At 41.3% G+C, this 72089-nt stretch overlaps 2 protein-coding genes and 1 non-coding gene across 4 annotated transcripts; all 3 read right to left on the bottom strand.

The window, feature by feature from the left end:
- Positions 1-6805: 6805 nt before the first annotated feature.
- LOC131235635 (uncharacterized) lies at positions 6806-7222 on the bottom strand. The gene has a single exon (XM_058232897.1). It carries the CDS (start codon positions 7220-7222, stop codon positions 6806-6808), a length of 417 nt encoding a protein of 138 aa, XP_058088880.1.
- A 34363-nt stretch (positions 7223-41585) lies between these two features.
- LOC131235365 (protein NUCLEAR FUSION DEFECTIVE 6, mitochondrial-like) lies at positions 41586-63746 on the bottom strand. 2 transcript variants are annotated; one of them, XM_058232526.1, is made up of 3 exons: positions 63526-63740; positions 62636-62754; positions 41586-41772 (listed from the first exon to the last, which is right to left on the bottom strand). In XM_058232526.1, the coding sequence occupies exons 1-3, from the start codon at positions 63705-63707 to the stop codon at positions 41753-41755; spliced, it is 321 nt and encodes a 106-aa protein (XP_058088509.1). In that variant the 5' UTR covers positions 63708-63740; the 3' UTR covers positions 41586-41752. The 2 variants fall into 2 exon arrangements, with proteins under 2 accessions (XP_058088509.1, XP_058088510.1); XM_058232527.1 differs by lacking the exon at positions 41586-41772 and adding an exon at positions 62352-62383 and having other exon boundaries at positions 63526-63746.
- On the bottom strand, positions 51682-51788 carry LOC131235765 (small nucleolar RNA R71). The gene has a single exon (XR_009166286.1). It is a non-coding gene; the product is annotated as a small nucleolar RNA R71 (small nucleolar RNA).
- Positions 63747-72089: the final 8343 nt, after the last annotated feature.

The raw sequence follows: 72089 nt of genomic DNA, 5'->3' as shown, positions 1-72089 counted from the left end.
TCCGCCTCATCCTGGCTATATATCAATATGCCATCAAAATATACTACCACAAATTATCCAGTGAACAATTTTAGAACTTGATTCATTAGACACATAAAAGTACTTGGTGCGTTCGATAGGCCGAAGGGCATGACCAACCACCCAAACAACCCTTCATTGGTCTTGAATGCCGTTTTCCACTTATTACCGGGTCGGATACAAATCTGATGGTACCCGCTCCTTAGATCTAGTTTAGAGAACACCTTGGCCCCTTCTAGCATATCGAGCATGTCATCCAACCGTGGTATTGAGAACCGATACTTGATAGTAATTTTGTTTATTGTCCGACTATCGACTTACATGCGCTAGCTTCCATCTTTTTTTGGCGTTAATAATGCTGGTACGGTACATGGGCTCATACTCTCTCTCAAGAGACCCTTACTGATCAATTCCTCCACTTGCCCCTGAAATATCTCACACTCCTTCGGACTCATCCGATAATGAGGGCGGTTGGGCAAGTTAGCCCCAGAGACGATGTCTATGTGATGTTGGATGTCCCTCATGGGGGGCAATCTATCAGGTAGATCCTCAGGCCAGATTTCTTTGAATTCGTTTAGCAATAGTCTTAAGCTTTGAGGGATGTTTGAGGGTTCCTCTTTCTCGCCCTTCACCATTACGGCGTATACCTCGTCGGTTTCCTTGGATTCTTTCATAAATTTTTAAATGGTCAAGAGGGAACTCTCCTCCACTTTAGAAACTTCAGGGTGGTTCTCTAGTGCCATAGGGGCAAGGATTATTTTTCGACTATCCTTGACGAATATGTAGACATTATCTCATCCTCGATGGGTCGCATCACGGTTCGACTGCCAGGGTCGACCGAGTAGCATATGACAAGCTTCCATGTCGATCACGTCACAAAGTATTTAATCCTATAATTTTTGCCAATTAAATTGTTTAGTTACTTTGGTCTCATTCACCTTTTTTTTATCTAGCCAATTGAGTACGGGGAAGGATGCTTCGTTGTTGGTAGCTGCAACTTGTCTACCATCATTCTTGAGACGATGTTCTCGCTACTACCACTGTCTATGATCACATCACTGACCTTTCCGTTGACAGTGCACCGAGTACAAAATATATTGTGTCACTGTGGATGTAATTCCTTTCGTAGGGCATACAGTAATCGCCTCACAACTAGAAATTTGCCACGATCCTCGCCCGTCACTTCATCACTACCTGTTATTTCTTCAGTGGTTTGTTCATGTTCATCAAAGTCATGGTCTTCTTCTGTACCTCATCTTCAGTGCCCCTTTCGTTTATAATTAAGTGTGCTGCGGGACGTTGATGACAAGTGTTTGATAAGTGGCCTGATTGGCCACAGCGGTAACAATTGTTCGACCTTGGCCGAGCATAAGGATTTGGAATCCTACTCGGACCCGCTGTTGTGGGTGCTACACGTTGAGGTCTGAATGAGCCGCTCTCCGTATCACGATTTGCGATTGTAGGAGGTTGAGGATGTTCTCCTACTGGATCTTTTCCTCATGCCAGCACTGGATCCTACGTGGGACCCGTCATGGGGGGTCGAGTTGAAGGATATGGATGAGCAGGAGCTCTTGCAAGTTATGTTTCTGCCCTACCCACCAATTGAACTTCTTCATCCACGATCCCGACTTGGTATATCTGAACTCGGTCCTGAATTGTCGGTCGTAACCGACCTATAAATCGTGCCACCTTCTATGACTCAGATTCTGACAGATCATTTCGTGTAGCCAACCGTTGAAATTCTTCAGTGTAATCTGTGACGGTTTGATTTCTTTGTCGGCAATTTTAATATTGCTAGAATAATATCTGCTCATAGTCACTGGGGAGAAATCGTGATCGAAGAAGACGTCTCATCCGCGGCCATGATGAGATGGGCGCCTTGTTCTGGCAGGCTCGTGAGAGTTGTAATTGTTCCCACCATGCAGAAGCACCAGGTTTTAATTTAAACGCTACCAATTTTACCCTTTTATGATCTGGCACGTCCATATAATCAAAATATCTCTCTACTTCGCCTAGCCTATCACACCCCAAACCAGACAATCGGATTCAAAGGAATCTCGATCGCCGAATCTGATGCCGACAGCCTCCGTAATACCCCATTCTCAGCTCCCAGCGCTCGTATGCCAGGTTCCGATCCTGGGATCCGACAAGGAGATTTTTTTTTCAACGTACATTTATCTCTTAAGAAGCATAACCACAAGTTTACCCAAATCACAAAAGCAACATCACCATCACATATCCACTAATATATCTAGTTGAATACAGTGATGAAAGGGAAATACATATGTCAAAAATCAAAGCTCCATAAGTCCGCTGCACGCTCCAAGCTCAATGCTGCTACAACCTAATATTACCTGTACGCATCTATCGTGCATAAGCTTATAGAAAGCTTAGTGGATGATGAAAGTGTGTGCACAAGGTAGTGCCAAGTAAGCAATATCAAAGTAATCAAAGTAAGCAGAAAATACTGATAAGCTCATAAATCATACCATATCAAAGTAAAGCGTAAATATACTAATAGGCCTATAAATACCATCAGCCTTAGAAATATAATATACTGATGAAGCAATGTAGATCAGCTATGCAATGCGGAGACAGCAAACCAAATATCAAATGCCGATGATACAATGCAACACGCAAATCCTAATAAATCCATAAATACCGTCAGCCGTGTCTAGGCTGTATAAATGCATAGACATAGTAACCCAAAATACCATATGCCGCAAATGTAATGCAATATGCGGTGCAAATGGAATGATCATGCTAGAGTGTGAAGTCGGGATGATAGTGCGTAATATCACAGGCTATGGGGTCCAGCATAAGGGACTTCTATCCAAACCAGTCCCATACATAAATTTGGATAGTCAGACTCAATGTGGTAAACTCCTGATCTCAGGTAAGTCATGCACTCCAACCGAAATCTTAGCCATTGCGAAGTCACATGATGTTATTCTATCACATACTCATAAATCAGTATCAATAACCGGCATCAACAATCGTCCTTGACAATGTGGACATTTAACCAACATTGCCCCCAAGGGATGACTCACATAGAGTCTAACGTATGGTAGACCCATCGCCTCACAAAGAACCTAAAACACATCACAATAGACCTTCAACACGGGCTGAATATACATCTCCATGGGTCTTGTCAATCAGTTTCGACAATTAAAATTAGCCTCGGTAGTCGGCATCGGCAGTCGAAAACGGCCTCAATAATCAGAATTAGCAATTGGCCACGGTAATCGGCCTCGATTCGCTAATTGGTCAATCGACCACGACGATTGGCAATCGGTCACGATGATCGGCCTCGATCGCTATTTGGTCAATCGGCTTCGACAATCAGAATCAGTAAACGGCCACGACAATCAGAATCGATCGATAATCGGCCTTGATACTCGGAATCGGCAATCGGTCACAATAATCGACCTCAATCGCTAATCGGTCAATTGGCCATGACAAATCAGAATCGAAAATCGCCCTCGATCGATATTCGGCAATCGGCCACGACAAATCAGAATCAATAATCGGCCTCGATTGATAATCAGCAATCGGTCAGAATCCTATCAAGGCCTAAGGGAAGGTCACAATGTGGACATCTAACAATCATTGCCCATCAATGTGGACATTTAACCAACATTTCTCCCAAGGGGCAGTCCACATAGAACCAAACACATAATGGCCCCACGGCCTCGCACAAGGGCCTCGAATACATGACATTAGGCCTTACCCATGAGCCTCGAATACATCATATTGGGCCTTGCCCATAGGCCTCGAATACATCACATCGGGCCTTGCCCATGGGCCTCGAATACATTAAAAGGGCCATGCGTCATGGGCCTAATACATGTCACAATGCGCCTCAGATTCAAATAAGTGGGCCCCATCATATGGGCCTTATACATACATATATATATATATATATATATATCAAAGTGGGCCTCAACAACGGTCCACAAACACATCAAGATGGGCCTAATCACATGGGCCTTATATTTATCAAAGTGCGCCGTTCCAAATGAGCCGAGTCAAATGGGCCAAGTTGAATGAGCCCAAACCAACCACACCATTCATCTATAGATAGAGATCTTTTTAGAGTATTATCATAAAAATGAATCATATCCAAGGATCATCTACACCATACCACAAATGGCAGTGATAATAATGATTTCCACTATTGAATTCGAGTGGGCCCACCGTAGTATTTATTTTCCATTCAATCTGTTCATAAGGTCACAAGGACTTGAACAAGTATCATACTAGTCCAAAACTTCTGTACCCAAAGGGTTTCAATGGTAGGCGTCTAAACCCACTGTTTCTGTAGTGTGGTCCACCTGATAATTAGATCTGTCTCGTTTTATTATTATTTTTTATTATTATTTTTACTTTTGTCTTAAGCCTTGAGACAAACTGCCATATGGATGGACGGTTTAGATGAAATGGCGGGACCCATGAGATTTGCCACCGTGATGCAGTGGCTGGCCACTGGAATTGGGCCACCCTTTGAACGACGTGGATACAACACATCCCCACAGCCCATGCTGCTGCTGCACGTGTGGGACCCCACTGTCCAGTGATGTGGACGGTGTAGACATGACACATACACCATAGTGGGTTCCACATGAGGCCCACCATTACCGTCCAATATGTTGGTAAGGTCACACGGAATGGAGGTAGAGAAAAAATAAATTTCATATCTGATCCAAAACTTTTGTGACAACCCAAAAAGGGTTTCAATAGCAGCCGTTCAATCCTACTGTTCCCTGTGATGTGGGCCACCTGAGCACCACGTACGGCTGATGTTTGGGGCAGCCCACAACTAGAAGGGAGGCCCATCAATGCACGGTGGTGATGTTCAAAACCCATCATAGTGGGGCCCACAGCTGGGACCACTGTCCCTGGCCACTGTCCATGGTGCAGAGGACGCTGCTGCGCTGTCCTCTGGATGGCAGTAGCAGCATCTGCTGCTTGCTTTATTTTTTTATTTCTGCGGTTTTCCCTGGGTGGGGTCCGCATCAGGTGGATCTACCCCACTCATTAGACTCTACGGCTCATGATCGACCAAATGAGTCTAATAAGCGACGTGTTTTTAGCGAATAAAAGAATCAATATGGGTTTTAACGGTAATGGCACTATTTCCTATGGTATGACCCGCTTGAGAATTGGATTGGTCTCAAATTTCTGCTCAACGCCTAAAATCAAGTGGGGAATGGAATGGACGGCGTGGATTGGATTGATACATCAAGGTGGGGCCTGCTTAAGTGGCCAACCCAAAAAACCTTTTTTTTTGTTGTCATTAGTACACACCTATGGCAGTACACGCTCTCCATGTTGGCCACCCCCAATTGCCTTCACGTCCAGCGTCTCTGGACTCTAGACGCATGGATAAACACGGCATCATGTTGGGCCCCAAATGTACGTGGCCCACATTTTAATCAAGGTGGGTCCCACATAAACGTGGCCCACATAATTGACATCAATATGATACTTGTGTTTTTCCTTCATCTAGGCCATCCAATAGACCCGCTGCAAGGTGGGCCTCACGATCAGTCGACCAAGATCGCCTTGCACATGGAGGCCACAAGACATCTCACCAAAGAAAGAGAAAGAGAGAGAGAGAGAGAGAGAGAGAGAGAGAGAGAAAACCAGTGAGATAGAGGGACCCTGCCACTATGGGCCCCTCACTACATTACATGCATCATTGTGAGTCCCACATCAAGTGGTCTTTAAATAAAATGAAATCTAATGGTCGATCACCCACCTTATTGAAACTCCTTGCCTTCACTTTTAATGGTAGTTGATGGGGTTTTGATGGTGGAGATGAGAGATGAGAGGGTGGGGGAAAGTGGGCCACACTTGTTCCTTACTTGGGAAGGCTTGGACGTATGGAGCTTGGGAGAGTAGAGATATAATGAGAGAAAGAGAAAAAGAATATTAAAGGGTTGGGTGATGTGGTGATTGTAAGGAAAAGGGGATAGGAAGTAAGGTGTTATTTGATTTTTGTAGAAAGAGGAGTGGTAAGGGGAGAGAGAGGGTTGACTTTTGAAAAGGAGGGATGAGTTGTTGTACTTGGGGCATGGTATGTAATTGACTTGGATGATTGATTGATTAATGAGACATATCGTAGAGATTTCCTCAAAATTCACAACGCGCGGCGTTTCTTCGAAATGAACACGGACCCACATCTCCTTGCCTGTGTATCAGTTTGGTGCACGAGTCGCGACATTAGAACCGCGGCGACGGCGCGGTCGCTAAGGTATAAGTTTCGGGTCAAGCCGACTTCAGTATGCAGGACCCAGCTTATGCTCAAGTGTGAACGTTGGATACGGTTCGAGAGTTGTCAGAATTTGATCGGGAGTACCACGGAAGCCTACGGAACGGTACGGAATAGGACACAGGTCTTACAACTCTCCCTTCCAAATAAAAATTTCATCCTCAAAATTTACAGAACAGACAAGGGAAGAGGAAACATCATATATAAGTCAAGGCACAATCAGTTTACATAAGGATTTAAATAGCGCTCTCTAACCTCAACCTTGAGCTCCCAAGATGCCTCACTGACATTGTGGTGACCCCTACTAAACCTTAGATCCTCGATCAGAAACGATCGAAACTAGGATACCTTGCAACCTTACCATCTCACCGATGACTAATCTAACATGGTGGCCATAATGCCCGGTTGTGCGAATCGTCGGTGACTCCTGACGACTGAGGGTCTTGCAGAGTTGTATAAATTCAGCTCTAGGTCTGCTAGGGGAGGTGTATGTTCCTCCTAAAGAGGTCATTGCTACTGAAAATGGGGGCACTCACGCTTACAATGCCCCATCTCACCACATTTGAAGCAAGCACCTGTAAACGGTCTCTTTGGTAATGCTGAAGATGCTGCTGGCACTCGAAAGGATGGACGGTTCCTATGCCTCTGTGGCCGTCGACGCTGCTGCTGAAAACTACCAGATGGGATCTTCCTCTTCCGGTCTCCTCTATGGTCACGAACCCTCTGCGAATCGTTCCATTCCGCCTCATAAATCTGAGCCCTCTGAACTGCCTGCTCAAAAGTCGAGAGCATTTGTCCAACGACACGGCTCCTAAGGCCAAAACATAAGCCGTTCTCAAAAAGGCGGGCCTTCCGCCCCTCATCGTCAACTAAATATGGCGCGAACCTCGATAGAGCCACAAAACGAGCCCCATACTGTGTCACGGACATGTCCCCCTACACCAGAGTCTAGAACTCTAACGCTTCCTGACGACGAATGTGGTCGGAAAGTACTGCTGCTCGAATCGATCAATAAAATTCTCCCATGTCCAGACGAAATCAGGCCCTGCAACACGAGTGACGAAGTTCCACCAGTACTCGGCCTCACCCTAGAGAAGAAATATGGTCAATTGGACTCGCTGCTGGGTCGTACATGCCATCATATCAAAAATCTTCTCTACCTCGGAATGCCATCTCTCGGCTATTGTCGGGTCTGGTTCCCCTTGGAAACGCGGTGGATCGAACTGTCGGAACTCTTGAAGAAAGACGCTCGTGCGCTCCTACTCTGCCTAGGATGACGAAACAATGGGGTGCCTGCCCTGCCCCTGGAGGGCGATTGACACAGCCTGCAACATCTACTGTAAGTGGGAGGCACTCACGGGTATGGTTGGATCCGCACTGCTCTCCGGTGGAGGAACAACATCCTCAGTCTGGGGAGCAGGGATCTCTGGGGGTGGAGCGGGGTTCGCAGGTGGTAAAGCTGGAACCTCATGTGGTGGAGCGAGATTCACTCGAGTCACTCTTCTGGGCGGCATGTCCTATAAGGAAGGACAAATGCGCCTATCAACCTTGAGAACTCTCTCAAAGGCACGCACGTTAAGAGTCTATAACAAAAGATCACTAAGTTATTCGAACTCAGGAACTAATTATTCTAAGCTCTCGACAATCATAGAGTACAGGGTAGCTATCAATAGATATGCGATCTTACCCTCATGTATTCCCAAGTTATGCTCTGATACCAACTTCTGTCACCCTCCAAACCTGAAAATAAGATTCACAGGAATCTCGATCGCCGAATCTGGTGCCGACAGCCTCCGTAATACCCCATTCTCGGCTCCCAGCGCTCGTATGCCAGGTTTCGATCCTGGGATCCTACAAGGAGGATTTTTTTTTTCAACGTACATTTATCTCGTAACCACAAGTTTATCCAAATCACAAAAGCAACATCATCATCACATATCCACTAATATATCTAGTTAAATACAGTGATGAAAGGGAAATACATATGACAAAAATCAAAGCTCCATAAGTCCGCTGCACGCTCCAAGCTCAATGCTGCTGCAACCTAATATTACCTGTACGCATCTATCGTGCATAAGCTTATAGAAAGCTTAGTGGGTGGTGAAAGTGTGTGCACAATGTAGTGCCAAGTAAGCAATATCAAAGTAATCAGAGTAAGTAGAAAATACTGATAAGCTCATAAATCATACCATATCAAAGTAATGCGTAAATATACTGATATGCATATAAATACCATCAGCCTTAAAAATATAATAAAAACAATATTATATACTGATGAAGCAATGTAGATCAGCTATGTAATGCGGAGACAGCAAACCAAATATCAGATACCGATGATACAATGCAACACGCAAATCCTGATAAATCCACAAATACCGTTAGTCGTGTCTAGGTCGTATAAATGCATAGACATAGTAACTCAAAATACCATATGCCGCAGATGTAATGCAATATGCGGTGCGAATGGAATGATCATGCTAGAGTGTGAAGTCGAGATGATAGTACGTAGTATCACAGCCTATGGGGTCCAGCACAAGGGACTTCTATCCAAACCAGTCTCATACCTAAATTTGGATAGTCAGACTCAATGTGGTAAACTCCTGATCTTAGGTTAGTCTGCACTCCAACCGAAATCCTAGCCATTGCGAAGTCACACGTAATAAATAGTTGCGCACCACCAGCTCGAGTGGATAGTGAATGAATGAATGAATGAGTATGTAACTCCTGCTCAATAAGTCCACTTATCAGTACAGTTTATCTCTGGGATCATCACCGGGGTTTAGTACACTCCAAATGGCAATGCCGCTCTTCCAGCCACATAGTCCAAGTGAGCATAAGAAACCTCACTATCCGCCTGGCCAATAGTCTGTCAATACCTATTCGGCACGTCGATAGCAGACCCATTCACGAGCTGGTCAAACTCAGCCTAGTATTACCCCCTATGCTCAAGCGGGTAAGGCTACACCCCCTCCCAACCGACCATGACACAGTGGGAGACGCGGCCTCCTGGTATTTGGTACTCGGAAGCTCGTGTATCCACTCGGTCTCGACGTTGGGGCGTATCCTGGCCTCGGAGGTTTAGGGACTTTTACCCACGGACATTCAAAGTGCCCAGATGCTCAAACCAAATATTTTTAATGTCCCATCTAGCCATCTACGACATGCCTATGGAGGTTACGGCCCTGATATCGCTAGGGCGTACAATAATCATAACACATAATGTAAGATGCATGAGTCATACAATCCAGTCTTGCATCAATCCTGCGTATATCGTGCGCTCATGCGAGACAATCTCCGCCTATCAGGGAGTCTCATAACAACCTACCCAATGACATATGCAATGGTCAACCACATCTCATAATAAATATACAGATAATGTGTATGGGCATGTATATGATGCTATGCTATCACATACTTATAAATCAGTATCAATAACCGACATCAATAATCGCCCTTGATAATGTGGATATTTAACCAACATTGCCCCCAAGGGATGACTCACATAGAGTCTAACGTATAGTGAACCCATGGCCTCACAAAGGGCCTAAAACACATCACAATGGGCCTTTAACACGGGCTAAATATACATCACCATAGGTCTTTTCAATCGGTCTCGACAATCAAAATCGGCCTCGGTAGTCGGCATCGGCAGTTGAAAACGGCCTCGACAATCGGAATCAGCAATCTGCCACGGTAATCGGCCTCGATTCACTAATCGGTCAATCGGTCACGATGATCGGCCTCAATCACTATTTGATCAATCGGCCACGACAATCAGAATCAGTAAACGGCCACGACAATCGGAATCGATCGATAATCAGCCTTGATACTCGGAATCGGCAATCAGTCACAATAATTGGCCTCGATCGCTAATCGGTCAATTGGCCATGACAAATCAAAATCAGAAATCGCCCTCGATCAATATTCGGCAACCAGCCTCGACAAATCAGAATCAGTAATCGGCCTCGATCGATAATCGGCAATCGGTCAGAATCCTATCAAGGCCTAAGGGAAGGTCACAATGTAGACATCTAACCATCATTGCCCATCAATGTGGACATTTAACTAACATTTCTCCCAAGGGGGTAGTCCACATAGAACCAAACACATAATGGCCCCACGGCCTCGCACAAGGGCCTCGAATACATCACATCGGGCCTTACCAATGGGCCTCGAATACATCATATTGGGCCTTGCCCATGGGCCTCGAATACATCACATCGGGCCTTGCCCATGGGGCTCGAATACATTAAAAGGGCCACGCGTCATGGGCTTAATACATGTCACAATGGGCCTCAGATTCAAACAGGTGGGCCCCATCATATGGGCCTTATACATATATATATATATATATATATCAAAGTAGGCCTCAACAACGGTCCACAAACACATCAAAATGGGCCTAATCACATTGGGCCTTATATTTATCAAAGTGGGCCGTTACAAATGGGCCGAGTCAAATGGGCCAAGTCGAATGAGCCCAAACCAACCACACCATTCATCTATAGATAGAGATCTTTTTAGAGTATTATCACAAAAATGAATCATATCCAAGGATCATCTGCACCATACCACAAATGGCAGTGATAATAATGATTTCCACTATTGAATTCCAGTGGGTCCACTGTAGTATTTATTTTCCATTCAATCTGTTCATAAGATCACAAGGACCTGAACAAGTATCATACTGGTCCAAAACTTCTGTACCCAAAGGGTTTCAATGGTAGGCGTCTAAACCCACTGTTTCTGTAGTGTGGTCCACCTGATAATTAGATCTGTCTCGTTTTATTATTATTATTATTATTTTTTTACTTTTGTCTTAAGCCTTGAGACGAACTGCCATATGGATGGACGGTTGAGATGAAATGGCAGGACCCATGAGATTTCCCACCGTGATGCAGTGGCTAGCCACTGGAATTGGGCCACCCTTTGAACGGCGTGGATACAACACATCCCCACAGCCCATGCTGCTGCTGCACGTGTGGGACCCCACTGTCCAGTGATGTGGACGGTGTAGACATGACACATACACCATAGTGGGTTCCACGTGGGGCCCACCATTACCGTCCAATTTGTTGGTAAGGTCACACGGAATGAAGGTAAAGAAAAAACAAATTTCATATCTGATCCAAAAAATTTGTGACAACCCAAAAAGGGTTTCAATAGCAACCGTTCAATCCTACTGTTCCCTGTGATGTGGGCCACCTGAGCACCACGTACGGCTGATGTTTGGGGCAGCCCACAGCTAGAAGGGAGGCCCATCAATGCACAGTGGTGATGTTTAAAACCCATCATAGTGGGGCCCACAACTGGGACCACCGTCCATGGTGCAAAGAACGCTGTTGCGTTATCCTCTGGATGGCAGCAGCAGAGTCTGCTGCTTGCTTTTTTTATTTCTGCGGTTTTCCCTGGGTGGGGTCCGCATCAGGTGGATCCACCCCACTCATTGGACTCTACTGCTCATGATCGACCAAATGAGTCTAATAAGTGACATATTTTTGGCGAATAAAAGAATCAAGGTGGGTTTTAACGGTAATGGCACTATTTCCTATGGTATGACCCGCCTGAGAATCGGATTGGTCTCAAATTTTTGCTCAACGCCTAAAATCAAGTGGGGAATGGAATGGACGGTGTGGATTGGATTGATACATCAAGGTGGGGCCTGCTTAAGTGGCCAACCCAAAAAACCTTTTTTTTTGTTGCTGTCGTTAGTACACACCTATGGTAGTACACGCACTCCATGTTGGCCACCCCCAATTGCCTTCACGTCCAGCGTCCCTGGACGCTGGATGCATGGATAAACACGGCATCATGTTAGGCCCCACATGTATGTGGCCCACATTTTAATCAAGGTGGGTCCCACATAAACGTGGCCCACCAAATTGAAACCAATATGATACTTGTGTTTTTCCTTCATCTAGACCGTTCAATAGACCCGCTGTAAGGTGAGCCTCACGATCAGTCGGCCAAGATCGTCTTGCACATGGAGGCCACAAGACATCTCACCAAAGAAAGAGAAAGAGAGAGAGAGAGAGAGAGAGAGAGAAAGAGAAAACCGGTGAGATAGAGGGACCCTACCACTATGGGCCCCTCACTACATTACATGCATCATTGTGAGTCCCACATCAAGTGGTCTCTAAATAAAATGAAATCTAACGGTCGATCACCCACCTTATTAGCCTCCTACTTGCTCCCTTAGGCTTGTAAACTTCTTGCCTTCACTTTTAATGGTGGTTGATGGGGTTTTGATGGTAGAGATGAGAGATGAGAGGGTGGGGGAAAGTGGGCCACACTTGTTGCTTGCTTGGGAAGGCTTGGACGTATGGAGCTTGGGAGAGTAGAGATAGAATGAGAGAAAGAGAAAAAGAATATTAAAGGAATGGATGATGTGGTGGTTGTAAGAAAAAGGGGATGGAAAGTAAGGTGTTGTTTGATTTTTGTAAAAAGAGGAGTGGTGAGGGGAGAGAGAGGGTTGACTTTTAAAAAGGAGGGATGAGTTGTTGTAATTAGGGCATGGTGTGTACTTGACTTGGATGATTGATTGATTGATAGGACATATCGTAGAGATTCCTTCGAAATTCACAATACGCGGCGTTTCTTCGAAATTAACGCGGACTCACATCTCCTTGCCTAGGTATCGGTTTGGTGCGCAAGTCGCGGCGTTAGAACCGCAGCGACGACACGGTCGCTAAGGTACAAGTTTCGGGTCAAGCCGACTTCAGTATGTAGGACCCGGCTTAGGCTCACGCGCGAACGTCAGATACGGGTCGAGAGTTGCCAGAATTCGACCGGGAGGACCGCGGAAGCGTACGAAACGGTATGGACTAAGACACAGGTCTTACATAGCCAATCGAGAAAATCTTATATACGTAACTTGAAAGTTCAACCTTACCTCGATAGTCTCTTTCAGCACGATCTAGATGATCACCTCCATGGATTGATCGCCGGGCAAAACCCTCATTAAGGTCCTCGTCGCTAGAACTTCAATCATCTGGTGTAGCCCTACGGTTTACCACTGGTAGTGCTCTATAAAAATTGGAGTTGCGTCGTACAGCAACCATGGATGGTGGAGCCACCATAGGTGGTGGAGCAACCAAAGGTGGTGGAGCACCGCCTAGGGCTCGGGACGAAAGTAGCGCATCCGCATGACGGTCGAGAGTTGCCTGCAGCCCTTGCATGGTCAATTGACTCTCCCGGTGGAAAGCTTTCATTCTTTCCGAAAGATAACGAATCCCTGGATCACCATCCACAGGATTTTGATTCATACCTTCGTTGTTTGCCATCGGCCCGAAGGGAATCTTCGCTTTGATACCAATTGACGCAAGGATGAACGTGATAAGGATAACTACTCCGAATCCATGGAGCTTCTCTGGACTCCTCACAGAGCCTTCTCGAATCTACAAGGAAAGAAAGTAGAAAATAGAAATAAATTCTAAGAAATACAAAACTGATTAATTGATGACTAAAAACGAGTTCACAACCCTTTAAATAGGGGTACTAAGCAATGGGAAAGAAATCAGAATCAAACTACAACTAAAACTCCTAGAATCCGTGACTTACTATAAATAGTAAACTTACTATTTGTAGACGGTCATGATGTCTACTAGTGCGCAAGGTTTTCGGCCAAAAATAGTAAGTGTCCTATTTGGCTTCACCAAACTATTCCCCTAATTATTCTAAACTCTTTTCACGTTGGATGCAACTCCTAAAGCCCGACGGATGAAGAGTTATAATCAAACTAAAACTTATTATTTATAGTAAAATTGAAATTAAAGCAGAGAAACAACCATCGATCCAAGGGTTTTTTGCAATTTCGGTTTGCGCAACCCGGCGTAGCAGGGTTGGTTGGCTAAAGTAGCTCGTTCTACCCCAAAATCATATATTTTACATCAGGTAACTCATTCTGAATTGTGAGATACGTCCGATCTAAGGTCCGACGGTGCGGATCATATATGTCGTTGACTAGGCCTTTTCTGATCCATCTTGGCCATGAAACTGTCCGCGACCCGCTCTACATCAGCTAGGCATTCAATCTCCACTAGCTTTTGTGGTCGTTCACTTGAGCTTTGGATCTGCCTTATTTTTTCGTTCATGACCTAAAATAATATGAAAAAAATGGACGGATGACATGGATCTAGCACATACATTGCAATGGAGCCTACAACACTTTGCCACATCGACACTGTAGTAACGATGTGCTGTGCTACGCGGATGCAGATTGCTTACTAACGTTGTTAATAGCGAGGGGATAGTAGACGGTGCATTGTGGGCCCTAGCATGATATATGTGTTTCATCCATTCCTACCATCCATTTTTTCATATCATGTTATGGCATGAGCCCAAAAATGAAGCATATCCAAATCTCATGTGGACCACACTAGGGAAACAGTGGTGATCGAATGTTCACCATTAAAAACTTCTTGTGGGTCACAAAAGTTGTGGATGAAGCTAATATCTGTTATTTCACTTCATCCAAGTCTTTGTGATCTAAGCAACTGTTGGATGGAAAATAAACATTACAGTGGGCCTTAGAAATCTTTTAATGATGGGCGATCAATCACCACTATTTTCTTGTGGTATGTCTCAATTAAGATTTGGATCCGTTTATTTTTGGGCCCATGCCCTAAAACAATCCGAAAAAATAGATAAGCATAGTGAGTAAAACACATTTATCATGGTGGGCCCACGTCGCACTATCCAGTACCCACCTGGCAGCGTCAGTGGGCAACCAACGTCGCGCAATCCCCAGGAGCATATCAGGTGTTCCTCAGGTACGTTAGTGGGTGATGCTATGACTGTGGGCCCACCTTGGTAAATATTTTATATCCATGCCCTCCATCAGTTTTTCTAGCTCATTTTAGTACATAGTCCCAAAAATAAAGCAGATCCAAATCTCAAGTTGACCACACCCTAATAAACACTGGTCATTTAACGCCCACCATTAAAAACATTGTAGGGCCCATTGTGATGTTTATTTGCCATCCAACCTGTTTGTAAGGGTCCCATAGACCTAGATGAAGGGAACAGAATAGACAAATGTTAACTTGATCCAAAACTTTTGTTACCCCCACAAAAATTTTACCGGTGAAAATTCAATACCTTTTGTGTGGTCCATTTCAAATTGGGATCTTCTTTATTTTTATTACCATTTCTTAAAATGATCCAAAAACGGATGGACCGTGTGAATATACAAGATAAACATCCAGGTGGGTCCCATGGTCCAGGTAATAACCATGTTTACCTCCCCTAACACCTAATCCACTTGCCAATTGCATGAGGCAGCTGCTTTTATAGAAGATGTAAGTGACTCGAAGCTGGCTAGGGCCCAACATGATGTTTGGGAGAAATCCAATATGTTCATCTGTTTTTTCAGATCATGTTAGGCCATGGGCTAAAAGATGAGGCAGATCCAAAGCTCAAGTGAGCCACACAATAGAAAAAAGTGATGATTGAACATCCACCATTAATTGAAACATTCTTAGGACCAAAAGTTTCACATTTGCTTAGTATTTTTGTGTTCTCAGTTCATCCCAACAAGAATGACCTTATGAACGGTATGTATAGCATCGGGACATCATAGTGGACCTCAAGGAGGTTTCAAAAGTAGGCATTTCTCTACTTAATTTTTTCCTGTCATGCAGTCTACTTAGTTTTGGATCTGCCTCATTTTTTATCAAAAGTTTGATTTTGTCCAGCTTCAGCCTCGCCGTTGACAACCCTACCCTATGTTTCGTGGGCAAGAATCTTAACATGCAAGTGGGTTTTAAATTTGAAATTTATATATAATTCTCACTAGACTCATCTAGATAGTCCATTTAGTAGCCTTACATTTCATTTGTACATAAAAATCATGTCAAACAAATGACCAATGTCTAGATGCAACTCAAACTTGCCTTTTTATAATAGGAACAATGACCGAAGTACACTTCTTAGACGAGCCACATTTTCCTAGTATTTTCCTTGCAACCTAACTCCCAAGTTCAACAGAGGTAGCAACGTGTCTTTAACTTCGTGGTTTCCTTAGAATACGTCTCAACCCATTTCAATACATTCCGGACTAGCTCCAGGACTTTGGCCTTTGAATTTGGAATCTCATCTACAAGAAGTCGTTCCAGCCATATCACCAAAAGTCATGCTTGCATACTAATGACGAATAATACCAAAGAAGCATTTTGGTTATAGTTAACAGGGTTGTTTCCAGGGGAAAATGAGTTGTATTTACTTGGAAGTTGGTAGGAAGGAAAATAGAAGGAGACAGCATATGGTCTTTAAAATAATTAATAGGAAAAATAAAGTAGAGGAGAGTTTGTTCCCATGCCTTTTCTGTGCCTTTTCAATGTCCATCCATCAGGAGCTAGCATATTTGCTAGCTCTTGAATTCAAACACTTCACCTTTGGTTTCAAACCATATCAACCAATCACTTTCTTTAAAAACCCAAGCTATTATAAGATGTTGTATCAATGTATATCAAGAGACTCTAAGTGGAGCATTGGATGAAATGGTTAGCCTTGACTAATAAAATTAAGAGATTCATCCGGGATATGGACCCGACCTATTTAACAATATTGGTTGTCCACTTTATAAGCTATTGATTGGATGGTCAGTGTCGTTGCATAATAGCTCATGAAAGAGTGGTCCACCTAATGCATGGTCTAGATTGAGAAGTTAAATTGTCCTAGTATATTTGACGCGTTGCGTATACTTCGTGTTGCAGCTAGGTTGAACTTTCCATTTCCATTTTTATCATTCTTAAATAGTCATTATCTTTTCGATGTGGATGGTTTGTGACCATTGATCATGGACAGTTGCTGCTGCAATCAAAAACTAGGTGGGGCACACCATTATGTTTTTTAAAAATCCACCTCGTTCATCTATTTTGCTAGACTCATGTAAAGACATGTCTAAAAATGGAGCAAATTCAAAACTCAAGTAGGCTATACGATAGGAGAAAGTGGAGAGGGAAATGCCTACCATTGAAACCTTTATGGAGTCCACCATGATATTTACATGCCATACAAACCTTTCATAAGATTGGATGAACTGGAAACACAAAACCATTATCCTGATCTGAAACTCCTCCGTACCTCTGAATGTTTCAATGGTAGGCATTCAATCCTCACTATTTCTTTTCATGAGGCCGACTTAAGTTTTGGGTCTGCCTCATTTTTTGGCTCATGTTTTACCATGAGCTGGAAAAATGGATGGGACGGAGTGGATTTCTCACAAACATCATGGTGGGCTCCACTTAACTTTGGACAGAAGGAACTTCTTACCCTCGGGTGCCTCCCTTTCTTTTTCCTTTCTTTTCTTTACCATTCTTAATTGAAGACAATCTGCCCTTTACTTTTCCAACTATTGTTAATTTAATAAACAGTCATTTTTAAATGACATTTTTAACCCTAATTAAAATTAAATAACACTTCACCTAACCCTTCTTAACATTTTGTCTATAACCCCAAACCCCAGTTTAAAGAATGACCCATGTTTGCGATATCCAATCAGTTCCGTACAGTGCTTAAATTGGCCCACGTTTGCAACATTAAAGTAATACAAGTTTTACACCATCTAACCGTCCAAATCATTTGATAATGGTCTGCCAATGTTATGAGTGGCTTGGATCTTTTCCCGACCGTCTGACAGCCAGATGATCAAACAGTGACAGACCCATGTTATGAGCACATCTTGCTTGCATGTGCCACATGTGTGGAAAGCTAACCGTTAATCTTTCTTATATATTTCAGGTGAGGAGAAAGGGTCAATCCTATAAATTATATGGCGCCATGTTTGACAATAGCTATAGTTTAATGGTTAAAATGTCATTTTCCTCTATATTTTCTAGTACATGGGTAAATGACAGTTTTGCAGTCAGTATTTTTTATTAGAACAGCTGCATCATGGTGAAAAAGACACCGATTGCATCCGGCAGGGTACTGGATCGTGTCCAGCGATGCACTCTATTTTGAGCCACAAAAAAGTACAATGAAAGTATGCATTGAAATGGACCAACACAAAAAAGGATAAATTCATCTTTTCATACGGATCTTTACTTTTTAGGATAGATTCTTCTTGTAATGGACATAAATGATGCTTTTTTATCAGCTGATGGATTATCCTAAGACAGGTGATGTAGAGCGGGGTCACGTGTCCAAGATGGATCAGAAAAAGTATCAGAGACAGAAGTCATCTAAACCACCGAAACCTTAAAATATGCATATCTCGTAAATCAGAATGAGTTACTTGATGTACCATATATGATTTTGGGGTAGGACAAGCTACTTTAGCCAACCAAGCTAGGTTGCCATGCCAAATTTGCAAGATTTCATTATATCCACAGTTTAATTCCAAGTTTAATTCTGTTTTTACTATAAATAGTAAGTTTTAGCTTGATTATAACTCTTCATCCATTAGGCTTTAGGAGTTGCGCCCAATCATAATGGGATCTGATTCTAATGGTATCCATTGGACTTGGATGATTCAAATGTGGGATTAAAGAAAACATATTTTTCTTTTGAAAATTTCAAAACCATTGTAGAAGAAAAATAAAATTTTTAAATATTTTATGTATTTTATAAATAAAAAATTTCAACAAACAGAGCACTACAGACATCTGTTGTGTTCGATGTAATTTGTTTTCCAATGAAAATACAGTTATGCAATGATGCGGGCCAATCACAAACTGATTTTCAAACAAGTAACCAAAGGAAGGAAATTATCTAGAAATAGAAAGGCACATGCCATGTTGCAAAAATGATGGGCACTAATGCGCACCCATACATGGTCACACCCACTGAGTGGAATACCTTTTACCCTTTGGCGGTAGCATCCACATGGTGAGATCTACATGATGAGGTCTACATGATGGATGGCTTGGATATTTCATCTATAGCCCATGCTGGCATATGCATTAGCTGATTTGCACCACACCTGCTTTAGACAATGAGTAAATAGGAGTGGAAGAGAGCTGACCTAGTGACCCTACGTGGAAGAATTTAACTGAGTCATGTGCTGCTGGCAGAGATAGTAGTAAAAAGTATGTTTGAACACTTCGCCCATAGAATTAAGGCCTCTGTCTGTCCTCAAATGGAAATAGAGGTAGTCAATGGCTGGATGTACTTGCTAAATCTATCAACCATCGAGAAGCCACTTTTCTTCCCACAATCGTACATTCATCTTTTGTATACTTGAATGGGATATTTTTGGGGGGAATGCCTTAATAATTATGTTTTGCCAAAAAGTGCCTCAGCCTTTTGATATAAGGATTACAAAATTCTTTTACGAATTTGAATTTATCAACAGTGCCTCCCTGAACGAACCTATATTCACATTTAGACTTTTTTTCAAATGAGAAATTACATCTTTGTCCCCTTTTACTATTATTATTGTTTGAATTCAGGTCCTTTATTTGCCACGGAACAGATTTTTCCAGTTTTCTTAAACCACATCATCACTAATGTTGTCAGCCCTACTGCATTAAATGCAGTCTGTAATGATGTGGCCTAATCACAATGTAACAAATAGTTTTTTATGTTTGTCACGAGCAGATGATCCAAATTCTTATTTTTACAACAAAGCATAAAATCAAGCATTTTGAGGCTCACCTGATATGTCTCACATCAAATTATCTGGCATATGCATGCCAACATTATTATTAGATGAACCAAAAATATGATGGATCAAGCCATAAGGTTAGCCAACGCTTAAAAAATTAATAAACACTATTAAATTATCCTAATTCAAGTATTGCCAATCAAATGATTTCATCATCATGATGTTTTGTTGGTGTCATCACCACGTGGGTTGCATCCCTTGGCCGGGTTGGACGTTATTGGTATGGTAGGTGGACTCCACAAGTCTTAACTTTCAATACTTTAAAATAAAAAATAAATGAAGACATTTTTGTAATTTCATTCCTAAAAAAGCACCTCTATGTAATTAATTTCAGGTTCTCCAACCATTATCCCCTGATTTACAGATTCATTTCCCTAAGTAGTTGGACTGCATGTTAGACCGGTGGCTTTCATGATTGTAGGGTCCACGTGTTCTTTGTATAACATCCAAACCCTTATTTACATGTATGTTGCAATTCACCACTATTTGGGGAGACGGATTGGCTACTCCCCCTGCCACCATCCCGGTGGCTGGTGGTCGGTGCTCTGTGGGCCCCACCATGATATATGTGTTTCGTCTATGCGGTTCATCCATTTTTAAAGATCATTTTATGTCTTAATCCCAAAAATGAGAGGGATATAAATCTCAAGTGGACCACACCATAGGAAACACAATAGTGATTGGATATCCACCATTAAAATCCTCCTCAGGACCACTGTACTGTTTATTTGACATCCAATCTGTTGATTAGGTCATACAGACCTAGATGAAGGTAATTAAAAAAAAAAAAAAAACCAAATATCAGCCTGATCCAAAACTTTTAGGGGCCCCAAAAAGTTTTTAATGGTTAACACTGCTTCATGTATTGTGGTCCACTTGAGATTGGGATATACATCATTTTTTGTATCATTCCATAAAATGATCTAGAAAAATATATTTACGGCATGGATGAAAGAAATACATCATGGTGGGGCCCACAGAGCACCGACACCAGCTATTGGCTGGTGACAGGGGACGTAGCCAATCCGTATCCCTACTTGGAGGCCACCCTAAAAATGTGTGCAATATGGGATAGCCTCTAACGTGTGTGGTACATTTTTATGGGAGATCTCACCGGTTCATAAGGTGGGGCCCACCATGTAGGTGAACATACACAATATTTAAAATGGTCTGCTCTTCAGGCAAGCTGCACATATATGCTGAATTCGATACTTGGTTAAACGGTCTGTTGTTTTCTTATAGGGCATTTTACTGTTTTCTCATATATGCATTGATCTTCATTGTGGGCTCCATCCCTTGGACGGCTCAGATTCCACCATACTTGTTAGATTGACACGTGTGGTGAGTAAAGGTGCGGCACGAGGCACATGTGCTGGGTTAGCAAACCTGTCATGATATATGTGTGTGTGTGTGTAAAGTAGCTTGTGCCAATTGCTAAACAATGCACCCTACTTTGGGATGGCTCATGATTTAGATTATCCATATTTAAGTTGCCAAAAAGCACTTTTTAAAAAAATCACAGTAAAATTACAGGATTTCATTTCATATAGATTCTGAATACCATCAATTACAATGAAGTAAATTGAAATCTCGGGTGGACTACTGCACGGAACAAAGGTAGTTGAAAGCCCACCACTAAAAACTTCCTTAGGGCCACAAAAGTTTTGGATAAATCTGGTATTTGCTTTTTTCTCTTGAAACAAGTTGATGGAAAATAAACATTATATTAGGCCCTATGAAGTTTTTAATTATGAGTATTCAATTGCCATTGTTTTCTTACGGTGTGGTCCACTTTAGATCCAAATCCGCCTCATTTCTGAGATCATGTAATAAAATGATATGGAAAAATAGATGAATGGTGTGGATAAAACATATACATCATGGTGGGTCCCATAGAGCACCAACCAATCATTAGGTAATATACGGCCCTATAAATAGATAATAATTATTTACTTTGATAATTGTGTGGTGACAATACTTACATTTGATTGTCATGATGATTTTTTTCATTAAAAAATTATTAAAAAATTTATAATTTCACAATATAAAAATGTAATGATTATAATCTTACTTTACATACTTCATTTATAAGGATAATTGACTCTCGATTCACGAGCCATAATTATAGTTTAAACAAACACCTAAAAATATGATAACTAGTGAGTTGTTGATTCCAATTGCTAGATTATCAAAATCCATTCCATTTAAAAGCTGCCAAACATAGTTAGCAATGTAGTCCACATGTATTCCTTGGCTATTGTCAATGCATTCGAACTATAATTGACCCAACACTCGTTATAGTTCAAAATCTCATCAACTCTTATTGGAAACTTAACAAGTTGACCCACAGGTTTCCGGGACACGGGTTGTCCAATAGACTCCTTTTTCACACAAATGGGTCTAATACTCATCCAGCTCACCTTAGACTCATTCGACTGGACCAGTCAAAGAAGTCATGAGTGGGAGTGGTCCCAGCTTATGTACACGTTAACTTGTATGTGCGTTTTGTTTTTTCCTTTTTTAACAGTTGGGTGAGTGACACTTGCCCTTGATTTATGATAGGGCCCACCATGACGTGCATGTGAAATCCACTCAAACCATTAGATGTTTAAGTGCACCTTAAGTTTAGGACCAAAAGGTGGAGCCGTCCCATGCGTGTTTCAGGTGAGCCATAAAGGAAATAGTTGAGAGAGATCACATTCACTCACTCGTAAGTATATGAAATTTACTCTAACCATTAGATGTCATATCAAAATTAAGTATTAAATAATAAAAATATTTGATCTTAATTTTTAAAAAGGAAGCTCATCCATAATTAATTTGGCCCACGCCAAATACAACAGTTTAGAGGGTGAGTATTGTCCTACATGCTTCTTCCAACGTTCAACTGAACAATGGATGGAGCTGAGTTTTGAGGGAATAGTGAGTGGATGGTGAACGTGGTGCCCATGGTGGAATCTACATGAACATCATGTGTGGCCCGCCCCTATGAACTGCCACCCCTTTTTGTAATGATTAATGAGGTACCTTAGTAAAAACTTCTTTTTTAAAAGGAACCCCAATGTAAATTCTGCATATATATATATATATATATATGAGAGTAATGGTCTCATGGGCATTGTATTGTAGAAGACTTTTTAAGCACCTTTTTTAAATCCATCATACAGCTTCTCTAAGTGTGTTTGAGGTTGGCATTACTGCGATTCATATATAAAATCCACATCGTCTAACTTTTACAGATTTATGAGTTGGGTGGGTCACAGGAAGAAAAATAAATGCATCATCTTGGGGCTACCCGTTCTAAGTAATCCCAGCCCCAACCACTCTGTCGAAGCAAGTTTGGCTTGGTCCGCACAAAGGTCTCCTGTAGTACGGTGGACAGGAGACCACTACTTATATATATATATATATATATATATATATATATATATATATATATATATATATATATATGTGTGTGTGTGTGTGTGTGTGTTAAACTTTGAAAATGGAATGGTTATTCCTGGAACCTACTCTTACGTATGTTTGACTCAACAGAGTCCTGCAAAGTCACTTTACTAGTCCGCGGACCACAAGACGCGGTCTGTTGAGGACACGTTTGCGCGGTCATGTCCGGACCGTGTGCACTATATGACCGGTGCACGCGACGTACGGACGCGGAGTAAAGGATCTCGGCTGGAGCGGACTTGGATTGTGGAATAAGCCCACAGGATGTATATGTTTTATCCACTCCATCCATTAGTTTTTGGATATTATTATAGGAATAAGCCCGAAATTGAATCATGTCAAAAGTTCAAATGGACCACACTACATCAAACAGTGGAGATTGAGCACCTACGGTTGAAAACTTCTCCAGGGCTACAGAAGTTTTGGATTAAGCTGATATTTGTGTTTTTCCTGCATCTAAGTCCGTCTGATCTTAAGAACAGGTTTGAATGGCAAATAAACATCACGGTGGACCTATGAATATTTCAACGGTGGTTGCCATTTCCCCACTATTTCCTGTTGTGCCGTCCACTTAAACCTTCAATTTTGGTTTCATGCCATTAAATGAGCTGACAAAACGGATGAACGGTGTGGATTAAATGCATACATCACGGTTGGCCCCACAAAGTCCAGTCATCAGGTATCTTGGTGGTGTGGGGGTCGCCACCCAATCCGCATATGGTTATGTTCCACCCAACACGCAATCTCGTCCGTATAAATCCTGCGCCTTACCGTGGATGAAGCATAACCAGAAACTGACCCCGGTAAGACGATCCTAACCGTTTGATCCTGCCCATCGAGATTCAATCGTTAGTAAAAATACTTCCTCAGACTCAGAGTCACATGCCACATCGGGTCAAAAGTGACCACCGTCCACCAAAAGGAGTCACCACCGTTTGTAAGATTCTGGTAACTACTAAACTAGTTGACGGTTGCAGTTCACACATTGCGTTTGCCACCACTTTCGAAGAAGTGGTGACTCTCATCCACCGCCCATGCAAAGGACAATACGGCAATCCGATCCATTGAAATGTTGGACTGCTCACAAGATGAAACTGATCAAACGGTTCTAACTTCCAGATTTTTCCCGCTCACTATAGACCACTAACCATTTTTTCTGTACATTCATCTGGATAGGATTGTTCGATCAGTCTTATTTTCCCCGGACTCAACATGGGACGCGGAAGCTAGGTGGGGCTCACTGTGATGTTTGTGGCAAATCCAGGCTGTCCATCTGTTTTGCCAGCTCATGGACATGAGCTTCGAAAATGAGGCAAGGCTAAAATTAAAGTGGGCCGAAGACAGCTAACAGTGGGGATTGAATGCTCACCGTTGAAATATTAATAGACCAAGCTAACATTTTTTTTGTTTTGAGTTCATCCCAATTGGAATGATCTTATGAAGGGTTTAGGTGGAGTCAGGAAAGGCTACAACGGTAAGGATTTCGCTCCCCACTTTTTCCTGTCACGTGGCCCCGAGATTTGGATCCCTCCATTTTTCTAGCTCATGTTCTAAACCTGAACTGGGTCCTTACTCTTTCTCGGGTGGTAGACTCTCGGGAGTTTGAACTCCCGGTCAAGGGTTCGAGTATCCATAGGTGGTGAAATTCCACCAGCGTGTGTGTGTGGGGGTGTGTGTGCGTGTGTAAAAAAAAAAAAGTTCTAACCTGAACTGAAAAATCAGATGGACAGTTGGATTTCTCACAAACATCACAGTGGGCCCCACTTAGGCAAGCCGCGTACCTATTACTCGGACGGTCTTTATCAAGTATATGGTTGCAAAGTGGACGAGAGAGCACCACAGAAAATGGTGATAGGATATCGGTAGCTAATCCATTACTTAATTATTAGAAACTTCCAAGAAAAACCACATGACGTCATTAGGGTGACATGTGGGCATAAATGTTAAAAAAAGGGGGGGAAAAACAAAAACAAATAAAGATTAAAGAACTTTGTCGTTGACTTTGACTTGTCGAGCCCCACCATGGGTGGGCGATACGACGAACGAGGAAAGCGTAGGTGGCTCGCCCTTCTGCACGCGGATTTCCTGCAGAAGCCTTGAGCAGGAAGTTAATGCGAACGATGCTGGGTGGGGCCCACTGAAATGTTTGAGAGAAATCCACCCCGTACATCCTTTTTTTGAGCTTATTTTAGGGCCTGTTTGGCCGGACCGATCCCACGGTATTATGTGGGATGGGATTCAAAAAACATCATTATTACCCATGGCAGGGACTGTTCCCTGTTACCGTGGGATAACCTTAATTCTTTTTTTGTTTGTAATACGGGCGGTACATTGAAAAGATATACCCACCATCATTTGAAACTATCGACAATAACATACATGTGTTATATCTAAACCGTTCATTTGTTTTCTAACCTCATTTTATTGCATGGGCCTAAAATTGAGGCAGATCCAAAACTTATGTGGCCCCGAAGAAGTTTTCAACGGTAAGTATTCAATCCCCATTGCTTTCTATGGTGGGGTCCACTTGAGCTTTAGATCTACCTGGATTTTTGGCCCATGCTCTAAAATCATCTCAAAAAATGGGTGGACGGTGTGGATATAGTCCACACATCATGCTGGGACCTACACAACTTGCTACCATTGAGTGATATTAGCACGGACCCAAGACGATTCCATCTAGCCTACTTCCAAGCTTTTCCACTCTTCCCAAACATGTGGAATTGGCACAGGACCCGATGCAATTCCATCCCACCTAAGCCCATCTAATCCAGCCGGCCAAACAGGCCCTTAAGATATCGACTAAAAGTCAGGTAGATACAAAACTCAATTGGATCACACTAAAGGAAATAGTGGGGATCCAGTGAGCACCGTTGAAACAATTTTATGGCCATAAAAGTTTTCGATCAAGATTTTTTTTGTGTGTGTGTTTTCACTTCATCCCAGTGGGATTGACCTTATAAACGGTTTGGATGGCATATGAACATCAAGGCGGAGCCAAAAAAGGTTTTAACGGTGAGAATTTCTTTCCCCAAATTTCCCTCTCGTGTGACTAACTTGAGTTTTGTATCCACCTCATTTTTGGTTGCATGTCCTATAATAATCTCAAAAAACGGATGGACATGGTAGATTTCTCACAAACATCACAGTGGGCCCCAACCAGCATCTCAGGTCCCATCGCGTGATGATCCAGACCCCCTTCTGTTCCATGTCTCACCTCGTCATGATCCAGACCGTTTGTTTGAGATTTTAGAAGGTCCCCCATCGGCCAGATGGCACTGATCACGTCGATCGGATATATTCGCTGTGGATACAAAGTCAACTTGGAAAAAAATGTTGGCATGGACTTATATTCCGTTCTGCAAGCGACATTTCTGAGGTCTGTAAACATCCACACGTGCAAATGTGAAACACATGTGTATGATACGAGCTTTCCAAAAGGTTGAAAATAATCCTTGATGTGGGCAGCTACTTGCAAATTGATGGGTAATTTGTGTTTTCAAGCCATATCTTTTATATGTTGTGTGACCCACTTGAGGTGGGAAATGGCCTAATTTTCTGCCGAAGATCTAAAAAGTCTAATCCACTTGATGGAAAGCTGAGATGTCACGAAAGTGTCACAATGTGACACATGAGCCTGTGTGTGCATTTGTATGGCTCCCACAAGTGTGTGAATTAACAAACCTAGATTTTTTTTTTTGTCTAATATTCATTTCAATAAAAACCTACTAGGGCATGTTTGGATGCACCATTCAATCGTTTTGCAAGTTGAAATTACCTCATGCATTGTTAACATAGAGGTATTGGACTCGCACATGGAAAGAATGTGATTACAATTTAAGTGCTTTCCTTGAGAATAATACTTAAAAAAAGATCATTGCAATTTGGACATTAATTCAATTAGCTGATGTAGAGCAGGCTACGGACACTTTCTTGGCAAAGATGGACTAGAGAAGGCATGATCAGAGGTAGAAATGATTTGGACAATTAGAACATTAAATTAGTCTTATCTCGTAAATTAGGATGAGTTTTTCGACATATTATATATGATTTTGGAATATAAAAACATACTAAAACCAACCAACCCTACTATATTGGGTTGCCCATGTCGGATTTATGAGATTTTATCATATTGAAGGTCAAAAGTCTCATTTATTTTCCTTTTTATTATAAATAGTAAGTTTTAATTAGAGTATAATATTTTATATATTGAATTGTAGAAGTCGTGCCCAACATGAAAATGGCTTCAGAAAGTTAGGAGAATGACATGGTTGGGCCACATTGGATACTTATTTTGGTCGAAAACTACAAAGTCACCGTTTTAAGGTGTTTGAGTTGGAGTCTAGGTCTAAAACTTCAACCTGGGTTTGAACTCATTATTTAAAGGGTTATAATTTTATTTTATTTTATCATTGATCAAATTATTTTAAATTAATTAGAAATTATTTATGCTTTTATCCCTCATGAATTCAAGAAAGCTTCATGAGGAGTTGCATTAGCTCCGTGGATTAGGAGTAGTTATTCGTTAAGGAAAATAGTGATTAACCTCATCATATCCCTCCCTGCACCATTAACCATGCATTATCACACCCTGTCAAAGGGCTTACATGTGTTAGCATCAATTAAAAATAACCTCCTCAACTTGCTAGAGAAAATATTTGTTGTGCAGCCCACCGTGCCTTGTATATGGCAAATTTTAAAAACTCCAAAAGATTTTACAAAACTCACTCCAGTCAAATCGAGTCAACTAGATTACACCAAGACTAGGATGAAAACTTGATCCTGTCGCAACTCAAGAGAACCTCGACTCACTTGAAAATAAAACTTAACAAATTTTGAAAAACAACACAACTCAGGCATTATTTATATGTTACTTCGTAGTAGTATTTAAAAACTGTGAAACACTTGCCCAAGTTTTCAAGTCGCTTAGGTTTTCGAGTACCAGTTTTCATCATATGTCAAGTCCCACTACAACGAAAATGGGACAACCCAAAAACCGGCAAATCAAAGCATTTAGCAGCCACACCATAGAAAATAATGGACAACCACCCGTGAACTTATAAATTCACTTGAAGACTCTCTTAATTAAAATTGTTAATATACACTTAACGTGTGTTGTGTATATATGTGTGTATCCATAGCTGTACATAGCATGTCTTGTCTAACTGTATACATGTCGATATATATTATTGGTTGGATTAACTTAATGATGTATAACTTTCCACCTCCTTTCAATTATAACATGGTATCAAAGCTTATCTCTAATCTAAACCGTTAGTCCAGCATTTTCCTCTTCTCTGATCAGTGGGTCCATTGATCTTGCCAGATCTATACCATCCAACTAGATCTATTTCTCTCATCGGATCTATACCATTTGATGGTATCAGATATGCTTGAGCACCCTTGTCTGATTTAATCAGATCTATTTAGAGCAAACCTTCCATAAACTCACAACTACATAAAATATTGTAATTCTAAAGAACCAATTCCACATCATGTTTATCTTAACCACAAGATCAGCAAGGCAATTAGTCATGATTAGAGAAAAGTCGATGAAATCATTTGATTTGGATTTTGTATTGGATATCATTTGCAAACGATTCAACAATTGCTCACATAATTTGCGAATTATAAAAGAACTATTATTTTTCTAAAGAATCTTGAACCATTGTGATTTTTGTTTGATTTTTAGTAGAGAATTTTATAACATCTGCAGCCCGTACACGTCAACGAATCTCCTTGCAATGATGCAAAATACAAGCCGGCCAAATCCTTTTAGAAAATAAGCTAAGATCTTTGATAATGATGTCATTAGGGCATCTAAATCCGAGTATCCCTTTAAACTATTATGAATTAAAAAAAGCATGACTCTTTACAGAATGTTAGGGCATTGTATATTGTATTTGGTGGTTAGTTGGAGGGCACATGCAGATACCGTAGCATATCCAACGAGCATTTTTTTTGTTCTTTTTTTTTCTTTTCTTTTTTTATACACCGCGTCGTCGCCGGGGACCAATCAGCGTTCTCTCCCGTTAATCCAGCACATGGTGCATTGGGTCTATGAGATCTTTGTGAAGAAATTCTCCCCTAGGCCGTGTATTAGGGTCCAAAGATAGGAATGGGTGGGTCCCATCAAAAGTAGAAAAGTCTTCCAAATGACATCAAATTGGGCCCAAACTAGAAATTTGGGGGGCCGAGCATTGTGCCAGCTGGCAGACAAGGGAGACCTCTTTAGTCTTGTTCATATTGTGCACATATGATAGGCTATTTGTCTCTGTCTAACTTGTAAGAGTTTAAGAGAAGTTTCATTAAAGACCGTATTTAGAATAGTTAGTCAAGATCTCTCTCTCTCTCTCTCTCTCTCTCTCTCTCTCTCTCTCTCTCTCTCTCTCTCTCTCTCTCATGAGAACCCTTCATCCTTAGGGGCCCACTGTGGATGCCATTAAACTTCAGTTAAATTGACAACCCAAAACATCCACACCCTACATTGTTACAAACTACAAAGTCCAACCTTCACAGCATAAATTCACATTCAAATGCAATCTTAATTAACCATTCATCTTTAGCCCTGCTAGCTGTGGGTGCCATTACATAAGACTCAAGAACGTCGACAGTATGTTGCAATATATGGGTCGAACATTGGTGGACGCATGAAGAACTGATATTGGCAGAGAGAACCAGAATAAACTCCTCAAAAGGACTATTTCTTCCTAAATATTCATAAAGAAGGAATTAAATACATGTATTTGTGCAACGGGTACACCAGCTATATACACGAAAGATGCCAAAATACATATTATACATGTTAAAGTATAGGATTTGTCTATACAGATCTACATGCTGTAGATAGCTATATGGAAGAATATATATATTCTAAAGAGCTATATGGGTAGATACATGTACATGGACAGACACATGTACTATACTCTTACAAACTCATCTTCAATGAAACAATCTGCTCAAAATATACTGCAATAACCCATGCAGGCATCAATGACTTCATTAAAAATCAAGGTAGTTATTGATGATTTATATGTGTAAGCTACTTGTTTACATGCACGCCATGTGTCTGGTGGTGAGGATATATATTGAATTGGACAAAAGTTACCTTATTTGTTTCATTTGAAGTGGGAAAAGAAACAAATCTCGGGTAACTCATGTTTTCCCAATTGGCTGAGGATATGCCTCACAAACTTGAGTTGCACCTCTCTAATTAGTCTGGTACCTTATTTTGGCATGTCATGACATACCGTTTCTAATTTGTCAAATAGATATAATTATGAATTGATGGTTATGATGATATTATCAGTTAGCATGAAAATTATAATGATTCAAATCTAAATATGAGAATAATCATATGATATATCATTTATGACTACTTAATATGCTTGTACATGCATCATTTGCATGCACAACACGTACTGAATTCCTAAGGAACCTTCCTCAATGGTATACATAGTAGAATTATTATCAAAATCCTACTATATTATTGAAAACCTACTTAAGTAGTAGATGCGAGCATAGGCAATGCCTCCCAAATGGTAAAAATTTACCAAGGTTAGATGCGAATTGATGGGTTTTCAACTCAAGCAAGTGGATGGATTCTCACTAGATGCATTTATGCATTCACGCATTATATGATATTTGCATTTCATTCTAATCTTAATTATATTTAAATATGATTCTTATTATTCTATTCTAATTTTATGTGAAGAACTATGTCAGAACTTCTCATTAGATTTGGCCACTTTACCTTATATTGATGTAAAATCATACAAATATAATTGAGGGTGAGCCAGAACCAGAAAAGGACCCAAGGGACACATAGCCCTACTCGACATAAGAAGAAATTGCTACCCTATACTAGCCATTATATATCATTTTAATTTCATTTGATGTTCTTAAATTATTATTTCTTTCTTTAAGTTTGTTGGACAATATTTATTTTATTGCATAAAACTCTCAATGGAATAGCCCTTAAATATGTTAATAATTAATTATTTAACTGCATGATTAATTTTTTATTTATAAGATGTGGCTAAGTATGAATGGAATCTAGATTTTATAGTAGCACTGCTAGATAGATGAATTTTGTGTAAACACATCAAATAATTTAAATCCGCTTAGTATGCAAGTCATAACGTGGATCTTAAGTTCGAAGTATATACCAGGTATCCAAAATTAGATCATGACAGCTTTTAGACCATACACAAAACATCTATAATTTTATAATCACATGCAACTGTCATCCCATCTTTTCTACAAGGATATGGGTTGCTGGTGGACCGTTAAAGAAATGGCCAACGGTTCCCATTAAAAACCCATGCGGATTGCCTTAAGACCCATTACTTCCTGGTGACCCCACTTCGTGGTGCCCACTATAATGTATATATTTTATCTATGCTGTCCATCCATTTTTCGGGATCATTTCAGGGCACAAAACTAAAAAGGAGACATATTGAAAGCTAAGCGCACCATATTAAAGAAATAAATGGGAATTAAACGCTTACCATTAAACGATATTTGTGTTTTCCTTTCTTCCAAGTCTATATGACTTTATGAACAAGTTGGATGGCAAATAAACTTTAGGGTGGACCCTAGGAAGGTTTGAATGGTGGGCATCTTTATACCTGTGCTTTGTGTGGTCTTGAGATTTGGATATGCCTCATTTTGATGCTCTAAAATGAAATTGATACATCATGCTGGGCTCATATAGCTTAGACACCAGCTAGCTGTTTGGTGTTGGGGTCGGTCACCGGCCAAACCGCGTCTTGATAAAACACGTCCATCACAGTCGGGTCAGAGTCAGCAGTGCTATCCTAGTAATCCACGTCCATTAAAGACCAAAAATACGTGATAATTGTAACTCACAAACCGTGGCCCACCATCACTGACGGATGAACGGTTCCGGTCTCAGGTCCATCTCCATGCATCGTAGAGACGGGTCATGATTGAAACTTTCTGTAACTTGAATGGTCTTGGGATGAAAAGGCCTTTTCAAGGTTACTTGTAGAGTAAGATAAGATAAAAGAATCCTACTCGCAGGCATACATACAAGCGAGTGCACATGACGCAAGATCTGAGCCGTTCATCAGGCAGGCCCATATATATATGCACTCATAAAAAATCAGGTGGGCCACATGTAAGAAAAACTAGACAACAAAAATATCCAACAATTCATGGTAGGAGTGGCCCAGTAAGGCTACAGTGGTGGGTGTCTCCATCCCTACTGTCCCTTGTGTTGTGGCCGACTTAAATTTTAGATCGGCCTCCAACATGACGTGGCATAAAAATGAACGGAGTGGATGTCACACACACACACATCAAGGTGGGCCCATTGTAGGAAATTCGCGCCCCACCTGATGAGCAGGCTGGCTACATTTCAGGTCAGGGGGACAGACTGTGAGGCCTACCTGATGAAGAACACCAACTTGCTAGAAAGCGGATTGGTTGGTGTTAGGCACTGTGGGGCCCACTGTGATGTTTGTATTTATCCATGCCGTCCATCCGTTTTTCCATATCATTTTAGTGTGTGATCCCAAAAATGAAGTAGATCAAAATCTCAAGTGGACCACACCACCATTAAAAAACTTCTTCAGGCCCGCAAAAAGTTTTGAATCAAGCTGATATTTGCGTTTTCCCTTCATCCCGGCCTGTGTCACCGTATCCACAGATTGGATGGTAAATAAACATTACGGTGGGCCCTAGGATGGTTTCAACGGTGGGTGTCATTATCCCCGGTCTTTTCTCGTGTGTCCACATCTGCTTCAAATGTGTTTCAATTTTTGTCTCATGCCCTAAAATGATATAGCAAGATGGATGGACGGTGCGGATATAAAACACATATCGTAGTGGACCGGGGTCACAATCAATCTGTTTTCAACTTGTACGTGCAAGGTGGCAAAGGTGAGAAAAGCTTACCCTTTATCTCTAAAGAAAGTGGGAAAGGCATTTAATCTGGGCCGTCCATGCATCTAAACCATAAATAGGGGTCCGTATGATGTGGGGCCCGAGTCAACCGATTCACACAGTCCAGAGAACCGGTCTATGTAGAAAGACTTGGACCAGTCAAAGGATAGATACTCGTGCTTTATTGTTGCTACAATTTAATAATTTCGGGGAATGATCTGTACGCCACCGTCCATCCCAATACATGTGCCATTGGTACGTATGCAATAAGTAGGCCCCACCACGATATTCCACAGTAGAGCTGGGCATCAAGTTGAGTCGGACCGAGTTAGGGCTGACCCGACTCGATTTGGTTGTGAAATATGCTTGACCCGAACTCGACCCTACTCGGTACCAAGTAGGGCATGCCTCACCCGATCTGAGTCCGGTGTGCCCTGGACTGATCCGGACCGAGTCTGAACCTGTCAAAAGTACCGAGTCAGTCGAGTCGAGTTAGCACTGGGTCAGATCGAGAGATGAGGGAGAGAGGGAGTGGAGACGAGAGAGAGGAGGAGGAAGAGGGTGGTGATAGTGGTGGGTGGCTGCCCGATTTGGAAGAGGAGGATGAGGGTGGGAGAGAGGAAGAGATGAGTTTGGGCTCGGATCGAGGTCGGATGCAGTGGGTAAGTTAAGAGATACTTAAAAACTATATATATATATACACCGAATCCGAGTCAAGTTGGGTTTCGAATCAAGTTTCAGGCTGAGTTGGGTCGAGTTACTGGGTCACTCAGACTCGACTCAGTTTGAGTTTAGATAGGGCGAAGCCTACTCGGTTCAGATCGAATCGGGTCGAACAAGTCAGACGAGTCGAGTCGTCCGGTGCCCAGCTCTATTCCACAGGCACATCCCATATCAATTTGGAATTTTTACTGCAAAAATTCCTGGGAGTTTAAAGAATGCCTGGACAACTGAATATTCCGAGGGATGCTTGTCAATCGAGAATTACTAAAATATACTCATTTATTTTCCCTTTAATGGTAGCGAAGTAGAGAATTATAGGGCCTATATGATATATGTGTAACATCCAACCCATCCAACGGATGCAACCGATCATGCTGACCACAAGATTCAAAAATCTGGCCAATTGATTCATAGATGGATCACAAAACATACCAGATTGGAATATTCCAACCATTCGATCTTCGACCTTTGTCATTGGATCTAGACCGTCACCCATTTCTTTTCCTAACCGTCGATCTGCTCTATCATCATTCGTTCGTGGCCCCTCATTATTCTAGATCAGAAGATGGGTCCCACCGGTACAAGCTAAGGTCCCAAAGACCTATACATATATCCTCAGGTGGTGGAAGATGAATTCTCATGAAGTCTGTTAGAGAGACTTTGACTGGTCAACAACAGCTTGGTAGTCAATGTGGGCCTCATTTAGATATTCTATCTCTGGGTGGCCCTTTCAACACGCTGCCCATCACATTGAACTTGTACACGTACATCTCAAATGGGAATACCAGAATTCCATACGATAGTGGGTCCAGATAACCCATTCATCACACCCATCCAACACATCTTCTTAGTCAACTGACTCGACGCCCCGCCCCGCCTTGGGGGCCAAAGCATACACACCACACACCATGCACAACATGGGCTTTCGCTATCGAATGCTTTACAGTGATCTTTCAGATGTGGGTCTTCTCAGTAGTCCGAATCGATGTCCCACTGTGGGGGCCGACCCAAACCTGCTGCACATCACACCAAACATGGGCTTTCGCTATCGCATTCATTACACAGCACATGGGCTGCCGGGAAGAAACAAGTGGGGCCCATGGAAGAATCTAATCTGCTTGTAATAATCTTCTCTCGGTTCTGTAATCATTCCCTTGCACATAGATGGTTGGCTACTGAACTTTTTGGTGCAAAATTCAAGGGCTCAATTCAATGGATATCAGGATTCTCGCTCGATAGCAGAAACTGCAGCCCGCTGATTGGAAGTGGGCCTACAGAGTTAAGTCTTCTGAACTGAAGAAAAGCTCCGACGCAGGCGAGGGATTGATGAAAGAGTCTGATTAGTCAAGGAGTCACAAAGACTAACCAACCATCAAATGCATGACATTTAAGTGGGCCACCATATACACCTACCCTTCTTTTTGGTACCTGCACCCTTTTTTCTACATCTGGTATTATAATAATACTACAAAGTTCTGCTATTGTATTACCAAAATTAACCCAAAAAAAAAAAATCATGGTGTTGAAAAGTTGTAGATCATGGATCAAAAAACCATTACTAATGTGGAAACCAAGCCCAATTAGTTGGGTAAAGCATGGGAGATGATGATTACTTTTTTACATTAATGAAGTTGTTTGTTGTTCAAACAAAAGTGAAAGTGGACAGTCATCAAGCTAACGATTATATGATAGATATGACAAACCAACTTATGTGCTCTTCCAACAAAAAAGAAGAAAAAAAAAAAAACCCCCACTTGGTTACGGGACCAGTCCTAACAACTGTCACTTGAAATGGGGATGCCTTTGGTAGGATTTCTGGCACCTGCCAACTAATCTTATCATATGCTTGATAAAGGTCTCTGGTTGAGAAGTCCCAAACAAACACCTAATCTATATGCAAATGGATTGAAGATGGAATTCCTGCTTCGATTCTTGTGATTGGTGAAATGGGATCATAAAGTCAAGACATGGAAAAAAGAAAAAAGACAAAAAAAAAAAAAGGTGGGTCTTGCACAACAATCTTAATTCCTGTTTCGATTCATGCAATCTGTGAAATAGGATTAGTAAATCCGAGTAGGGACAATGCTATGATGATGATGCTGATGCGGATGATTGACTCTCTTTTTTTATTCTTTTTCCTTTTCATTTGAAGAGGATTGCAATCTTATCAAACCTGATGAGGTGGGTCATTTCAAGAACAAATGCTCCAAATACAGTAGAACACACAATTTAATGCATGAAGGCATTTCAGGAATAAGATGGTTTAGCTATAAAATGGTGCTGCAAATTTACTATCCTGGTATGAGAAATGTTCACATGCAATGTTGTATGTAGACTTTCACATACAACATTATCTTCCTAGCCAATTTGTCACTTGTGTAGAAGATCCAAGCCATGAAAAAAGTGAGCCAGACTATAAGTATCGCCCGGGCAAATAACCAGGATGATCTGATCAACAGGCATGCTACACTGTCGAAATCAACGGACAGCAGATGGTCTAATTCAGAATAACAGTGTAAATAAATAAAGGAAAGGTCTCATCATCTTTGAGGACACAACAAAATTGGTCGGCCCCATGTCTAATATAAAAGTCTGTCACAATTAGACCACAAAGCCAACCCTGTCAAGCTTTCACACAGAATAAGGGCGAGGACTTCTTTAAGACAAACCAATAGTCTTTCTTAGGAAAGACTTGACTGGTAGAAGGATTTGATACCCCGGTCGACAGTCATGTCACTATGGTTGCCCTAATTTATTTTATTTTATTTTTTAACGTAAGCCCTATTTTGTTCCGTTCAACACGGATATGACTGGTCGCATCTGAAGCATCATACTAGATTTTGTACTGTAACCACCTTAAATACAATACTATCCCATTACATTCATGGGTCAAAAACCCCACATCCCATTCCATACTAGGACATATTCTCATTCATACTAGAAGCTGTCAAATTCTAAAAGCAACTTTTACTCACATGCATCAGGTGTCTCCAAACTGGTGCTGTCACACTAATATGTGGGCCCTAGGACATTGTTATCTTACTCAATTCCCCTATATCATGTCCTCAGGCCCACTACCTTCAAGAAAACATAATAGTGCGAAGTCTAATGACCAGCATTCTCATACTTGATACTACCTCCTCCCATGAGACTCCCATGAGACTCGAAACTCGGCCAAGTCAACTTGACCAACAAGTTTTCAGGACAAGTCACTTGCCAGTGTGACAAGCTCTCGAATAGACAGAATTTGTCGAGCCAGCATGCTCGCTCAGTCAAGTCGATGTAACTTGTGGTGACTCAAGCTGAGTCACCTGGTTTGTGGATCAATAGAAGTTAAAAACTGAGCAAACACCTGTGACCACCATTCCAACAACTGTCCATTTGCTTGCTTTCACTATTTTATATTCCTTCGTATCTAAAACTACTTTTTAAGTAATCATATTTCGTAACCATTTGCTTACATGCAAACCATTCGATTCCATCAAGAGTTGTTCGATGCCATCGACAGCTGCTCGATGCCATCGAGAAAATCCCATGTTGGTTGCTGGACACTTTGTGGTGTCCTACTTGATGACATCAAAGGGATTCGATACAATCGACAAGCCGTTCATGCCATCGAAGTCCCATCAGAAAAATATGAAAAATCCATGTTTAGTCACTAGAATGTTTTGGTGTTATGCATCTGTCAATGCCATCAAAGTGCCATCGAACGTGCGCGCAGAATTACACAGAATTGCATAAGTGCGGGATTTGTTTCCTATTTCGATTGTGATTCTCATAAACGCTATACATAAGGGTGTAATTGGGAATAGGGGTATCTCAAGGCTTTCTAATTCGTTCCTAGGTTTTCAAGGGCATAGCTAGGAAGATTCAAGTTCGAATCAGATAATCTCTCTCTCTTGTAATTTTTTGTGCATAATTGTTGCTTTGTGCCATGGTTTTTTCCCATAAGGGTTTTCCCATGTTAAATTTGGAGTCTTTGTGATTTGGCTTGATTGTGCAATTGGAATACTTGGCTTGATTCATCTTTGTGTGCTTCCGTGATTCCCCGACAGATATTACATACATCTACTCATTAAATGGGATTGCCGAGTCATGATGAAATAGTTAGGAGAATTTTGAGAATAACAGTGTTAATAAATTAAGGTCATCGTCGTCTTTTAGGACACAACAAAATTGGTTGGCCCTGCATCCAATATAATAGTCTCTCACAATTAGACCACATAGCCAACCCTGTCAAGCTTTCACACAGAATAAGGGCAATGACTCCTTTAAGACAACCAATAGTCTTTCTTAGGAAAGACTTGACTGGTAGAAGGATTTGATACCCTGACAGTCATGTCACTATGGTTGCCCTAATTTTTTTTAATGTAAGCCCTATTTTGTTCCGTCCAACACGGATGCGACCAGTCACATCCGAAGGATCCTACTAAATTTCGTACCAGACCCACTTCAAATACACCACTATCCCATTACATTCATGGGTCAAAATCCCCACATTCCATTCCATACTAGGAGATGCTCTCATTCATACTAGAAGCTGTCAAATTCTAGAGGAATTTCTAGCCACAAGCATCAGGCATCTCCAAACTGGTGCCGTCACAACAATATGCGGGCCCTAGGACATTGTTGTCTTACTCAATTCCCCTATATATCATGTCCTCAGGCCCACTACATTCAAGCAACCATAAAAATGTGAAGTCTAATGACCAGCATTCTCATTCTCACTCTTCCCATGGGACTCAGAAACTCTGACAAGTCAACTTGATAGGTTTTCGGGACGAATCACTTGGAAAGTGACTCGCCAGTGTGACTCACTCGCGAATAGACTGGCTCAGTCAAGTCAAGTCGATGTAACTTGTGGTGACTCAAGCTGAGTCACCTGGTTTAATGGGTCAATACAAGTTAAAAACTGAGCAAACACCTATAACCACCATACCAACAACTGTCCTTTTGCTTACTTTCACTATTTTATATTCCTTCATATCTAAAACTACTTTTAAGTAATCAAATTCATAACCATTTGCTTACATGCACATGGACACGCACACCCATTTCCACAGATGCATACCCACACGGACACGTGCATGCATATGTGCATGCACACACACACCAGCACACACACACACACACACACACACACACACACACACACGGGTTTTGCCAACGTCCCCACCTTCATGGGGGCATTAGCAACATCCCCAAAGCTTTTAATTTAGATGTACGATGCCCAATCATACCATTGGGAGCAACAATGGTGCAAAAATCACAAATATTGGATGATCCTAACTCTATGAAAAAGGCTAATCTATTCCAATGGTCTATTTTTTACAAGCCATAGATTGCATTGTTAGAGTAATCAAATTTAACCGTTACTTTGGAATTATAAGCAATACAAAGTCTGATCTATCAAATAGATAATTCAAGATGATGAATTAACCCATTTAGTTCATCCACTCAATCTTGACTATCCATTCTCCATGTTATTGATCTAATGCTTAGGATCATCCAGTTGATGTGATTTTTGCAGCATGGCTTGTACCTAAGAATAGACTGTACAAATTGACGATTGGTCCTCCCTTGTTTAAACATCTCTCCCTCCCTCCCTCCCTCTCTCTCTCTCTCTCTCTCTCTCTCTCTCTCTCTCTCTCTCTCTCTCTCTCTCTCTCTCTCTCCCTCCCTCCCTCCCTCCCTCCCTCCCTCCCTCCCTCCCCCTCCCCCTCCCTCTCCCTCTCCCTCTCCCTCTCCCTCTCTCTCTCTCTCCCTTCCTTCCTCCCTTCCTCTCTCCCTCCCTCCTCTCTCTCTCTCTCTCTCTCTCTCTCTCTCTCTCTCTCTCTCTCTCTCTCTCTCTCTCTCTCTCTCTCTCTCTCTCTCTCTCTCTCTCTCTCTCTCTCTCTCTCTCTCTCTCTCTCTCTCTCTCTCTCTCTCTCTCTCTCTCTCTCTCTCTCTCTCTCTCTCTCTCTCTCTCTCTCTCTCTCTCTCTCTCTCTCTCTCTCTCTCTCTCTCTCTCTCTCTCTCTCTCTCTCTCCAGTTTTTACATATCAGAGGAGAACCCAGTATGACAAGACATTCTCTCGCAGAGTCACAGCTGCATGGAGTTCCATTAAGTGAAAAGAACATATAAAGATCATAGGTCATATCCTAAGTTAAACCATAGGTCATCAAATCTTTTCTTATTATCCATACCCGTGTCTTTTTGGGCCTTCCTTCCTCTTGCCCTCTTAGAACGTTCAACTTGAACCAAGTAACTCTTGACAGGTGCTGTTCTTAGTCTCTACTGCACATGGCCAAACCGTCTAAGCCTACTTTTCCTAATGTTATTACCTATTGATGCAACCCCTAAATTCCCTCAAATGGCTATTTCTATTGTCATCCTTCCTCATCTTGCTACTCATCGATTTCAACATCCTCATAACATGCTGTTCGCTGACTGCCCAACGTCAACATTATATATGCATATATATGTGCGTGTGTATAAGTTTGTAATGGGATGCCTTTATGACATGCTGCATTTCATGGAGTTTCATGAAGCGCACAGCCCACCCCATTATGACCTGCAAATGGATGGTTGACATAAAGTTGAAACAGGCATAAAGTTGAAGTAATTACTGGGAACCTAGTGATTTCTCAAATTGCGAAGAATGGCATGTGCTTGGACAATAGAGACGGTCCTTACGATGTCTGAGTGGTGAGAAGTCTTAAGAGTTTAACTCCCTCCTATCTCTCACACATGTACACATACATATGCACATGCAATCCAGTCCCTTTAGGAATCATTTCATCACTCTGAACAATATCAGAGGCAACCAGTTAACTGGCAAAACAGTCAAATAAATGGACTCAACAAACCACACGTCTTATAGCATGATACTCAGTTGCCAATATCAAAGGGATTGTCTTGCTAAAATCAGAAAAATGCTAGCTATGATACCCACATCCTTCAAATCCCTAACAACCCACATCAGATATGAATTTGAAAAGCCCTGGCTAAGGGATCTGTCTTATGTGACAAGCCTAGACCTCGATACTTTGTATTAAAACAGGACTCAAATGACAAAAAAATAAAAATAAATAATAAATAAAAATAAAATATTAATTGCAAAAAAAATTGTGCCGCAGCAGTATGCACCAATAGTCGGTGCACACATCTCCACCATCCAAATATGGTGGACAGAATCCTAACACGAACTTCAAAATGGAATTTACCACCACCCACCATATTTAGATGCGGTCAACATGTATGCACCAAAGCCAGGCCTTCATAAAAATGTCAAAAACTAGTATTGATAAAAACATACAAAAATATTAAATGTAATTCCGTATCCCTGTAACATAAGTTTGGAATCAAGCAAGTCTGACATGGGGACAACACTGAATACAAGAGTATCATAGACAGCTAGCACATGCATAATGCCTTCTCCTTGAGTATTTTATTTTATTTCATTATTTTTAAAGATATTCCTCAAGTTTTTTTAATTTTACAGTTCTAAACAAACAAAATGAAAAAGGATGAATTCAAGCAAGCATAACAAACTCTCCAATGGTGAGATGAAAAACAGAGAGGTCAACCAGTTAGAATCATAAGCATAGCAAAAGAAATCAAGATTGCAAAATGGTTCGAGACGTTTTTGCATTTAAAAGATGAAAAGACATTGTCAGTGTAACCACTGATAACCCTCTTTCAGTTTGAATAAATCATTCAACGGGAGAATCCAAGCACACACTGATATTATCATCATCGCCTGCATCTTGGTCAAAGCTCATCGGCCATGCTATAGTGGCGTTGCAAAACCTATCATCATAAGAAAAAAGAAGGGTCAAGCAGCTTAAACATTCTACTTCCAACCCAAAATCAGTGTGCACAAGACTGCAACCACCAGCAGGGCCTGTGTGGAAGTAAATGCCTTTCTGCTAATAGACTATTAAAACAAAAGATAAAATCATCTAACTGTCATGGATGGAGCAAGGGGGTGGCATTGAGCGAGGCTCAGGCAGGGATGGACTGGCTTTATTTAGCCAGTTTATTCTTGGGCCTGGAACCCAGGGCCATTCACAATCCAGGCAAAAACCCGGGCCCTGGGCTGATCTGTAGCAATCATAAATAGGCCTGGAACGAGGCTAGGGTGGGGCTGATTAGAAAATGGGTATGAAACTCAGCCTTAGGCCCCTAAATACAGGCTCAGCTTGGTCAGTGGTGGGTCAGGCCTAGAACCCCTACCAACCAGCCCTTGATGGATTTAACAGTAGAAGTGAAGGCAATGAATTGGCATCTTCTAGTTTTTCTTTAATATTTCAGCATCCTGATTGGCCCTATGGTTTGCTAAGCCAACATGCATATCCACATGCACACGCATTTGTACACAACATGCACCCGGCATGTGTGTGGATATCCTAACTGTGAATCAGTAGAGACCCACCCTGTAGATAACTTGGACCGAAAATGTAACGTCCCGTCCAACCAGAACAGTGTCCTAGGGCGTCTACGTAGGATTTGCCGCAGGATCATTCGTTTAAACTACTCGTGGTGAGGTATGGCAAGTAAATTAATCAAGGATTAGCCCAACTAAGTAGACCAGACGGGTCGTGATAGGACCTAGTACGGGCCGCCGAGCCAAATGGCCGTTTACACTTAGCAACAGCCCGTGCGGGCTATACCACAACGTGGGAAGGACAGAAAATTATAAAAATTTAGAAAAGCATAGATCTCACTGGGCTTGTGGACCATCGCGGACCATGGACCCAGTGGACACCCAGAATTGGAATCTGACACTTGCCAAATGCACCCCACCAATGCCAGATTTTGAATCTGGCACTTGCAAATGAAACTGGAATTCCAGGCATTTCAGCCGTCGGATCTCTTCTAAATTTACGGTGAAGGTCTAATGTATTTTCCTACGCCCGTCCACAAATTCTGGGACCCGATCGTGGCACGGTGACCGTTGATCGCAAATCAGACCCGTACGGCCAAACCCCATATCCGATCATTTTCAAATTTTGCATGGCCCTTCATCAAGCCATGGAGCATCTATCCTATAAGTTTCATGGCCAGAAGGCCACCAGAACCGCCCCAATCACCAGAATGGACCCCACAGGGCCATTTAAAGATCGTAACCGTATGATCAAACCCCATATTCGTTCATCCGTTTGTTCCCAAACTTTGCATGACCCTTCATCGGGCCATAAGACACCTACACACCAAATTTGGTGGCCTAGGGGGTGTTAGGGCCACCCCAACACTAATAGGGAGTCCTAGAGGGCTATTTTAGAAATTTGAGGAAACTTAAGGCCAAAGGGCCCAAGTTTAGGAAATAAACCCTAGCTCCTTATCTTATAACTCCCACCACATCTACCACCACCAAGGGAGTAAAGAGAGAGCTAGAGAGCAAGGAGAGAAGAAAGAGAAAGTGAAGAAGAGCAAAAGTGGACCTTAGATCGAGGTGGGGCCAAGGAAACCCAATCTTGCAAGTCCATATCCCTCCTCCAAAGGAAAACCCTACACCACAACCCCAAGAATCGTTCCGTTGATCGTTTAGGTAAATCCCTCATCCCTTTTTCTTGAAACCCATATGTTGAGAAGGAATTGGCATAGATTTCTAACATGCAAGTGCTTGCTTTAAGGATTCTAGCCGATCGACTTCAAAGCCCTCATTCCTAGGTCATTTTCCAAGTCTTCAACGACCCGAAGGTGCGGACTATTATCCTTAGGTGGCCTAGCACCAATTATAGTACGAGTCTAATGATTGTGATTACTTGGATGATATATTTAGAAGATCTAGAGAAACCCTAGGAATTGTGTTTGTTGAAATTGTATGGATTTGTATGTTTGGCTCTCATATGATATTGTTCTTGCCTCTCACATGATTTTGTGTATGGATGATTACATGCTCATGCCTTGTTTGATTTTCCCATATGGTGTTGCTTCATAGTATGTATAATTCCTTACTCTCGTGCATATGATTCCTTAAGATGAGAAAGTGCTTAACTTCCTTACAAACCCACACAACTCATATGCACTATGTTTCATGATAATGATAGTTTGCGTGTTAGGAGTATCTGATTTGCATGATTGAGATACATGAAAATATGATATTGTTATGCTAGTTGATAACCTGGATAGTTGGCATATTATGGATCACTATCACACCCTCGGGTTGGTCAGGAACATGAGGAGAGACGGTAGTCCCATCGGTAGGGCTATGTTAGGTCTAGACCCATGGGTTTGGGCGGGTGTGTATGGGTCGCAGTAGTTCGACTACATGGGTTCCTGGTACCTGATGTCGCTCGTCACGTGCTCGCCTGACTCATGCGATCTAGCCTACTTACTGACCAACCTTGTTTATTAACCCTGTTTGCTCACATATGTATGGAACCTGGAACACCCTACAACCATTGTAGCCCATCGATAGCCAAATTAAAATCAATCCACCGCCTCATGAGCCGGGCATGGTGGAATGGGACATTGTGTTCGAGCTGTCGGCCTACGCTAGGGTCACACACCTTCCCGTAGTGACCGCGAGCAATCCCTTCTTCTCGGCACTCCCCATGTGCTTGAAGTCGGGGATGGGGAACCCGACGGGATCAAGGATCGCAGGGTCTTAGCCTCACACGTTGGGGGGTCTTGGCCTCGCTACCAGTTCAGGGTATTGATACGTGGGGTATACCAGATTCCCCAACCTGCTGGATGAATGAACTTAACTAAGAACTCGGCTAACACAATCGCATTGCATCGCACTAGTTAGGGTGGCAACTCGGCAGTTGAGGTCGCTCTGAGGGAGTGTTGGTCATATGCGTCGTTAGATGGAGTCGCTCGAGGGAGCGTTGTAGCGAAGGCATGTATCATATCATCCATCTTGCACATGCATTAATAAGAATAGTTAGTTGTTTATGAATGATTGCTATTCATTAAATTCATATTATAACTGATGCTTGTTACAACTTAAGACTAATAGCACCCACTGAGTTGATCACTCACTCACACTTTGGGACGATGTTTTAAAACACCAACCAGACTCGCCTGTAGATGCAGGTGATGCAGAGTACGAGGGCCCTAGCGACGCGAGCCTCGAGGAGGAGGATGAGTTCTCCTACTTCCAGTTGATGAGCGGGTCTTCATCGGCTCAGTAGATGGGGCGTTGGATCACTGAGTAGTGGACTCAGCGTTATTCTTTTGGACATACTATTCTTTTGCGATTTTGTTGGGCGATGTCATGTGCGCCCCCTTTATATTTTTGGACCTGTATATACATATGTCTAACCTCTTTTCATTTCAGTAAACGTATTGTGGATGTGATTTATGTTCCAAGTAATTCCAAGCTGCGCATTTAAGCCTGATTAAATGCATATTAATGAAAATCAGTTATAAGTGACACTCGGGAACTCGGGAGTCGAGTGTATGCACGACCCCCAATTTCCTGGGCGTTACAGAAAACTACGCTGGTCCACTCACCAGGTGGGTCATCCCACATGTAGACTGGATGTGGAATGCAGATAGTACTTCTATAACCGCCTGATAGCGTACGGCTACTTGATGAGTTTACATGAATTTTTGGCCAGGTTATCTACACAATGGAGTCCACCTAATGCACAAACCAGATTCCCATACATATCTCAGTTGGCTGCAAGTAGAGGTGCACATGGTCTTAACAGATCTCTTTATATGATAAGCAAAAGATTGTCAAATGACGTAGGTTAGATTGAAGCAAGAGTTGTTGCAGACGAATAGTCAAATTGATTTGATTCGATTGATAATTCAAATCAATCATCTGAACCTATAAGTAACAGGTGAGTTTTCTTTTCTTTATTCATATTGGCAACCAATTTGGGCCACGTCCGGACTTTTGAAGAAATAATTGGATGTCTTTAATAGAACCCCCTCCCCCAGATTCTTAAAACCAATTATCGACAGCCCAAGTCTTTGGCCTCTGCTTCTGTTGGGCAAGAATTTGGGTGAGTGGGTGAGTACTATTAACACGATATAGGATTCCGAGTATGTTGATCACACAAAAACGGATTCGAACTGGGAGAAAGGGATTTGCAATCTCCTGCATTAACACTCAACCATGCCGCCAAAACAATGCAGAATGGATATAGAATTTTATTTTTTTTTTTGGTTTTTTTTTTTTTTTTTTTTTCAAGGGGGGCTTCTGTTCATTTTCTTTTTTTAAAGCAAAAGATAATAAGAGTGGATTCCATGCATCAAGAGGCAACACATTTCTTGTTTCCTGTGAATCCATGTCATTCTGAGCACATGGATGAGATCCACATGGCACACATTGATGAGATCAAAACAATCCATCCATAATTCCAATAGTAAATGGGCCATGGTCCAAATATCATGATGTTTGAACGATTCTCGCCCCTAGCAAAATACAAATGAACACTAGAAGACAAAAATCACCAATAGCTCCCATTTAAGTGGGAAGAAGCCCATTTTTTAAATGGTTAGGATAGTCCAATTAGTAGCATATGGGGCTAAAGGTATGCCCAATCAGGTTTAAGAATAAAATATGAGGATCGAGCTATGCCAGTTCTACGATTAGTGAAAACATATAGAAATACATACATCATGATGCAGAACAGATGGCTTGATCTAGATTCTAGAATGATGTGCTAAAACTAAATAACGAAATAATTGAAGCACTCAAAACACAAAATAAAACTACTCTATCACAAAGTTAAAGAATCCAAGTAACAAAACATGTGTTCCAGTTCAAAGCCCTAAACAATCCTACAATGCAGATCTAACAAAATATGAATCAATTAGGACCTATGGAAGATAGAACTTCCATCTAGCATAGGAATTAATTTCAATTCAAGGAAATCACTTGTTCCAATTAGGGTTTGGTAGGTTAAATTTAAATTTGGGAACTATGAATTAGGGAATTAGGGTTTGGAGATTTGGGGATTTTGGGTTAGGATTGGGATTGGAGAATTAGAATGTAAGAAATGAGAATTTAGGTTCTAGGTTAGGGCTTTAGGGTTTTAGGCTTAGAGTTAGGGGATTTAAGGGGAAAGGAGCAAAGATCAAAGAGGAAAATAAACGGGGAAAATGCTGGCCGTATGGGCGTCCGTACAATTAAGGGGGTTGACCCGTACGATCGTACGGCTTGGCTAAGTATAGGTTTAGGTGGATTTTGGAGATGGGGATGGGTTTTGGGAAAAATAAAAAGAAAATAAAGGAATAGGGAGAGATTGAGAAAGATCGGGGGAAGTAAAGTAAGAGAAAAGAAGAGAAAAGTGAAGATAATACCTTGTGAGAAGAGAATGAGAGAGAGAGAGAGAGAGAGAGAGAGAGAGAGATTGAATCACTCCATGGCTTCACACCCCTCCAATATCAAGAGGTTTTCTTTGCTCAAGCAAAAGAGAACTTTTTTATTCAATGCATATCAACCCTAGGACATTCACACGCCCAAGGATTTATAGTCTATTTGGGGTGTTTTTACAAAAATACCCTTATTACTCTAAAATATTCAAAATACCCCCTAAATCAACTAAAAGATATATAATAATAAAAATTAAAAATTAAAAATAAAATAAAATAAAAAACCACAAAATAAATAAAATAACTAAGAAAATAACTAAACTAATGTCCCATGATGTCCACGGCCTAGATGGCCCAACAATCAAGATGGGCCAACGGTCTGGATGATCCAACGCATGAAATCCAACAGTCTAATGAAAGCATCCACTCAATCCAACGGTCTAGATGTGTTCAATAAGCTCCTATATGCAACCCACATGCATCTTCCCAATTTGGCGTCTTCAAAGATGCATAAACATGCATGTGGGGTCTTCTAAGACGACTAAATACTTCATCCGGGCCCCAATATAATGATCATCCAACCATAAAGATGTTGAAACTGGGACCAAAGGTCTCCTCCTCTAGTATACTCTGAATGGTGCTCGGATGTCCTCATCAACTCTCCTCGGCCGAGAAGAGTTCGCTTATGGAGAAATAAAGTTGCAATAACATTCTACGATATCCGGGTCTAGACTCTGAAGGTCGGTCTCTGTAATCCACGAACTATCTAACTCTAGCATGTTCTTTGTTAAGGGTCAAATATTGCATATTAGACCCCAATTATTGCTTGGATTTACAAGCATGATATCGTTTAATGACCCGATTTAATCGTGTTTGTGATGCAGAGTATATTTACGAGCATGGACTGAAAAAAGGATGCTTAAAGCATGGATTTAGCTCTCTGATGACACCAAAGGCAAGGAACGGACTCCAGGGGACCAAGATCGATGGAATTACACACCAGGGATCTGCGAAAATCGAGAAATTGAAGTTCAAGTGGCTCAAAAATCATCCAGAATGCAAGATCACGGGGTTCCCACCATCCGTTCAGCTCAAAACTTTATACATGGCCAAGGGCCCACAAATTAACCGTACACGTCGAATTTCAACCCTCAGATCCCTCTGGAAGTGGCCCAACGGACAGATCAGCCCCTTGAATCGTTATGTGGAGCCCGCCTGATATCTGGATATACTTCAATTTTGGTCTCAACCCCTTAAACCGCGTGTCAAAACGGATGGATGGAGTGGATTTCTCACGATCATCACAGTGGACTCCGCATGTACAGCGCGTGTACATGAGGTACAGCGCCCGCGCCGCACCGGATCGGGCTGACCCGCACCTTCTTCATCACGGAGGCAGCGTCCAACGCTGGCCGACCATTTTTTTGGCTAGTGGGCCCCACACATCATCCAAATGGATGATCAGTATCGTCTATTGTGTCCATAGGGGGGCAAAAACCCTCTCCTAGGTGTCAGTTTGTCCTCATGCAAGCTACTGGAAGATCCTAACTATAAATCGCAGGATGGACAGCAGCGAGCAAAGTTCAATGGACCACACCAACTACACTCCAAAACCGTCCATTCCTGACTGGTTTTTCGTCAGGAATTCAATGGACGTGGTGGATTTTATCAAAAACATCACTGTGGGGTCCATCAATCATCTTTTATTCCGACGCGGAAGCTCTGTTTCGCGTCAGAAGCTGTGGAGAAATCTTGTGGGCCACTATCGTGATTCATCAGTCAAATCTGGACCGTTCATCAGACGCCCATGCTCCCTATAAACATTACCTAGGTGACAGAATTCCAGAAGGCAGAGGAGAACGGTTTCCAATCGTCCAAACGAAAGACAGACGGTGCAAGGAAAGCTTTCGTGGGCCACACCGAACCTGAGTTGCAACACGTCTTCCCCGACCATTTTTTCGAGCCTCATTCGATGGATGGACTGGATTTCTCAAAGAATCCTGATCATGGGCCCCACAAATCGCCAGCGCAGCCTTGTGCGCAAGCCATGTTCTGCGCAGGGATCTGACGATCCAGGTGGGCCACCACGGCTGGCCAATGAGAAGATCCAACCCGTCCATTGTGTAGATCGCCCAAAAACATCTCAGGTGATGTTATCTTTTTGGAAAGGAATCAAGGAAAGTGGTATTTTCTATTGCGCGTTCCGGCTGCGAAACCTGTAGCACTGCGTAAAGAGAGTCGGTTCTCCACCGATTTCAGCACGCACCGCCTCTTGTGCGGGAGGACCCTCCAGCCGACCTTCGGAGTGATAAAAAGAGGAGAGGGGGAGAGAGAATTATCAAATTGCAGGGACCAAAGGGTAAGACGTGGATAAGAGAGAGAAAGATTGAGAGAGTAGTTTTAATATTTTTATTTGGTTATTTATTCATTATTAGTATTTTGTGAGATCTAGCCTCATCATGTCTATCAATGGCTAGACCTCTTAGCTAGGGCTAAGAGGTGAAGCCTGTAGCGTGATGGGAGACTGTTTGCCATGCCCTTTGTTTTGACTGAAGTGATGTTGATTTTGGTTTTAATTAAGGGAATGTTTTTTTTAGTTTTTAATGGTCTGTTGTGACTAAAATTACAATGGGTCTGCAATGGCTTTGAGCATGTTCCTTCCTTTTATGTTTGTGACATCAGGAAGCCCTGTTGTTCACCATCGTCTCCTGGGCATGGTAGGATGACGGTACCCTTCCTAACCTTCATAGCATGTTGATTGGTTGGTAATTAGTTTAATTCTGTTGTTTTCCTTGTCTCCTGGGCATGGTTTGGTGATGGAATCCATTCTAATTCATATACTTTTTCATCTCTTTAAAATTATATCAGAGGAAGTTCAGTTTAATTTCCATGATTTTTGAAGCAGGCATAAGATCTCCCTGATCTCTACAAGTGGATCCTCTGAATCCCTAGTTTCCTTCCTCTGAATTTCTTAAGTTTTACATTAATCTCTCACCATCATTCATCAATTTATATTTAATTTAGATTTCATCTTAGGTTAGTTCTATTTCTACCTAGTTTCAGGTAACATACAAGTATCAGTCCCTTGGGATTCGACCTCGGTCTTACCGAGTTTATTACTACATCACAACCCTATACTTGGGGAGTGAACAAGTTTTTGGCGCCGTTGCCGGGGACTGACGGCTACGATTCTCTAAAATTAATTGGTTTTAGGATTAGTTTAAGATTAGGATTTTTCTAATTTTAGGTTAGAATTTTTTATTTTTATTTTTATTTTTTTTTTGGTTTGATTTCTAGAAACTAACCTGTTTTTCTGTTTTGTAGGATTTTCACATAAACTTCTACTTCGGTAATCCCTTTCTAATTCCTCTACTTTTTCTATTTTTAGGAAATAGTCTATTTTTAGAAACATTCCTCTTTTGTTTTTAGAAACTTTCTAATTTTAGGTTTGGATTTTCTATTTTAGAAACTTTCTAATTCTAACTATTTTAGAATCTAACTTTGTTTCCTAATTTATTTTTAGAAATTTTCTACTTGTAGACTTTTTGTTTAAAAACTAACTTTCCTATTTTGTAGGCTTTTAAGATAGAAATTTCTAATTCGATAAGCTCCTTCTCTACTTTCTATTTTCCAGATCTCTTGTAGTAATCTACTTTCTAGTTTAGGACTTTCCTCATTTATTTTAGAAATTTTCACTTTCCTTTAGGAATTTCTTCTTTTAGATCTTCTCTTTAGAAACTGACTTGTTTTGTTTTCTTTTGCAGGTTTTTTTACTTAGGGCTTCTAATTTGGTAACTTCTTTCCAACCCTCTCCTTCCTTCTAGATTTTCTTTTCCTTTCTTAGGATTAGCTTTCAAATTTGATTAAGGGCTGTGAGTGTTTCATGCCCAAGTGGGCCCGTGACAACACTCAACGTCTTCTGACTGAAGGAGGATTGGTTGAGGGGTTAACTATCCATCGCAGGACTAGACACCACTCGAAATCCCCCGAGTCAATTGAAGTGATGGCTGAAAACCAACCTCTTCTACCCCAACCTAGGGTGGAGGACATTCAAGATGAGAATGAGGTGTATCAAGCACCCCCGCCACGTACCTTACGAGATTATTTACAACCAGCGGGGGTGAGTACGCCCCCATGCATGATTTTTCCTGAAAATACAGGACATATGGACATCAAGCCAGGGGTTATCCAACTCCTTCCTAAGTTCCATGGGCTTGAATCTGAAGAACCATATCTACATTTGAAAGAGTTTGATGAGATCAGAGCCACTTTATATTTTCAAAATGTGTCTGAGGACACAGTCAGGCTGAGACTCTTTCCTTTTTCCTTAAAAGAGAAGGCTAAGACGTGGTTACATTCACTGCGTCCTAGATCCATTGGCACATGGAATGATATGCAAAGGGAATTTATAAAGAAATTTTTCCACATCATAAAACGATTACCCTTAGAAAAGCAATCATGAACTTCACCCAAAAGGAGGATGAAACATTTTACCAATGTTGGGAAAGGTTCAAGGATTTGGTCAATTCATGCCCACAACACGGCTTTGAAACGTGGCGCATTACAAATTTTTTCTATGATGGACTGACATCTTCCATGTGCCAAATGGTCGAGACAATGTGTAATGGAGAATTCATTAATAAAAATGTCGACGAGGTATGGGATTACCTCGATAGTCTTGCTGAAAAAACACAATCATGGGATTATTACCTAAAATCGAACACCACGTCTAGGCCAGCTCAATTAAAGGAGAAAGGTGGATTGTATCTCTTGAAAGAAAAGGATGAGCTCAAGTATAAAGTGACTACGCTCATAAGAAAAGTTGAGGCCATGGAAGGAAAGAAGGATAAGGTTAATGAAAGTGTTTGCGGCATCTATGATTGCAACATTCATACAACTGAAAATTGCCCTACAATACCCGCCTTTCGAGAAGTGTTGAATGAACAATCCAATGCCGTAAATAATTATCAAAGACCTTTCAATGGACCAACCTCTAATACGTATAATCCTGGTTGGAAAAATCATCCAAACTTTAGTTGGAGAAATGGACAAACTGCTACCCCTCAAAGTTTCTTCAATCAAAATCCAAATCAAGGGAAACCTCAAGAAGAACCAGTTCAAAATTTCATGCAAGAGCTGACCCAGGCAATGCGAGACTTCAAGCAAAAGATGGATTCACGTATGACGGTTATAGAAAAGGGAATGTTTCCTGCACAACCACTCCCCAATCCTAAACCGCAATACGAGATAAGTGATCCCGGCCCTTCAAATCAAATGGGGCACGCTAAATCCATCACCACTCTTAGGAGTGGGAAGATCATTGATAAAACCCTTCCGGTTAGGCCCGAAAAGCCTCAAGAACCAGAAGAGGATAACAATAATGGATCTAGTGAGGCCCCACAAAAATTAGAACCGGAACTTCTAGAAAAGCCAGTTGCTCCATTTTCCCAACGGTTGGTCGCACCAAAACCTCTCTCTAACTCTCAGGATATCCTAGAGGTGTTGAAACAAGTGAAAGTCAACATTCCTCTACTTGATGTCGTAAAACAGATACCTTCATATGCCAAATTCCTGAAAGACTTAAACACGACCAAACGACGGCGGAGTATTCAAAAGAAGATCTTCTTGACCGAGAAAGTGAGTGTCATCCTAAAGCAAGACGTGCCACAGAAATTCAAAGATCCCGGTAGCCCAACCATATCATGTGTAATCGGGGACCATCGAATTGATCATGCACTTCTTGACTTAGGAGCGAGCGTCAATCTGATTCCCTACTCGGTATACAAACAGTTAGGTTTGGGTGAATTAAAACTCACCCTAACCACACTACAACTTGCTGATCGCTCTGTTCGTGTACCAAGAGGGATAATTGAGGATGTGTTGGTCCAAGTTGATAGATTTTACTACCCTGTAGATTTTATCATCCTGGACACCGAACCCATTAATAACATGAGCACTCAGATCCCCGTCATTCTTGGTCGCCCATTCCTTGCCACTTCAAAAGCAATTATCAATTGCAGGAATGGTGTCATGACTATGTCTTTTGGGAATATGACATTGGAGTCAAACATCTTTTTCAATAACGGCAGAAACTTAGAGGATGATGACGATTTCCACAACATTAACATGATTGACTCTTTAGTGGAAGATACGGCACCTAACCTTATCCTCTGACCCTCTAGAGACGTGCCTGGCCCACTCCCATGATTTTGATGATGACATGATTAGGGAGACGTGTGCGTACTTGAAGTTAACCGGTGGAGGCCACAATTTGAAGAGTTGCCCCAAACTGATATAATGCCTCTACCGTCTAACATCAAGCCGCCGAAGATTGACCTAAAACCTTTGCCCTCTGATTTGAAATATGTCTATTTAGGTCAAGATGAGACATAGCCGGTGGTGATCTCTACCCACCTGGAGAAAGAACAGGAGAGTATGCTCATATCTACTCTCATTGAGCATAAGGGAGCCCTTGGATGAACGATAGCGGACCTCAAGGGAATCAACCCCTCGATTTGTACCCACTGCATTTATCTTGAGGATAATGCGAAAACCGCTCGGCAATCACAACGTAGACTAAATCCAAACATGAGGGAAGTGGTTAAGGCCGATGTTCTTAAACTATTGGATGTGGGTATCATATACCCCATATCCGATAGTCAATGGGTGAGTCTAACTCAGGTGGTTCTTAAGAAGTCCGGGATCACCATCGTAGCCAATGCCAATAATGAACTCGTACCAACAAGAGTTACTACTGGTTGGAGAATGTGCATTGACTACAGGAAGCTGAATACCGTCACGAGGAAGGACCACTTTCCTTTACCCTTCATTGATCAAATCTTGGAAAGGCTAGCTGGTCATTCCTATTACTGTTTCCTTGACGGGTATTCGAGCTCCAACCAGATTGAAATCGCTCTTGAGGATCAGGAAAAGACTACATTTACATGTCCCTACGGCACCTTTGCCTACAGAAGGATGCCATTCAAATTATGCAATGCCCCTGCCACCTTTCAGCGTTGTATGACAAGTATCTTTTCTGACATGGTGGGAAAATATCTAGAGGTCTTCATGGACGATTTCTCTGTTTTCGGTTCATCTTTCAGCAAGTGTTTAGAAAGTCTTAAATGTGTGCTGAAAAGATGTGAAGAGAAGAACTTGGTACTTAATTGGGAGAAGTGCCATTTCATGGTTCATAAGGGAATTGTCCTTGGACATATTATCTCGTCCAAAGGAATCAAGGTGGATAAGGCAAAAATCGATCGTATCTCTAACCTACCTCCACCCAAGAACATTAGAGACGTGCGATCTTTCTTAGGACAAGCAGGATTTTACAGGCGATTCATAAAGGACTTTAGTCTCCTCTCTCGTCCTTTATGTAATCTACTTTAAAGGGATGTACCATACGAGTGGGCTGAGCCATGTCAGGAAGCTTTCACCAAGCTTAAGGGCATGTTGACTAGTGCACCCATCATACAACCACCCGACTGGAGCATTCCTTTTGAACTTATGTGCGACGCTTCTGATTATGCTCTTGGAGCGGTTCTAGGTCAAAGAAAAGATAAGAGCCCTACGTCATTCATTACGCGAGTAGGACTCTAAATCCTGCCCAAGTGAACTACTCGACTACGGAAAAGGAACTCTTAGCCGTAGTGTTCGCCTTGGACAAATGTAGGTCCTACCTGATTGGATCCAAGATCATTACCTACACAGACCATGCGGCACTTAAGTATCTTCTTTCTAAGAATGATTCTAAGCCCCGCCTGATACGATGGATCCTCCTACTCCAGGAATTTCACCTAGAAATAAAAGATAAAAAGGGAGTAGAGAACGTAGTGGCTGACCATCTTTCTCGCCTTAATCCCTCTGATTCCCTTGAAATGACACATATCAATGACGTGTTCCCTGATGAACAATTGTTCAGAGTCTCCCATTCACCTTGGTTCGCTGATATTGCTAATTACCTTGCCACAGGTTCCATACCGACACATTGGACTGCGCAAGATAAGAATAAATTTTTCACCAAGGTACGTAACTTTTTCTGGGATGATCCTTATTTATTTAAATATTGCCCAGACCAAATCCTGAGGAGATGTGTACCAGATGATGAGCATCAGAGTGTCATCTCCTTTTGTCACTCACAGGCCTGTGGTGGTCACTTTTCTGCTAAAAAGACCACGGCCAAGATTTTACAGTGTGGCTTTTACTGGCCCACTATGTTCAGGGACACTCATGAGTTTTGCAAAGCTTGTGAGCGTTGTCAAAAATTGGGAGCGTTGTCCCGTCGAAATATGATGCCCTTGAATCTCATTCTTATCATCGAGGCATTTGACTGCTGGGGTATTGATTTCATGGGACCATTCCCCCAATCATTTAAAAATTTATATATTTTGCTCGCCGTAGATTATGTCACTAAATGGGTCGAAGCAATCCCGTGCTGAAATAATGACCATCGCACGGTCATTAAATTCTTAAAAGAGAACATCCTTTCGCGGTTCGGTACGCCTCGAGCCATCATTAGTGATGGGGGCTCACACTTTTGTAATAGACCATTTGAGAGCTTAATGAAGAAATACGGTATCTCTCATAAGGTGAGCACCCCATACCATCCACAGACAAGTGGACAAGCTGACATTTCCAATAGGGAGATCAAACATATCCTAGAGAAAACGGTTAACCCTGATCGTAAGGATTGGTCAATCCGATTGACCGATACATTATGGGCATACCGTACTGCTTTTAAAACCCCTATTGGAACGTCTCCCTTTAGACTTGTCTATGGGAAAGCTTGTCACTTGCCGGTGGAGTTGGAACATAAAGCGTACTGGGCGATCAAAAATCTGAATTTCAATTTGGACAACGCTAGCTCGCTACGTAAACTTCAATTAAATGAACTTGAAGAAATCAGGAATGATGCATACGAGAACTCGAGAATTTACAAAGACAGAATGAAGGCGTTTCATGACCAACGTATTCTACGAAAATCATTCACACCTGGTCAGAAAGTCTTTTTGTATAATTCTCGATTACATCTCTTTCCAGGTAAGCTTCGATCTCGTTGGACTGGCCCTTACATTGTGGTCACTGCATATCCTCATGGGGCCGTTGAGATAAAAGATCCTGACAATGGCAAGGAGTTTAAAGTAAATGGACATCGCTTAAAGCCATTTGTCGATAAATTTGATTCAGAGGACATGTCCATACCTCTGACTGATCCTATTTACCAGGATTGATCTCCTAGTCTGATAGAGGTATAGGTAGGTTTCTTGTTTTCATAGGACTAGGATAGTTTCCTTTATGCTGTTTTAGGATAAACGGTAAACTTAGCGCTCCTGGGAGCCAACCCAGCTTTTCATTCCGTTTCATTTTCCTAGTTAGTTAGTTCAATGTTTGTGGGTAACATTGCTGCAAACCCTCACGAGACTACAACTCATCCACTAGGGGCAACCTAGGGGTTAAAAGGCTTGTTGCATACGCTAAATGCAATCGAGAGCACCTGCGAAAGTGTAGGTAGGATTTTATTTTTGTTATTGGTTTCTCTCTTGTGCTGACCCGCTCTTTCGTAGATATCTTTGGGAAGCTTCTTGATTCATTCGTCCAAGTACTATCTTTCCATCACTTCTCACTTAATTTCGTTGTCTCATATGCATTGCATGCTCATCTATCTTTTACATTGAGGACAATGTAGATTTTAGGTTGGGGATGGGAGATTAGGTTGCCTAATCAGTGTTTTCTTGGTCTTGAGTAAAAATTGTGAAAATTTTTAAATTTTTCTGAAAATTCTTGTGAAGTCGAAGTGATGTTGGCGACCATCTTTGATTTAGAACTATAAGATACGTAATGTTGGTAATTTACGACTCTTGGATCCAATCATCTGGTAGATTTCACAGTTAAGTTCAAAATATAAATCCATGATTAGAAGTTTTAAACATTGATTGAGTCATGATTTCACATGCCACATCTCGCTTACACATTGAGGTTTCAATTCAATATTAAAGGATTAACTTAGTGATCACTAAGCTTGAAAGGAACCAACCTGAGAAATTGAAAGGATTGGGCGAATGGTCTTCACCATAGGTTTGCTCCCTATAGGTGCGGATTTGATTCCCTAAGGTTGATATTTGGAAAAGGTTGAGTGCACGGTCTTCACCATAGGTTTGCTCCCTATAGGTGTAGATTCGATTCCCCTCCTTGGCGTTACTGGTTAAAAGTTGATATAGTGTGAAAATCATCAAAAACTGGAAGAATGGGGCAAGTTTAGTTTAGGTTTTGGGTGTCCTGAATGCTTTTGTTGAGTACCAATGACATCATGAAATAGAGAAGTGAACCTTGATGATAAGCAAAGATTTCATTATACGCTCATGGCACTCAATGTTTAGAAATGTTCTAATTGATGCATAAATACTTTAAACTTGATTATGAAATTTACTGTGCGCTTGATTCCAGGAGGAAGTAATGCCCAACATTCATGCATCTTAGAATTCTCGTATCTAGATTGCTTTTTAAAAATCACTCGAGTTCATAGAAATTGTCCTGTAATTCTCAACTTATTTTTCGCATACTTTGCTCGGGACTAGCAAAATGCTGGTTGGGGGTTGTATTAAGGGTCAAATATTGCATATTAGACCCCAATTATTGCTTGGATTTACAAGCATGATATCGTTTAATGACCCGATTTAATCGTGTTTGTGATGCAGAATATATTTACGAGCATGGCCTGAAAAAAAGCTGCTTAAAGCATGGATTTAGCGCTCTGATGACACCAAAGGCAAGGAACGGACTCCAGGGGACCAAGATCGATGGAATTACACACCAAGGATATGCGAAAATCGAAAAATTGAAGCTCAAGTGGCTCGAAAATCATCCAGAATGCAAGATCACGGGGTTCCCACCATCCGTTCAGCTCAAAACTTTATACATGACCAAGGGCCCACAAATTAACCGTACACGCCGAATTTCAACCCTCAGATCCCTCTGGAAGTGGCCCAACGGACAGATCAGCCCCTTGAATCGTTATGTGGAGCCCGCCTGATATCTGGATATACTTCAATTTTGGTCTCAACCCCTTAAACCGCGTGTCAAAACGGATGGACGGAGCGGATTTCTCACGATCATCACAGTGGACTCCGCATGTACAGCGCGTGTACATGAGGTACAGCGCCCATGCCGCACCGGACGATTAGCCCGGTCAAAGCCGAGCTGACCCGCACCTTCTTCATCACAGAGGCAGCGTCCAACGCTGGCCAACCATTTTTTTGGCTAGTGGGCCCCACACATCATCCAAATGGATGATCAGTACCGTCTATTGCGTCCATAGGGGGGCAAAAACCCTCTTAGGTGTCAATTTGTCCTCATGCAAGCTACTGGAAGATCCTAACTATAAATCGCAGGATGGACAGCAGCGAGCAAAGTTCAGTGGACCACACCAACTACACTCCAAAACCGTCCATTCCTGACTGGTTTTTCGTTAGGAATTCAATAGACGTGGTGGATTTTATCAAAAACATCACTGTGGGGTCCATCAATCATCTTTTATTCCGACGCGGAAGCTCTGTTTCACGTCAGAAGCTGCGGAGAAATCTTGTGGGCCACTATCGTGATTCATCAGTCGGATCTGGACCGTTCATCAGATGCCCATGCTCCCTATAAACATTACCTAGGTGACAGAATTCCAGAAGGCAGAGGAGAACGGTTTCCAATCGTCCATACGAAAGACAGACGGTGCAAGGAAAGCTTTCGTGGGCCACACCGAACCTGAGTTGCAACACGTCTTCCCCGACCATTTTTTCGAGCCTCATTCGATGGACGGACTGGATTTCTCAAAGAATCCTGATCAAGGGCCCCACAAATCGCCAGCGCAGCCCTGTGCGCAAGCCATGTTCTGCGCAGGGATCTGACGATCCAGGTGGGCCACCACGGCTGGCCAATGAGAAGATCCAACCCATCCATTGTGTAGATCACCCAAAAACATCTCAGGTGATGTTATCTTTTTGGAAAGGAATCAAGGAAAGTGGTATTTTCTATTGCGCGTTCCGGCTGTGAAACCTGTAGCACTGCGTAAAGAGAGTCAGTTCTCCACCGATTTCAGCACGCACCGCCTCTTGTGCTGGAGGACCCTCCAGCCGACCTTCGGAGTGATAAAAAGAGGAGAGGGGGAGAGAGAAAATTATCAAATTGCAGGGACCAAAAGGTAAGACGTGGGTAAGAGAGAAAGATTGAGAGAGTAGTTTTAATATTTTTATTTGGTTATTTATTCATTATTAGTATTTTGTGAGATCTAGCCTCATCATGTCTATCAGTGGCTAGACCTCTTAGCTAGGGCTAAGAGGTGAAGCCTGTAGCGTGATGGGAGACTTTTTGCCATGCCTTTTGTTTAGACTGAATTGATGTTGATTTTGGTTTTAATTAAGGGAATGTTTTTTTTTTAGTTTTTAATGGTCTGTTGTGACTAAAATTACAATGGGTCTGCAATGGCTTTGAGCATGTTCCTTCCTTTTATGTTTGTGACATCAGGAAGCCCTGTTGTTCACCATCGTCTCCTGGGCATGGTAGGATGACGGTACCCTTCCTAACCTTTATAGCATGTTGATTGGTTGGTAATTAGTTTAATTCTGTTGTTTTCCTTGTCTCCTGGGCATGGTTTGGTGATGGAATCCATTCTAATTCATATACTTTTTCATCTCTTTAAAATTATATCAGAGGAAGTTCAGTTTAATTTCCATGATTTTTGAAACAGGCATAAGATCTCCCTGATCTCTACAAGTGGATCCTCTGAATCCCTAGTTGCCTTCCTCTGAATTTCTTAAGTTTTACATTAATCTCTCACCATCATTCATCAATTTATATTTAATTTAGATTTCATCTTAGGCTAGTTCTATTTCTACCTAGTTTCAGGTAACATACAAGTATCAGTCCCTTGGGATTCGACCTCGGTCTTACCGAGTTTATTACTACATCACAACCCTATACTTGGGGAGTGAACATTCTTCGACTTGACGAGATATTTTTGGTAACCTATGTGTCTAGTAGAAAGCACTTATTCATCTAAGATACCTTTTATATCTTCTCTTTTGGTAGGTACGGAAGGTAAAGGAGGCAAAGGATGGAAAGGTTGATCGGCAAGAGCCATGGGTCATAGAATGGATCGAGATCTGGGTTATTGTATGGGTTGGGAGAAAGGCTAGTGGGTGGAGATGCTCAACCCTTAAAAGGCACAAGATCTTCCACATTGAATGTAGAAATAATGCCCATATCAAGTGAAAGATCTGTAATATATGCATTGGAGCCCAATCTTTTCAATATCTTATAAGGTCCTGCACTATGGGCTTGTAATTTCTTCACGACCCCTTGCGGAAACCGTTCTGGCCTTATTCGAACCATCACATAATCTCCTTCTTGAAATTCTTTAAATCTGCAATGAGAGTCAACAAAAATTTTGTACTTTTCATCGCTCACATTAATCCGTTTCTTGATTTCAGCATGCAAATCATGAATATGTCGTGCAAATGTATCTAAGGACTCTGATGGTCTATGGAAGACTGACATGAGAATAAGATCCATAGGCTTCCTAGGTTTGTAACCATGCACTACATCAAAAAGACGCATGCCTATAGACCTATTAAGTGAGCTATTATATGCGAACTCTGCGACTGGTAAAGTTGAATCCCAAGTCTTCATATGGTCACCCACAAGACATTGTAACATGTTACCTATGCTTCGATTAACCACTTCCGTTTGACCATCAGTTTAAGGGTGGCATGCCAATGAGAACTGAAGTCTTGTATCCATCATATGCCGAAGTGTCTTCCAAAATTAACTCATGAATCTCACATCTCTATCAGACACGGTGGTTTTTGGCAAACCATACAATGAACCATCTCTCCAAAGAAAAGCTTAGCAATGTTGGAGGCACCAAGCATTTTGGAATATGGAAGAAAATGGGCCATTTTCATGAAACAGTCCACCACCATAGATAGAATCATGCTTTCTGATAGTCTTCAGTAGCCCAAGCATGAAGTCCATACAAATATCTTGCCACGAAGGATGTGGAAATGGCAAAGGCGTATATAATTCAGTGCTCTGCCTTTTCTACTTTGCCAATTGACAAGTCCTACATTGCTCGATGATTTTGGCCATGTCTTGCTTAAGGTTGGTCCAATAAAACCTATCCTCAACAAAGGCAATAGTTTTGTCCCTAACGAAATGACCGGCTACTCCTCCGGCATAAAGCTCCCAAACTAGAAACATAACTTATTGATATCAAGCTTATTCTTACAATACTTGAGAAAACTTACACTCAGAAAATTTCTAATCCCTACCCCCCAAATTATAGACCCTAAATGAATCTTTATTGAAAATCCCCCCCAATTATTAAATTGCCTTCAAATCAATCTAATCTACCTAATATATATATATATATATATATATATATATTAGGTAGATTAGATTGATTTGAAGGCAATCTAATAATTGGGGTCAGTGTGTGTGTGTGTGTGTGTGTTAACACACAATGAAAATAATCCTCAAAATCTCCATTCGCATTTTAAAATCAACTCCCATATCTTCAACCATATCACCAATCACGTCTTTACATCAGCCCCCATATCTTCCATAGATAATAAATTGTGGTTCTTGATATTTAGGCCCCAAATCTATCAATAAATAGTCCAAAACCACACAATGGGCCCTACGATGGGCTGTGGGCCTGCATCAACATGAACAACTAGATAAGTTGATAGGCATCATAAAGCCCACATGTTTCTCAAGTTATAAACAGAGCTACAGAACCATTAAATGATATTTACACTTTTCACCAAATGACTATTATTTGGACTCTTGCCGATGTTGCAAAATCAATTCAAACCATACGAGCGCACAGAATACAATGACATGAAGTGGGAAGCAAAGCGGCAACAAAATCGCGTGTGGGAACAGGGAAGCATCAATTTCAAGTTTAAATAGGTAGGAAGCAGGAGCAAGTGTGAGTCCAAAACAGGGGTTGGAAGTTGGAGCGGCACTTATTTAGAAGGATCCTGCAACTAAGGCACAAACAGAAATGACATTTATATAATCTCACCCATGTGCACGATGCAAACACATGCTAATGAATTTGAAATGGGGAAGGGAATTCATAAATTCCCATTGGCTGCATAAGAGCAAACATCCCAAAGCATTGTCAACGTGTCCCAAGCAAGCAAGAAATGAAAACAAACAAGCATTGAGCACCACTGGAACTGGGCAGGAAAAACAATTCAAGCACTTCTAGAAATGCAGCCTACAGCAGATACTATCTGCTTGTAAAGCCACCCATTACAGCAAACAAATTCTCTGTACTAAGCAAGCAGCAGTTCGGATTCTAAACCATAAATGAAAATGAGAAAGTCGAAATAAGACATACCTTCGGAAAGCCATCCCCAGCTTCCAGTCTTCAAAGAAAGCTTGGAAGTGAGCAACACAGAAGCAGTAACGCTGTGCAGTGGCATCAAAGACTGCACACAACCCAACTCTGATGGAAGCCTACAAAACAGCATTACTAAACAAAAATCAATAGAAATACAATGAAATCTTTGTAAGAGCTTTCATGAATCATAGTCCCAATCAACTAGAACTGAGAGAAAAGAAGAAAGTGGGCTCAAGGAACAAAAATCTCTATCAGAAAAAAGGCTTTATATGATGCAGACATCTGCCATGCGTGTCCGTTAATCCGGACCATCCAAATCAAAGGCCATAATAAGGATGAGTCACTACCCAAAATTTAACTGATCAAGCAACCTTAACCATTTGAATTTCGTCATTGAACTAGAACAGTTGACCGTTTTCTTTCCAACTATCCACTCGATGGAAACTGATCCAACGGCTAGGATCTTTCCAACCATCCAATATGTGCATGTACAGGTATACTCCTCAGAAGGGAGAAAAGGGCTAACTAAAATCCATAAACCAACGTAACAAAAACCCAAAAGAAAAGAAAAGAAAAGAAGAAAAAAAAAATCGATATGGGTATTCAGGAAATGCACTGAAAATCAATGAAAATGAATTTTAAAAAAATCAATATATTTCGGAAGAATGCAACAACTACAGTCTCGATTAGCTAAAACCAAGAAAACTCAATACAGAAGACAATCCAATATACAAGAAAACGAAAAAAAAAAACAGCAAAAATCATTAAATAACCCAAAATTTTCAAATGGGTTTTCTGCAATAACAGTCAGAATCGATTAAAACTGAAGAAAATCCAATTATAAAAAATCAAAAATTTAAAAAAAAAAAATGGAAGAAAAAAATGACCTTGAAAGGAAAGGAAGCTTGCGTCGAGAGAAACGCGCAGAGAATCCACCCGATTTTGCAGCTTGCTCTGCTGCTGCTGAAGAGATAGATCTGAAGCTACTACAGAAAGTAGCAGATAAGGAAGAGACTGCAAGCACTCTTCTTCCACAAGCAGAAGCAGCTGCTGCTGCGGCTGCCGCCATTCTCTAGCCTTTTTCCGCTCCAGAAGGCTTGAAATCTCGCTTCTCTATTTTCCGGTTTTGACTCCTGTATTAGTTTTCCACCGTTTAAAAAATGGTGGTGATTCGTCTTTCTCACATATGGCAATGATACAAAGCTATCCAGATCGTCCATTGTCTACGTACACTGATCGAAAAAAAAAAACCCTAACAAGCTAATTAACGGCTATCAGATGGACGGCTGAAAGTAAAATAATGAGTAAACCGAATTCGAAGGGAAGATTGAGAAGTTTCGTATGATCTTCTCGGTGCAACTTTTTGGTTATGGTTTATCCACCGTTGGTTGAGTTATTTGGACGGTCTAGATTGCCTCAAGATGGTGTCATATGTGCATTTTAAGAGTCGCCACCATTTTCTTAAAGGTGCAAAACTAATGCAGATCCTCTGCCTTGTATATTTTGTTAGGGTAGCAATGTGCAGGCTAGCCCTAGTCACCGGGCCCTTGTCTGGTCCCAGATGGCCCACCGTTAGCAAAAAACGGTGTGAAATGATCAAATGTCTAAAGTATCCATCCATCCCATCCACCTGTAACAAATCCCAATGATTTTAAAAGAGCTTTTAAATTATCTAAATTTAGATTTAAATAGCTTTTAAATTACATATGTAAGTGAATAAAATACATATTTAATTGTCCATTCTATTTGTATTATATGGCCACTTATTAATTAAAATGAGCCAATAATCCAAACCATTCATCATTGCCCTGCCCTAGCCCAGCTCTAACACCGAGAGACTAGTGAGCCAGGTTTAGGGGCCCAGGTCCTATCTCTAGAGTGCATGACATGTCTTTGGCATCCATAGTCAGAGGCAGGGTCGCAATAGGACGTATAGCCCACCATAGTCCCAGCATGATAGGCTGTAGACCACCATAGTCCCAGCATGGTAGACTTGAGCCTGAGCCTGACATGGGCCCAACATAGCAACCTTAAACTTGAGCTTGAGCTATAAAATAAAAAAAAATTTAAAAAGGCCCGGGTCCGAACCAACGAGCCCGAAAATTTATCAAATCCTTTTTTCTGACGTCCAATGGGTTGCATTAAGAAAGAAAATTAAGAAAAAAAAAGGCCCGTTTACTCTATCAAAGAAAATTGCAACAGATGTTGGGCTAGTCAGCTGAAAAACTACAGCACGCTAAAGCCTGAATATATAATGATTTTGAAGCTTTAAAATGCCTGAATTTATAGTCGTTTTTCAGCAGCAAGCAACAGATATGATAGATCAGGTTGGGCCCGGCTAAAATTACTTAAGCCGATCAACCCAAAAAAGCAAACCAACATCAACATGGGCCTGCGCCACAGGACTCAAGTAAGGCATTTTTTGGGTGCAGCCCACTTGAGCTTTGGTTCTCTGCCTTATTTTATGTTTACGTTGTAAAATGAGCTGGCAAAATAGATGGACAGCATGGATAAAACACATACATCATGGCGAGGCCACAGAGCCTGGCTGGCTGTTGCTATGGTTACCAATCAAACCACGTCTGCTCAAACTTGAGCCTAAAAAAATGGTTGGGACCTGACTGAAAAATTGATGAAATTCTTATTTCCTGCTTGAATGTCCCTAATCCATCCTTTGATCAAGTAGGTCACACATGCACAGAGAAATAGATATTTAGAGAAATGAAACCAACTGTCTAGATTCAATATGGATTGTTTGGATAGGAATGCCTATTTGTAGGATATAACACATGTTTACATGTAAGGTTGAGTGGGGTTATGTTGGGCCCGCCCAGATAGGCGTCCTACCAGGAGACAAAAAGGGTTCAATGTCCTGTATTTTGTCCACTGTTCCAATATGGTGGCCCACCTGATGATGGGAAATGCCTTATTTTTCTCTGTGGTCCTCATCATGAGAGAAACAACTTAATGCACATGAAATCTACTCTATCCGTTACATGCACAAACGCTTGTTAGTCCTATGGCCTATGTTAGAGCCTCGAGCAGATCCTGTATGGGGCCGGACTGAATACCATCTGGATCAACCGAATGTAGAGCTGTCAATGGGACGGGTCCAGTCCAAGCCTGATGGTCCGCATAGTAAATCCAAGGCCCGATCCCTAACTGGGCCCACCAAAACAAACAGGCCGCAGACCCGTTTATGACCACTCCAGTAGGACACCGGGTTGGTCTCAGGCAGGATGTATAAGGTTCAGTCTTGAGCTTGGGCTATACAAACACTAACACAATGAAACTTGGGTCAAGTTCAGATTAAGGCCTAGGGTTGCCTGACTCAACCCAAACCTAATCAATATATAAGTTACTTATAAAGTATAACTGTGCATAGATCGTCTCTGTTGAAGACACACGAAATTCCAGTGCCATCAGGTTTTATTAGTACATGATGACTCAAGCTAATAAAATACATCCGATTTTTCTCTCCCAAATTGATTACATGCTATACAACATGACTTTTAAAGGAGTAGTTGCCTTATTTTTTAACTTGTTTATTTAGAAAAAAAAAAAAGTTCTTCATGCTATATAATTAATAAAATTATAGGTACAAAAAATTAGACATGTATTAGAAATATAATAAACTAATGTAATAATGAAAATATTAATATGTATCCATCTACCAACTTGACCAACTTGACTGAGCCTCGCTTGAGTTAAACTTGGGTTGAGAATTTTCAACTTAAGGTTGGGTTAGAGTTGGAGTATGGAACCGTAGGTTCCAATAGGATTGCACACTAACCCAAAAAGCCCTATTAGCCCCACCATGATGTGTATGTTTTATCCAGGCCATCTATCCATTTTGCCAGCTCATTTTAGGTATAAACTCAAGAATGAGGCAGATCCACATCTCAGGTAGACCACACCAAAATAAATAGTAGTAATTGAACGCCCACTACTAAAAGCTTCTTACGCCTCATTGTAATATTTATTTTTCCATCCAACCCGTTGATTAGGCCACAAAGACCTGGATGAAGAGAAAACACAAACATCAGCCTGATCCAAGACTTTTGTGATCCACGAGAAGTTTTTAACGGTGGAAAATCAATCAACACTGTTTCCTGCAGTGTGGTCCACCTGAGATTTGGATCTTCCCAAATTTTCTTCTCATGCCCTAAAATGAGCTGACAAAATAGACCGACGATATGGATAACACATACATTACAGTGGCGCCCACATAACTTTGCCAGCACCGTCAAGAACGGTGTTGGTACATGATGGATCACTACGAATCCGAGTCTGGCCGGAACCCAGCATGGCTCCCACTTTTGTGCAAGATCCGGGCCGTTCATTAGGTGGGCACCATCATCTATATTGTATGACAAAAATGCCCTTGAAACCTAAATGGGCTGTCCAGCCCAAGCCTAGATCTATATAAACGGGCTTAAATATCGGCCCGTCTGGCCACGAGCCTAGTATTCCAGCAAAAACCCGGCCCATTGACAGCCCAAATTTACAGGTAGTTTGTGGACTACCAAATCAGAACTCTCAGCAGAACTGGGCCCCACCTATGAGCTGCCCCTATTCATACCGTGTTCTCACGCCGTTGAATTCTGCAATGTTTTGGTACCGTCTTAAAAACGTGTCTTCCACTGGTGGATTCCATGATGTCCACGTGGAGTATGATAGAAGCAAACCTGAGCAAGGCCCATCAATTGCCGTGGTACCTCTTTTTCTTCCACGGTCCCACACCCTAGGCCCCTTGCGTTTGAGAAAAACATGGATGCTCTGCAGAGTACTGTGATCCTTACACATGCACACTGACTTTGTACACGTGGGATACATGTAACTCAAATCAAACCGTTCAAATTATCATCCCACTTTAGAAGGCTCAGAAACCAAAAAATCATACTTGATCGATGACTTTATCTGGCCAAATGGCGGATATCTGATCGAAAGTTGAAATGGAAAATAGTCAGTGGACCCAATTCAATATACAAATATCCGTGTGAAGATCGTATGAGGGCCCACTATTTGAACGGTTTGGATTAGGCAGTTGGAAACATGGCTGTATGAATACTATGACTTACTACTCTATGAAGATTACCTTCCTAGCACGCACCTTAACATGCCTGACAGTGAGAGACATCTGATGCATTCATCAGGTGGGTCCCACCATGTTGATGAGCTGGTACGATATACACGATGGCCGACCAATCTGTCCGGCGAAACCTGTAATTTGAGAGAGGACATTCGGTAACTTTGTTTTGTCCATCAAATATTTTTCGTACACATGCGGTCCAACTTATCAGTATACCTTACTGACATTTTCTCCAGGTCCTCTGAAGAGCATGGCCTACCTAATGAATGGTTGAGATTTCGCATATTCATGACAGGTTGGCATGAGAAAGTGAACTGGCATAATTCAAGGAAAATTATCCGAAGGCATTCAAATGATATGAAAGGAGTTATTTGATACTCTGGCAGTGATAGTTCATACTTGGTATGCATGCACTCTGGAATGGCATACGTGGCACCATACAATAAAATCCTACCGTCCAAACCATGGGATCCGCTGCTGATGGGTTGTAAGTAACGCCAAAATCAGTTTTGATTGAACGATCGATTTCATTTTTGTTGTATTTTGGCCCGTTGATCTTTTTTTAATTTCCTTCCCTGAGCTGATCTAAACCATCCAAACCATGTTACCCACTGACGATAGGACATTATCACAAAATAAGCTTGATTGAATGATCCTAACCACTGATAGTAGACATTTTCTTCTTGTATTTGACTACCCATTTGCCAACTGTACATGGGCCGGCTCTGACCGAGCATGTATGGCCCGATCAATTTTTGGGCCGGACTCTGGCTCAGGTTCTAGTCTGACTGGGCTCGTGTGGGTCCTACAAAAGCTTTGAGAATCCTAGGCTCGATTCTGACCTGTTTATTAATTGGGCTTCAGAATCAGACCCGTACTACAATGACGGGTCCGGGCTAAAAGATTTGCTCATAGGTCAGGTCTGTTCATCTCATTTAGTGTCCCCGGTCCGGATCGAACTCAATCTGACCCGTATAAAGTGGGGCCCACCATTTGGATGATTTGAATTTAAGTTACTCATATACATGCCACGTGTACAATTTATGGTCACAGAAGTGTGGACCACCACACTCAGCCAGTGTACCAAACTTCTCTTTTGGTGAACGTATGTCACAACATGGGTTGACTCTGTAATAATTACAGATAGTAGGGTGAAATAATAGCCACATGGGCATCCGTACGTTGTAGTCTGACTCTGATTTATTCATATCCTATTTTATGTGTCTGGAATACAGTAGTCGCATGAATACCTGAAATTGTAGCCTTCAGTTCATCGACCTTACATTCTCGCCCATGGTTAAGAATTCTCGAGGGTCCGACCATCCTAATTGTTCAATTGATGAAGTTTAGCCCATTGAGTCCGGTCCAGTGGCTGTTATCTAACCATTGATTTACGAAAGTCTGTGATCCAACGGCTTAAGAGTATTTGATGATTAAAAGAGTTGGAATTTGAAAAGCAATTGGTAGGGGCATTTTTAGAGCAATTGATAGATAATGGAAATAATAAGAAAATGAGAGCAACAAATAAAAACACCAGAGTTGATGAGTGGTAAACTCTTTTTAAATTAAGAGATTTTATTAATAAAACTTCTTTGAAATTATTTAAAAATATTTAGGAATCTTTCCCCCATTTTTTTGTCTCCTTATTTTATTTTATTTGTAATTTCAACGAGGAGAAATCGTAATGCAAAATATGGCAAAAGGATATGTTTCATATTAGAGGCAGTCTATTTTTTCCTTTTAACAATTCGATATTTCTACCCTCCCCTTCTCCCAACGCCTAAAGTGCATATATGGCTTATTATGTGCAGCGCCCATTGTACATATGGCTTACTATATCTTGTCTTTATGTGTATCGTTCATTTATGTTTAAGTAATTAATAGTCACAATCTGACCCACTGTACACATGGGGTCATCCGTTTATGTTCCATTGTACATATAATTATGTAGTATGCATAGACTGTTTTTTTAATCCATCTTTATACCTCTCCTTATATTATGTACCTTTCTTGTGGTACATGTATGGCCATGTGCACGTGGCCAACATATGTGGGGCCACTGTATATATTGAGCATACATTACACGTCGTTAGCATAGTGCATGTACACATAAAGTAATAGTTAATTATTTATATTCAATAGTTTCTTATCATAAAAGGAAATTTGAACTAGTGGTCTATTTCTATCCCCCTCCGAATGGTTGGTTTTAGCATAGGCTTTTTTGAGTTGGGCTTATGTTAATGATTAATTTTAAATGAAAATTTTATATGTCATTTGATGATTTTAAAAACTTTGTCACTATAAGATCCTTTGTATGTGAATAACTAATTATATAAGCTAAATAATTTAAATGTTATCCAAATACAAACAACTATTTACCTATATATAAATTATAGATTAGAGCTAAACAGAACATACTGCAAACACTCTACGCCATTACTTAAGTAATAGGCATCAAAATGACTCTGCCATTTGACCTACTTAGACATGTGAATTCCACATAGTAAAGATTCACTTTCTTGCTATCAACATTTTCTGGTTTAAGAGATAAGGTAATTGTTGTCAAATTGATGGAGATAAATGCATTACAACTATTGTCATTGGCACATCAAACACACGCTTAGCATTTAGCAACCTTTTGACAAGCTAAGATGAATATGAATATAAGAAAGCTACACCCTAAACCATAGCTCAAGTGGCAAATGGAGTGAAGATACCTCGTTTCATCACTTACGTCCATAGCTCAAGTGGTAGAGGGAGTGAAGATACCCCGTTTCAACACTTAGGTCTTGGTATCGATGCCCTATTGGGGATGGGTGGCTAACACTGAAGCGTGCACTGAGAGTGGGGTGTGTACAAACAAGCTAATCCTTAAAAAAATAATAATAATAATAAAAGAAAGCTAGGAACCGTTCAGACATTACTACTTATATGACTACCCTCACTTTGATCTTTCTTTCTTTCTTTCTTTTTATTTTTTTTTATTTTTTATATTTAATTTCAACAGGGAGATATGATAATAACTGCTTGTAATAAACAAAATATGCTAGTGACCATCAATTAGTATGTTAGCTGGATTATGCATCCATCATTTTAAGAGTAGGTTTCATTGTAATTTTCCAAAGTCAGATACAAAATGCTACCTTAACCTAACAGGAATAAGTATCATAGTTCTAAAACATTGTGACTTGATTAGAAATTCAGATGAGTCTAACTCAACAATATCACGAGAAAAGTTGCTATGAAACTCATGTCTCTGTCATGGTTTTCACCCAACAGGACTCGTTTTTCCAGTCAATCTAGGCCAAGACATGGATTTTAATAAATAAATAAAAATTTATTGAGGGGATAGAGTTCATACCCACAACTTCAAGAATGAATATCAAACCTAGCTACCAACATGCCAAATATTATGTATGTATCTATTTAGTTTTGCCATTTTAATTGTTAGTTTAAACATCCATCATCATCTTCAATATCACTTAATTTATTTATTAAATATCAAGTCTAGTCAAATAAAGTTTTTGAGTCCACCCAAATGAGCCACATGTGCATAATTCTTTTTTTTTTTTTTGTTTTTTTTGCACTCATATCTACATGGCTTTACAATGAATAGATGTTCATTAAGAGCCAAAATAATAGAAATCAAAAGGGTAGTTTGCAAGGGTCCTTACTCTTACCCAGGTGGTAGACTCTCAGGAGTTTCAACTCCCGGTCAAGGGTTCGAGTACCCATAGGTGGTGAAATTCCACCAGCGTGAGTGTGTGGGGGTGTGTGTGTGAAAAAAAAGAAAAAGGTAGTTTGCAATAACAATTATAAAGGAAGGAAAGAGCTACGGTATAGATAATTACCAAATGTAAAGATAGATATGATGATGGAAATGCGCAAAGTAACAAATAAAAATTAAAAACAATTGTGTTGATAAATGGGTTGAGATAGTCTGTTTCTATAGACCTAAACCATTTAGGGTTAGGTCATTCTTTCATAGGACACTAATGGTTGAGATAGCCTGTTTATATAGATCTAACCCATTAATGGTTGTGTCATTCTTTGCCAAGATGGTAATGGTGTATGAACTCTTCCATCTCACTCATTCATTTTCTATCCAGCTTCATCCCTCACAAGGTGGGCCATTCATTTCCCAATCCATTTTGCTTTTTCCCATGTGGCAATCCATAAATGCATTATGCATCTCATTAAAGTGATGATAAAGTCTGTGAAGCGAGGCCTGCAATCCACTGATAGTTGCCAAAGGTGGGCCCCACATGGCCCACTAGAACACATTATGAGCATGTGAGTTCGTAATTTTTTTAAATTGTAATAAATACCGTAGTTTTCATATTTCATGCAATGCATTTA

The sequence above is a fragment of the Magnolia sinica genome, chromosome 19 (genome assembly GCF_029962835.1).
Source record: "Magnolia sinica isolate HGM2019 chromosome 19, MsV1, whole genome shotgun sequence".
NCBI lineage: Eukaryota > Viridiplantae > Streptophyta > Magnoliopsida > Magnoliales > Magnoliaceae > Magnolia > Magnolia sinica.
This window is presented reverse-complemented; position numbering and strand designations above follow the sequence as displayed.

Bases quoted from the DNA above. Each gene is read 5' to 3' on its own strand.
- LOC131235635 (XM_058232897.1), bottom strand. From the start codon at position 7,222: ATGTCCGTGACACAGTATGGGGCTCGTTTTGTGGCTCTATCGAGGTTC.
- LOC131235365 (XM_058232526.1), bottom strand. From the start codon at position 63,707: ATGGCGGCAGCCGCAGCAGCAGCTGCTTCTGCTTGTGGAAGAAGAGTG. The intron at 62,755-63,525 runs GTCATTTTTTTC...GCTGTTTTGTAG, and splicing joins AAGCTTCCTTTCCTTTCAAG to GCTTCCATCAGAGTTGGGTT. The intron at 41,773-62,635 runs GTATGTCTTATT...TTATGATGATAG, and splicing joins CTGGGGATGGCTTTCCGAAG to GTTTTGCAACGCCACTATAG.